Source organism: Gossypium raimondii, chromosome 5 (assembly GCF_025698545.1).
Source record: "Gossypium raimondii isolate GPD5lz chromosome 5, ASM2569854v1, whole genome shotgun sequence".
NCBI classification, from domain to species: domain Eukaryota; kingdom Viridiplantae; phylum Streptophyta; class Magnoliopsida; order Malvales; family Malvaceae; genus Gossypium; species Gossypium raimondii.
The window spans coordinates 39,816,436-39,888,524 of record NC_068569.1 but is presented as its reverse complement, the minus strand read 5'-3'; the positions used below and the strand labels follow the sequence as shown (position 1 = coordinate 39,888,524).

The 72,089-nt window shown below is 33.8% G+C and overlaps 1 protein-coding gene and 1 long non-coding RNA gene across 7 annotated transcripts; both read right to left on the bottom strand.

The window, feature by feature from the left end:
* Window positions 1-16,992: 16,992 nt before the first annotated feature.
* On the bottom strand, window positions 16,993-20,679 carry LOC105785210 (uncharacterized). 4 transcript variants are annotated; one of them, XR_008195835.1, is made up of 7 exons: window positions 20,269-20,676; window positions 19,454-19,575; window positions 19,190-19,309; window positions 18,519-18,604; window positions 18,081-18,417; window positions 17,302-17,407; window positions 16,993-17,212 (listed from the first exon to the last, which is right to left on the bottom strand). It is a non-coding gene; the product is annotated as an uncharacterized LOC105785210 (long non-coding RNA). The 4 variants fall into 4 exon arrangements; XR_008195837.1 differs by having other exon boundaries at window positions 18,307-18,417; window positions 20,269-20,675; XR_008195836.1 differs by having other exon boundaries at window positions 17,302-18,417; window positions 19,401-19,575; window positions 20,269-20,679.
* An 18,283-nt stretch (window positions 20,680-38,962) lies between these two features.
* On the bottom strand, window positions 38,963-43,730 carry LOC105766065 (UPF0613 protein PB24D3.06c). Of its 3 annotated transcripts, none has more exons than XM_052631715.1 (9): window positions 43,408-43,730; window positions 42,283-42,359; window positions 41,641-41,746; window positions 40,784-40,876; window positions 40,602-40,667; window positions 40,203-40,345; window positions 39,785-39,893; window positions 39,572-39,636; window positions 38,963-39,287 (listed from the first exon to the last, which is right to left on the bottom strand). In XM_052631715.1, the coding sequence occupies exons 1-9, from the start codon at window positions 43,627-43,629 to the stop codon at window positions 39,149-39,151; spliced, it is 1,020 nt and encodes a 339-aa protein (XP_052487675.1). In that variant the 5' UTR covers window positions 43,630-43,730; the 3' UTR covers window positions 38,963-39,148. The 3 variants fall into 3 exon arrangements, with proteins under 3 accessions (XP_052487675.1, XP_012440814.1, XP_052487676.1); XM_012585360.2 differs by having other exon boundaries at window positions 38,963-39,296; window positions 43,408-43,728; XM_052631716.1 differs by lacking the exon at window positions 40,602-40,667 and having other exon boundaries at window positions 38,963-39,296; window positions 43,408-43,729.
* Window positions 43,731-72,089: the final 28,359 nt, after the last annotated feature.

Genomic DNA, 72,089 nt, shown 5'->3' with positions numbered 1-72,089 from the left:
GCTTAGTAAGTTGTAAGCAAATAATTTTCAAAGAACACATATAAATTATACAAGTAGACCGAATTCTACTAATCTTGTACACATACATATGTACTCATATTTAAATGATTAATTCATCATTCCATATTATACGTAATACTTACCTTTACCTTCAACTTCGTATAACTCAAACATACCTGAATTGCTTATTTCAGCTCTCATTCAGTTTTACCATAGGATTTCCCATTATATCTTTCGGATTCAAAGAAAAGATACTCGAACGGCTCAAACGCTCATACAATGCCAATGTCCCAAACGTGGTCTCACATGTAATCAATTAACGATGCCACTGTCCCAGATAGGGTCTTACATGTAATCATATACGATGCCAATGTCTCAAACATGGTCTTACACGTAAATCTCAAATTGATTCCAACGTCCCAGACGTGGTCTTACACGATGTCACATTTCAGCATTCTTGCAGTTCACATATCTTTCAAATGTTGTAAATCAACCAATTAAAAACTCATAATTAATCATCATTTTTCAAATACAATTCGGCATACTAGGGTACACATACACACTTATATTCGACTATACATAAAATAAATACATTAAATTTAACTTCAATAATTTACTTACGAACTTACCTCGGACGAAGACAAACAGATGGAATCGACTACTCGACCACTTTCGACTTCCCCCGTTCTAATCCGTTTTCTTTTGTTCTTGATCTAGATAAATTCAAATCTAGCTAATTAATAACACATTTCATTCAATTTAAACCATAAACACATAATTTGGGCAATTTGCACTTTAGCCCCTAAAATTCACATATTTCACAATTTAGTCCCTATTTCATAAAATCACAAAATACACAAAATTCATCAAAACCATGCCTTAGCCGAATCTTCCTAGGGTCCCTACCAGTCCATTTATTTCACATTTAAGCCCCTAAATTTTCTAATTCCACAAATAAATCACTAATTTTGATTTTTATCAAAAATCACTTAATGAAACATGATAATCAAACATCAAAGATTTATTTCCTATCATCAAACAACAAAGACCACAAGCTATCATCCATGGAAAATCTCAAATTCATCATCAATACCAAAAATTAAAGCATGGGCTAGCTCAAACGCGAAGCAACGATCTCAAAAACGTAAAAATTATCAAAAATCGATAAACTAACATACCTTAATCAAAGCTAGCAATGGCCGAACCCTAGCTTGCTTATTTTCTTTTTTTCTTTCTTTCAAGTTTCGGCAAGATGAACACAAAATGGCCACTAATGCATGTTTGTTTTAACTTAATAAACATTAAAACATCAATTACTATTTTATCCTTAATGAATTAACATGAAAACCATTTAATACAAGCCCATTTATGTCCATGCATAATTACAATGGTCAAATATCAACATAAGGACCCCACATTATAAAAGCCATAGCAAAATAGCACTTTAACAAATAGTTAGCCACTTTTGCATTTTACGCGGTTAAGTCCTTTTTATAAAATTAAGCACTTTTCGCACAGAATTTTTACACATATTAATTCACATACTATAAACACAGAAAATAATTTTAAAATATTTTTTGACTCGGATTCGTGGTCTCGAAACTACTGTCCGACTAGGGTCTAAATCAGGCTGTTACAGGTAAAACCCCAATAGTTTAAAAGTTTCACAAATTAGTCCCCGGTCTAGCTAGATGGGACAAAAATCATGACATTACAACGATCCCTGAAACGTAAAAATAATCAAAAATGGGACAAAAATCATACCAATTTAGCAAAGATGAAGATCGCTGAACCTAGCTTCTTTCATGGCTAATCTTCCATTTTAGTTTCGGTTGAAACAAGTAAAAGATGATGAATTTTTCATTCGTTTCATTTATTATTAACTTTATTTGCTAATTACTTATTTAACCTTTAAAAAAATTAATATTTACACAATTGTCAAGCCATGTACATCCACTATCAAGTTAAATGGTATAATTACCATATAAGGACTTCCACTTTAAATTTCTACAGCTATTTAATACCTTTAGCTACTAGAACTCAAATTTTGTACTTTACGCGACTTAGTCCTTTTTATCAAATTAAGCATGTAAACGGTAAAATTTCTTAATGAAATTTTTATACAGTAATACTATCATGCTATAGACAATAAAATAATAATAAAATATTTTTTTAACTTCAGATTTGTGGTCCCGAAACTACTGTTTCGATTTCACTGAAAACGGGCTGTTACAATGCAAGTTTATCCATTAAGGAAGCTTACATCTAGAAGCAAACTTATGAAGAGTCTGTGTATTCTGAAAGGTTTAAATGCATCTTAAAATGAGGATGCCTTGAAGAAGTGGATTCCTAATTGGACACAAATTGTAAAGACTAATGCTAATGGACCCAAGAAAATTTTGGTACCAAATCCAAAGTTTAACTATGTGATTGTAGGAGGAAGAGCATTGTTTCAAGGCAAACAACTCAAAGAAGAATTCATGGTCCCTTGATAGTAGATGCTGAAATGAATAAATCTTATTAAGAATAAAACATTTAAAATAGAATTCTAAATATAAAGTGAACATCTAAAACTATTTTTGTTAGTTCAAAATTTTTTTGAGTTATTTATTTTATTATTAAAAAATTATAACTTATTTTATCCATAATCTATCTATAATATATATAATTACAAGTTCCTAGAAATTTTTGAACTAATGAGAATATCTTTTATTATTCTTTATAGTACTAAATTGAAATTAAAAATAATTTATTAATATATAAATAATTATGAAATGCTAACAAAAGTAATATTAATTAATGTAATAGTATATTAATATGAAATTAATTAATTTGATCATATTTTTAAAAGTTATAGTTAAAAATAACATCATTTAAGCTCATTTAAGCACATCAAATCATCCTTATGAAATTAATAAGTTTCCACACCATTTTCATATCTCATTTAAGCATTTTTGCACGTCTTATGTCAATTTATAAATCAAAGACTAACTTAACCATCCAAATAGTTTCAATGACACTTAATTTTTCAAGTCAAAATACTTACAAATACAAAATTCAAATTGGGTCTTTATGCCAAGACCCTTATACAAATCAAAACCAGTAAAGATACATTACAACCCTAAAACCTAGAATGGTGATATGATGCTCCCAAACACAAGCTTCTTAACAAATCTATAACCTATGCGTTTAAACAACTACCACAAAGCTCAATGAGTTCATTAAGTACACAAGGAAAAAAATACTCATAATATTCCTTATTAGTGTCGAGCCCTTTAGGAGTATTTATTCAGAATTCAGCTATGTCACAATTTAGTATTACTAACAGATTCAACCTTATTATCGAATTGGTTGGGCTTAACTTACATATTGTTGATTTATGTGAACACATTTCTAAATTCAAATGCATAACTATTAATGAGTGTTCACGTAGTGTGTATTCAAATAAATGTCCACCTTTTATTAGATTTCACTTAGCATAATGATAAGTATGTTCATTCCACTTATGGCCACTTGTCATTTGTTCCATAGGTAAGTCACACATATCATTTTCATCTATTTTATTGATAAACACATAATAATTTAACTTAATTTTAAAAATATCATTCATTTACGACATAGAAAAGTAAATCATGGGGTTATGACATATTCTTTATTATCTTACACATTTACTCAATTGCTTATAAACTTATTTAACTTATAGCATTTAGTAAACTCTAGTAACACATGACTCAAATGCTTAAGACTCCCGCCCAGACTCCTCACATATTGCACTATATATGCATCCCACCTTAACACCAAACCTGTACACATACATATACATATACAAGGCCCAAGAGTGAAGCTAAGTTTTATGCCAAAAGGCACCATATCATATCGTCATGTTGGGGTCTAGTGCCCTTAGTGTAGTTATATCATCATAAATTCTTGTAATTTTTTAATAGATTGGCTAGTAAAATTTTATTATTTAAATTATTATCTTTTTTGTTTTTCCTCAATGGTTTTTGTATAAAAAGAAAAATGTATAAGAAAATATTGGCTCATTGATTACCTAATGTTTAACTAATATTAAGTTGCATCATGTGGTCGGATCATGATTCAAGAAAATGATTTATATCAAGATGAGAAAATTGATTCAATGGACTATTATGCTGTCTATCAAATCCAAATGGAGAGATACCTTATCTTGGGTATCGGAGCAAATGATTCTGAAAAACAAAAAGATATAGGTGTGATTTTATAAACTACCAATACATCGGATAGGAGCCAAGTTGAATTTATCCTAGATGCTTTTATGGATTTATTAACTTGTGAAATTCATGGTGTGACTTACCTCAATCCTTAGTAAGAAATTAATTGTGTGTAAGTAACTCGTATACTTCGATATATCAAAAGCCTAAGTGCAATTGATAATAGAGTCGAAAGCTAATATGTTAGGTATATGATTATGTGTGACATTAACTTTATTTAAAACAGTGGAATCATAGTCCAATAATGGGTAAAAGGTATCTTGTCATTAGCATTGCATGGTTGATAAAAAGAAATGTGGTCATGGGTAATTTTTTAAGGAATAATGATTTTATTACTATGTTTTAGTAATAGAATTTTCATGGAGGAAGATGCAATGGTTAACATGAGATAAAATAGAACCATATTGGGCGAACAGATTTAACCAAAAGAGATTAAGGATATCCTATAAGGGTAACAAATTGTAAGTTCCTTTCGTAATGGTATATAATAAGGGAGAGTTTAATCATGCTACTTTTAGTGGATTGATTCCATGAAAAAAATTGTAATTAATAGACAAAGATTAAGAACTTATTACAATTTATTTGAGCCCTAAATGTATATGTCCAATTGGTCCCTTTGCTAGCTCAACATAACCCTTTTACAGACTGATTTGACCGGATACATTCAATGAATGAAAACTTTGAAAAAAGAAATAGATTGCAAGTACCATTAACTACAATGTATTCATTTTCTTAATAAGGACAAGAGATGACTTAGGAATTAATTTAATTTCTTTGAATTACTATTTAATTTATTGTAATTAAATAATTGACGGTCAAAGAGAAAATTAAATTAATTAGTCATCATGGTTTTACAAAATGAGTCAATAAAATTTATTTACTCATAAATTATAGTGTGATAAAGTCGTCATGACTTTAACTATAGCACCCCATTCCCGACCCTTCAGGAGGATCTAGGAATGGTGCATTACAACCTTAAAGCCTTTTCCTTACAGTAAGTAATTGGCGAAACCTTAAGTTTACAAAAAAAGAAAAGAAATGAAAAACAAATAGGTATTTGTTATAGTAGTAGTAAATAAAACATTTAAGCTTAAGAGCCCAAACAGCTTTAAAACACAAAAGTTCATTGTAAATATTTAAGGGAAAGACGTCGTTTGGCGAATACAATTTTTGTTACAAAATAATGTTTTTCAGATTTCAAGCCTTTACGCCACTGTCATTTATCATGCATAATACAAAATCACTATAAGCCTCACACAGAATGTATCCTCTGGTGTAGTCCTTGAATGTTCCTTTATTTCTTCAAGGGTCTTGAGAATGGAAGATAAATGGGGTAAGTTCATAGAACTTAGTGAGTTCAAAAGAAACATCAAAATATCTATACTTCACATTGACAAGGGGCTCTTCCCAACTTAGTGGGACTTACAATTCACCTATTGGCGATGACACCACATAGACAGACTTCAGATAGCTCACCTATTGGAAAATACCGAAATTGCACAGAGTTTAACAGAGTAAAGCTAATAACTCTAAATTATATAGATTTTTAGAGCACATTTTACTTAGAATTTATGCAAATCATAAGTATTTTTGATAATCAATTATGTTTTTTACTACATATTGAGAATGTTGGCACAATTAAAGCAAGATTATAATTTTTGTGTAATTCAGTGCTAAATTCACATAATTCTACTCTATGTTGCTGTATTTTGAAAATTTATAATTTATGTTATAATTGTTGTAGCTTAGTACACTGATTTGTTCGATGTTCGAAGCCAATATGAGTGGCACATGCACATGAGCTGAACACCAATCAGTATAGGACAACAAGCTAACGCATTTGGACTCAACAAAATTACTTTAAATCAACTTGGAAGTGGGTTGTTGAAAAGAACAAGTCTACCTTTTACATTGGAGCCTAAACCGTCCAAACAAGCCCAAATTCGGCAATGACTTGGTAGAGCAGCCCAAACAATTTTGGAATAATTATTCAAGGGTCCTTACACATGTAAAAAAAATCACCAATCAGCCTCATTCAAACCGTATAGTTGTCGTCCAACCCATGCCACAAATCAAGCAAAAATCAAGCTTGAATCATGAAAAAATCAACCCCTCTTTCCATGAAATATGGTCGATCATGCATGGGAGATTTCTAAGGGATGTTAATGTTATTTTTAGCAAACTCCTAAGCCTTCCCTCATGTATAAATACCACCCTCATTCACTTCTCAAATCATCCCTCATCCCACATCCCACAACACATTCACTTCATTCTTCTTTCTTCTCCACGCTTATGCTTTCTAATGCCCCTTCATTTTTCCATCCTCTCTTTGAGAGTTCCCTTAGCAAGCATATCTTGTGAGAAAAGCTATTCCCAAGCTCCCAATTAATACTATGAAGCGATTCCAAACACTCACCATTCGCGCTTTTGCCTAGCTATTGAAAGCCTAAACTAGCTTTTCCTTTCCTTTTGTCTTGTTCGTCGAAGGCTTCAATGGCTCTAAATCTTCACCAAAATTAACCACAAAAAAAACATAATTAATTTACAGCTATAGACACACCCAAACAATCAGAAACACAGGTCCAAGGTTCCGTCCTCTTGAAACTGGAATTTTCAACTTCCAAATTTGAAAATCAAATATCTCAATTCCTACTCGTTCCCAATGCTTAAAACTAATCCCAATCATCTAATTATCCATTTAAGAATAGTTCTCAACCTTCAAACTACACAGATTTATGGTTCCAAAATTTTAACATAAAATTACCATTTTTCATGAAAACTTAACAAAAACTTAAAAACCTTTTAACGAAACTTTAAGGAGAGTTTATAAACCTTCTAATAACATCAAAACAAGTTGGAAAACACTTTGAAACATCTATTTCATTCAAAATTACAAATTTCACCATTAACGCCCCAAATTTTGGCATTTACACAAAACCTTTGATTCAATAGATAAAAACTCAATTTAAACAACTAGATTACATTAAAAACTATTAGGAAAACAAAACATTACCTTGATTGAGAGAAAACAAACGTTTGGTAAGAGATCTGAAAACCCAGAAGTTAATCAATCGCGAAATCAATTATGTTATTGATGCTCTTTTTGTAATTCTAGGGGGGTTCAATGTTTAGAAGATGATAGAAAACAAGAGATTGGAGTAATGAAGACCAAAAATAAATGGTGCGATTTGTAGATGGCTTGAACGTTTTGATAGCCAATGCTCTTGATATTCAAACTTACATTGATCTTAAGGAGGCAGTACACAAGGTAGTTGAGATTGAGCAGCAATTTCAACAACGTCAATCTCATTCAGAATAATAAGGAAGAAAATAAAGAAGATAGATAGAAATATAGAACGTGGTATGTAGAAGTTCTAAGAAACCTTGGAAACACGAAGAATCCACAACCCCTTTAAGCAGCTCTAATTTCCCCTTGATGAAAGAAAACTTGGCAAAAAAAAGTTTGAAGATGATCCCCCACAATCTAAAAAGATTGTTAAAACTGTTCTAAATGAAAATCAAAAGAAATTCTTGAAAAGAAAACTCAAAGAGAATTTATTAACTCAAAAGAGAAGTTGAATAATAATTAATTGTATGCTTTATGTACAATACAAATACCTATATATAGGCTAGCTAAATAAATCTCTTAAAAATACTAGAACTCTAATTAACCTAAACAAGAAGTAGTTTTAAGCTAAACTTTCTTGTTCACTTAAAACTCCTAAATAACTTAAAATACTTACTAATTATAAAAAATTCAGAATAATAAAATAATAAAATAATAAGAGCTGATAAATACAACACTGGGCTCATATATGATAAAAATTAAGCCTAAAACCCAAACACAATATGATTTAAACTCGAATTAAAAGCCCAAAACTCAAAATTCCCGTCATAATCCTATTCAAAAATTTTACTCGCACAGTCTTCACTAAAACGGTCATTACTTGAGCTCTCGAACTTGAAATTAAGTGATTCAAAGTGAGTTTCGAATCTAAGAGATAGATCTTTGAATTCCATACAGACATATCAATCTAGACGTTCCTGGATTCCATCTGAAAAGTCATCACAAGTCTACTGATTTCCCAAACATGAAAATTGGCAGCTTCAGTGAATGGAATTTAATAAATTTCACTCGGTCTGTGCATATATTTTACATTTCAATGATTATGATTTTGTTCTTAGGTTGAAATTCTTTGACACAATTAAGGCACTTTTTTCTTTTGTCGATTGCATTCATATCTTTGATGATCCACAACCACAATGTGTTGTTCTAGTAACTTGAGACATGAGGGTTGGGACCAATGTATTGTCGACAATCCATATAGTAAAGGATATTTCGTATTGCAAGAAGATTGAATTGGTAGAATGGAACACTATGAAGGCCACCATGGAAATGCTAGAGGTGCAGGAAACAAATATGAAACCTGTTGAGTCATCAATGGAGCTACCACCTATGAGAGAGGTGAGTTGTGCATCAGGCTTCAAGGGTAAAGTAGTGATGCAAAATGGGCAATCAAAGCGAGTAAATGCAATAAGTGAGGTACATCTAAAACACTTATCTAGTTTTTTACATATTCACTTAACATTGGCTTTGCAAATAACAGGGGCCCTTTTAGAGTTCTAAAACAGGTAAGCCGAGAGGCTTGACTGCCTCTAGATGTCCCAACTTCCAAAGTAAGAAACCTGCATAGAAGATATGAAATAAGTGGTGTCCACAAGTATACGGGTCATGTTGTAATATAATTACAACAAAGTAAATGAGTACTCCAAGGATCGTACCTAAGGGAGGTGAATACTAAATTAATCCTAATCTAATCACAAATAGATCTAATTAGTACTTTAAATAATTTATACTACGAATAAACATAAAGAGAGATTTTATGAGGTTTTATAACAATAAAGAGACTTTGGGAAACGAATTATGTAAATTGAATCAGATCTAAGCATGGGCGATTAGCTTGCTTTGGTAATCATAACCAACTATCGCTACTGGTTTCTATTCAATCAACTAGTCGTCACCCTAGCAGAATCTCTTGATCTTCCACTAAAATGATGAGTTGGTAAAAACTACTTATCTCTTGACCGCAAAATCTAGACCGGTTCGGGGCTAAGGTATTCACAGATAGGTCATGCCAATTTTGGGTTAATTCCCACCTAAATGGCTATCTAAGGTCGTCAAGCTTAGGGTTTAATTTCTTCCTCTCCCAACAATTAATTAGTATATCTCCATTCGCTAATCCCCCATGAGAGGATTAGTTTCTCATGGATTTCATAAACATAATAAATTTGATACTAAAAATAAACATAAATAATGAATCAAAAGAAAAGGGTTTAAGAGAATCCTGAATTATATTGAATGAAGTGCAAAACCCACAAAGAGGATTAGTTTCTCATGGATTTCATAAACACAATAAATTTGATACTAAAAATAAACATAAATAATGAATCAAGAGGAAAAGGTTTAAGACAATCTTGAATTGTATTGAATGAAGTGCAAAATCCACAAAGAGTTGATCGAGTGTATAAATCAAAACTCCCAACAAACACAAAGATAAAAACTATAAATAACCTAAAACCTATGAAAAGGGAAAAAACTAAAAACTAAAATTACATAGAAAACTCTTAAGTATGAAAAGTTGTCCACAACAAGTGTTCAATTAGCCTATTTATAGATTTAGGGTTGTCGTCATCAACCCTAGGTCAGGTGCCACTCTTGTATTAAACATTTGATTGTGTAGACCAAAACATCCCTGGCTTATAAGTGTTTCTTGTGTAGGATTGATGTTGCAACACCCTAGTGCATGTGTCGTGACATCGAAGGCAATATACTCAGCTTCAGGGTGACTTTAGGGGTGTGTTGCAACATCCCTTGGTTGTGTTGCGACACGAAGGTAGTCTCAAAATTCTTGTACTCTACTCCCTATGTTGCAACATCGCAACCAGTATTGAGTTTGTATGCCCACTAATGGTCTCTTGCACACTCACTAAGCATGTTAGCTCACCCGTAGGCCTCATTCGAAGGTCAATAAAAACTCAAATTACACTTTTTTTTATTTAATGTAAATAAAACTATGAAAACTTAATTAAAAAATAATAACTAAGCTCTTCAACTGCGAAAACTAGTTTAAACTACTACACCGAATTACGACAGATCAAACTCCCCTACACTTAAGTCGTTGTTTGTCTTCAAGTAAGCTAAAGAAAAAAAACAAATTAAAAGATGACTCTAGAGCAAATATAGTACAAATATTGTTTTCGGAGTACATGACTAGGCATTTCACGTTTTTACATAGTTTTAACATGATATATTGTTGACTTACCACTTTCGATATCAAACACCTAAGTTCAGTATATTACGAAACATACAAACAATAAGGTTTTTCAAAAGTATTGATCCATCAATAAGTTATACAGGTAATTGGATTACTCTAGCAGAATAGAAGTAGTCGCAAATCTGATTATTCAATATGATGTCAATTTCTTGAAGAAGTCTACCAAGGTCACATAGGGCTTTTTGGCTTGTAATGTTCTGAGGCTTAGGACAGGTATGGAATTCAAGAAAAATAAGCATAAAAATAGATTGGCACATCGTATTGTTCCCTATTCTCCCCCCTTAGTGACCCTTACCCACTCACCTCTTTATTTCTCATTCTCTCACCTTCCTTACTTCTCTACATAGGAAATCACAACATAATGTTGGAACATCGGTACACCCCATGGTGAGTGGAAAAACATAACTCTGGTGATCACATCCAGGGATCCATGTGCAAGGAATGAATAGGGGTGAGAATGGTATGAACAATTACCTTTAATTGTCTGGAAAGCCAAAGATAATTGTTGTAAAACTGATTACGCAATTGTATGTCAATTCCAAGCCCCTATAAAGAGTTTCGACCTCTACGTAATCCACCCAACGTGACAACGAATGACAAGAAATCTCTTAAACTTTTTTAGAGAGAAAATCTCATTGACGGCTGCTAGACATCATACACTTAGATCTGGTATATAAGGTTTTATTAAAAAACCCTATATTTCCTAATTCAAGAATAGTTGATATCTTAATATGAATCACAATTCATTATAATAATTAATTGAATGTAATAATTATAATTACCATAATTATAATAATGTTTTACTAAAAAATTACAATTACAATAATTATAATGATATTCGATCGTAAATTATAATTACAATAATTATAACAAGGATTTCAATAAATTATGTTTAGTTAAATTTTATACGAATCAAATTCATATATATTAATTTAACCATGTTCTCGTTATGTGTACAACAACTTGTACATATAATTTGTTTGATATTTAACTGCCTAATTAAATTAATTCTATAATCAAATTAATTCATGTGACAGCTAAAAACAATACCAAATATGTTTGGATTCCGTTTGTTTCAACCATAGGGTGTGACCCTGTAGGTTCTGGTAACGTTAGCAATAATACTAGAACGATTCTAATATTACAAATAATGAGTGGCATCTAGCAATGCATCATTGCTACCTAAGTTACAAGAATTCATGATTCGACTAACCTCTCTGTGATTAACCCTTCATGTATTAAATCCTTTTGTCCTTTTGTCCTTCATGATTCGACCCTGTAGGTTCTTGTAACGTTAGCAATAATACTAGAACGATTCTAATATACTCAACTTCTATTGTAGAACCAACTATTGTATCTTGCTTTGAACTCTTCCAGCTCACAACACCACCATTAAGGCAAAACACAAAACCTAATCACAATTGAGAATCATCATTATCGATTTGGAAGCTAACATCAGTGTTACCTTTTACACTTAGCTCTTCCTCACCTCCATATATAAGGAATGTATCCTTAGTCCTTCTTAAGTACTTAAGAATGTTTTTAAATGCCACCCAATGACCTTCACCGAGATCTACTTGGTATCAACTCGTCATGCTTAAAGAATACGACATGTCTGAACGAGTACATAGCATGGCATACATGATAGACCCTATAGCCGAAGTATATGGAAACTTACTCATGTGTTTTCTCTCTTATGGAATTGAAGGACAAATTTCCTTCAAAAGTGAAATACAATGTCTCATAGGTAGGAATCCTCTCTTAGATTCTTCCATACTGAACCTTTTCAATACTTTATCTATGTATGTACTTTGGCTTTGACCTAGGAGTCATCTTGATCTATCTCTATAATTCTTGACTCCTAAGATGTAAGTAGCTTCGCCCAAGTCTTTCATAGAAAAATAACTTCCTAACCAAGTCTTAATAAATTGTAAGGTAGGCGTGTCATTTCCTATGATAAGTATGCCATCCACATACAATACTAAGAATGTGATAATGCTCCCACTAACTTTCTTGTAAACACAAGGCTTATCTTCAGTTTTGATAAAACCAAACTCTTTGATTGCATCATTAAAACGGAGGTTCCAACTTCAAGAAGCTTTCTTTAATCCATAAATGGATCTTTGTCACTTGCATATTTTTTTAACATCTTTTGGATCTACAAAACCTTCAAGTTGTGTCATGTACACATCTTTTTCAAGTTTTCCATTAAGGAAAGCGATTTTGATGTCCGTCTGCCAGATTTCATAATCATGAAATGCAATTATTGCAAGTAAGATCTGAATGGATTTAAACATAGCAACAGGAGAAAAGGTTTCATCATAGCCTATACCATGAACTTGGCGAAAACGTTTAGCGACTAATCGCCCTTTATATGTTTGTACGTTACCATTCATGTCGGTTTTCTTTTTGAAGACCCACTTGCACCATACGAGTTAAACTCTTCAGGTGGTTCAACCAAGGTCCATACTTGGTTTACTGACATGGAATCCATCTCAGACCTCATGACTTCAAGCCATTTCTCAAAGTCTGGGCTCGCCACTGCTTCTTGATAAGTCTTAGGCTTATCTTGATCCATAAGAAGAACATTACCATGTGTTGTAACGAGAAATTCATATCTCTTAGGTGCATCACATTCTCTTAAAGATCTACGTGGTGGTTGTGTTTCTACAGCACTTACTTGTTCCTCAATTTTTTGTGGAATATATTGTTGTTCTATCTCTGGTTCAGTGGTATTTTGTGGTTCTTGAATTTCTTCAAGTTCAATCTTTCTCTCACTTCCTTTTCTAGAGACAAATTCTATTTCTAGGAAGACACCAGTCTGAGCAACAAACATTTTGTTCTTAATGCGATTAAAAAAATAATATCCTTTGGTTTCTTTCAGATATCCCACAAATATACACTTTTCTGATTTAGGTTCAAGCTTAGTAGATATCTGACGTTTAACATAAGCTTCACAACCTCAAATCTTCATAAAAGAAATACTTAGATGCTTCCAAGTCCACATTTCATCTTGCGTATTTTGAACCGATTTAGATGGAACACGATTCAATGTGAAAGTAGTTGTCTCAAGTGCATGTCCCCAAAAGGAAGTCAGTAGGTCAGCATGACTCAACATTGATCGAACCATGTCTAACAAAGTTCAATTTTTTCTCTTAGAAACTCCATTCCATTAAGGAGTACCAGGAGGAGTAAGTTGTGTGACTACCCACATTCCTTCAAAAAGGTCATCAAACTCTAGGCTCAAAAATTCTCCACCTCGATGAGATCGAAGTATCTTGATAGTTTTTCCTAGTTGATTTTGTACTTTATTTTTTAATTTTTTGAACTTTTCAAGGGCTTCAAACTTATGGCGCATGAGATAAACATACCCATGTCTACTAAAATCATCAGTGAAAGTAATGAAGTAGTGAAATCAACCTCTGGCTTGTGTATTCATTGGTCCACATACATCAGTATGTATTAGGCCCAATAAATCACTAGCTCGCTCACTTTTACCAGTAAAAGGAGCTTTAGTCATTTTTCCCAATAAGCAAGATTCACATACTTCAATTTGTTCGAAAATGAATGAATCCAAGAAACCATCTTTATGGGGTTTGGATATGCGTTTCTCACTTATGTAGCCCGAACAACAATGCCAAATATAAGTTTGATTTGAGCCATTTATTTTAAATCTTTTAGTATTTATGTTGTAAATGGGATGAACTTGATCTAAAATATAAAGGTCATTCACCAATTGTGTTGAAGCGTAAAAAACATTATTGAGATAAAAAGAACAACAATTATTCTTAATAATTATCTCAAAACCAATTTTGTCTAAACCAGAAATTGAAATAATGTTCTTAGTCAAACTAGGCATAAAATAACAATTCTCTAAACATAAAACAAGTCCACTAGGAAAAGACAAAGTATGTGTTCCTACAGCTAACGCAGCAACTCTTGCTCCATTTCCAACTCATAGGTCCACATCTCTTCTAGCAATAGTCCTACTTCTTTGCAGTCCCTGTACAGAAGTACAAAAATGAGAACCACAACCAGTATCTAATACGCAAGAAGTAGTAGTTGATAAATTAATATCAATAACATAAATACCTAAAGCAGATGCTTCACTTGCTTTGGCTTTCTTGACTTCCTCAAGATAGATAAGGCAGTTCCCTTTCTAATGTCCAATCACACCACAATGGAAGCAGTTTTCTTCCTTAGCCACCCCCTCATTTGGTCTTCAGTGCAACCTTTCCATTTTCATATTTGGGCCTGCCTTTGCCCTTGGGCTTTGCCTTGGCTTTAGCTTTAGCTTTACCCTTGACCTTGTTATTACGAACCATTAAAATGGGCTTGGGTCCAACCTTTTTCATGTTACCTACAGCAGTTTGCAACATGTTGAGTAACTGTGGTAGAGTCTTGTCAATTTCATTCATATTGAAATTGAGGACAAACTAGCTATAGCTATCAGGCAATGATTGCAGAATAACATCAGTGGCCAACTCTTGGCTCAGTGGAAATCCAATTTTAGACAGGCTTTCTATATAGCCTATCATCTTAAGAACATAAGGTCCTACTGGGCTTCCTTCTACCAGCCTACATTGAAAAATGGCCTCAGAGGTATCGAGCCTCTCTTGTTGTGCTTGCCCCTGAAAAAGTTCTTTCAGGTTTTCAATAATATCATAAGCAACCATTTCCTCGTGTTACTTCTAAAGCTCAGGATTCATAATGCCAAGCATAAGACATCCAACGTCTACCATGTCATCAAAATGCTTCTTGTAAACATCTCTATCAGCCCTTGAGGCATTACTAGATGGTTTATTAGAAAGGGGTTGTTCAATGACATATAATTTTCGTTCTTGTTTGAAGACAATCCTCAAGTTACAGAACCAATCAAGGAAATTCAAACCATTGAATTTGTCCTTCTCAAGGACCTATAGCTATGAAAGTGAATTTGTGTTTGCACCCATAATATATCTACAACAATGAAATATGTGAGTGAGTAAATTTACCAAGTTTATATTAATCATTAAAAGGACTTTACTAAATGATGCTCCCACTATTTTATTCAAAATTAATAATCATCATTTTTTAATTTCAGAAAGACTTTCTCGATAGTTTTTCTAGTGGGCAATGATCTATATTTCACCTCCTCTTAAGTCAGCTTTGGCTTTACTCTCAAGATTATGGTTATTTAGGTAAGCAACAGTCGCTAATTACATCACATGTAACTCCTAAATATATGGTGAACAACTCTTATTCTAATCATCTTATGATTTATCCAAATTACTTACCTTTAGGTTTCTAATCATATTAGAGTAACCTAGTTAAGTCACTAACCAATGTTTTAACCAGCAACTATCACTTGTTTATTCTTCACGTTTAACCAAGATAGATACTAATACTTTGCTTTAGCAAAAACCTACATAGTATCGATCAAGGCCTTAACGAGGGTAATGATTGCAAGACAACATCGACTTAATATTTTGTTGAGGGAACTTTATTAAGGATGCATCTCACAAATTATGGTCTACTTTAGTCCATTTAATCATTTAATTGATCTCATCAATTAAAGTTGTTTTCGTTATCAAATTTTAACATACTTCAAATTTGGCATGTTTTAGACACCCATAGCATCTCATACATGAATAAGTAAAACTTATTTGTTCTATATCAAATTTTAGCATTTGTTTCCATAGCATCTCGTGGGCTAAATATTTCTCATCTAATTTATAGACATCCATGGGACATATCTTGTGTCATGGTCACGGGCTTTGTACTTTGGCATGTAACACTTACACTATCGTCATTACACCAAAACAGACTTTTAGCGGCGCCGCTAAAAGTATTTGCGGTGCCGCTAAAAGTATTTGCGGCACTTCCACAAGCGCCGCAAAAAATGCCACTGTTGACAACGTCGCTAATGTTTGCGACATTTTTAGAAATAAATGCCACTAAAAGTCATGACTTTTAGTGGCGCTTATCCCACAAATGCCACCATAGATCATGATTTTTAGCAGCGGTTTTCCCACAAACGCTACTATAGGTCATGACTTTTAACGGCGCTTTTCCCACAAATGCCGCTATAGATCATCTCTTTTAGCGACACTTTTCCCACCAACGTCGCTATATAACAAATCTTTAGCGACGCTTTTTCGTACAAACGCCACTATAGAACAGACCTTTAAAGGCGCTTTTCACACAAACACCGATAAAAACATATCTTTAAAAAAATTTAAATAATATTTATTTTTATGATAAATATTATATTATGTTTTAAGGATTAATAAAAAATATTATTTAAATTAAAATTTCTACGAAAACTTTAACTTTAAAACTAAATATAAAAATTAATGAATTTAAATTTAGAATTTAAAATAATAAATTAATAACACAATTAAAATTCAAAAGTTAGAAATCTTAAGTAAAAATAAAAATTTAGAATCAAAACTAAAATAAATAATACATATGCAAGGTAATAAAACATACAATGCATTTTCTTAATCAAGTAAATCTTGGTAATAAAAAATATAATACATTTACTAAATCAAGGATATCTTGTAATGAACTCAAAGCAATGAGCCTTAGAGAAAAAATTTTGAGCATGGCTTCGAATTTGAACTGCAGATTTGGTGCCTACATGCTCTGCATGAAAATAAGAGTAACTTAAACTATTCAAACCATAGTGAACATGGCAAAGATAAGTAAATAACTTCAACTCATTGTGCATTTACCTTCTATTTAGCGCCAGCCAGGACCATACAACCTTAAAGCTTCAATCAACCCGACCCACCAAATTGATTATAAAGTCAAGATTCAAGCAAAAAAGCAAATCTGATTCTGAAAAAAAGGAAGAAAATGATTGAGGAACTTTAAAGACCCGAGTCCTGACCAATCAAATGCTGAGCTAAATATTTGATAATTGAATCAAACCAAAGTCCAAAGAAACTCTAGTAAACTAAACATACTACTCATTGTAGCAGCTTAAATACCTTATGATCTACATCTATTTCAATTGATTAACTTTAATTTTATAGTTGGTCAGGGGAAAAACTTTTAAAAAAAGTACAATTATTAATCTCTTTAAATTGCCATACCAAAAATGAGCCAATCAAATAATATTGCTCAAAATCAACTATCTAATTATTTATGTATAATTAATTAGTAAAATAAACAATTCAATGATTATATGCAATAATTTAATATAAATTAATAATTCAATAATTTATCAACATTCAAATTTATGTGTTTATCACTAACAACTGTAAGGGTTAACTTCCATCAATAACAGATCAGTTTTAGAAAATACAACAATAATCCTAGATTTCTCCAAAAACAAACAAAATTGCAAACACTTTAACACAAAAAAAAAACACGAATCAAAGAAGGAAAATTAGAAGATCAAATAGGAAACTAACTTGACTTTAATAGCAAGAGTAAGCAAAGCTCTTTTTCTGAAACCCATACAGTGGATAGAGAAGGAACGGAAAGACAAAAAACCACAAGCTTTTACCTTGATTTTTCTTCTTAATCGTAATTACATGGAGACCATTTAGTCCTCGAGCAAAAATTGTTAAGAAACAAACATAAAGAATGATGCTTCACTACTTGCAAGAACCAAATGTAACATCAGCTTCAAAATAATGTCAAAACTGGGCAATTAACATCTGAGCATATGAATAACTTATTATATTACATCATGAAATTGGAGAATCTCCAAATTCAGTCATATATAATACCTACAACCCATGATGGATGTACATTATTGAAGTCACACCATCAAATCTGTACCCATCAAACTTATACTCCTCCAGCCACCATCTTGCATTTGAAAAAAGATACCTCAGTACCTAAAGCAACAATTAAGAAATAATATTTACAACTGGAAGGGAGGAAGCCAAAATCTTTAAACAAGCTATTCATTAAGAAATGTTTAGGTAGAAGTACAAACTTCTCAGCTTCCATAATTAAAAAGGCGAGAATCCCACACCGAGTGGAAGTAATGACCATCAGTTCCATCAAACATGTTCAGCCCATCTAACACATTATTGGAAGCATGGTTGTAATCATAAAACATCATTCAGATACATAGGTAGATAACAAAATAAAATTAGCAACTTAACTTAACTATAGAATAAAAATGAATGGGGATATAGCAAACAAATGCTTTTACAACAAGCTGGTCATGAACAATCATACTAGAAATTTTATAGTATTCTAGTCATTTATATATTCTCAATCAATTACGACTTTGCTTCTCTCTTTTGTATTTATTTTTTAGCAATCTTTTAGGAAGCAAAAATCAACTAGAGAAACGAAGGAGTAAAAGTGACAACCAATAAGAGCCTAAATTCTCATGGCCATATTTGCATCAAGTCTACTGGAAAAATGAGCATAAAGCCAAAGCAAGAAAAGAATAAGAGTTCAAGTTCTCATTTCCTGTACAAACAATCCAGGACATTTTGTTTGCACAAAAAATCTAACAACAAACACAGAATAGTTTAAGTTTTCATTTTATTTACAAAACAATCAGGGAAAATGTTTGCACAATAAGTATAACATCAAATATAGCTGAAGGGCATGTTTCTAGAAATTAAATTCTCCTACAGACATAACTATTACCTGTGCACAATATCCATAAGAACAAGTATACCCAACTCATGAGCCTTATCTATCAGTGACTTATCGTTATCAGGGGTTCCAAAGCGGCTACTATGTGCAAAGAAGTTTGTCACATAGTACCTGCAAAATATTAAATGCAACTTGTTATAAGTAGAAAATTGTGTCTACTTATATCTGCCACATAGCAGTTAGTACAAGTTTACAAACTTACAAACATACACAGCAACAAATAGATATGAGCCAATATTACGATGGAGGTAATACCCGAAGCTAGCATAATATGAGTGCTCTTGACTAGCCATGATCTGAACAGCATTGTACCCAAGTCTTTTAATACAGGGAAGAACATCATCTCTAAAGTTGGCATATGTGTTAATAATTGGCTCCTACATCAGAGAGTTGATAATACTAAGAGAATTGTAACAAAGAAAATAAAGATCAAAGGTGTTCATGGGACAATTTTTCTTTGAATAACAGAATGCATGATCATTAAGTTTTAGCATGTTAGTCATATTCTATACAAGCATGTTAGTCTTATATTATATGCACATGCCATTATCCACAGTGAGACCGAACATAAGGCATAATGATTCAATTAATTTCTTCTCCAACAGATAGTAAACAAAAATGATTCAATTTCAATGACAAAACCCATTCCCCAAATCACAGCTAAACCTCACCAAACTGTAAATAAATAAAACACAGAATTTATGCTTATCTTTATTAACTATTTACTATGTAAAACACTCCATTAACATTAAAATCACTATTTTTTTCTTTTGAGAAGTAAAATTCAAATACTTAAATTGCTTTTTCTAATCGAATCAGCGAATTAAGTCAATAATTGCAGTTTCCAACACTAAACTTCGACTAAATCTTGCAATATACAACTTGAGCTAATTTTAAATCTATTCTGGAAACCCAGAAATAATCAGCAATTAAAGGAAGAAAAACAAAAACAAAATCCTCATTTCCACAAAGTTGCTAATCGTATGCAGCTAACTTAGATTGTGAGAGAGCAATCTCGAAGTTTCAAGGTCATCATATGATTAATTAAGTCATGGTTAAAGAGAGCTTACCTACGAATCGAAACCACTGACGAGTTGGAGGGTACCACTGACGAAAACCAACATGCCGCCAGCACCGGAGGGTTGACAATCGATGGTGGTGATGCTGTGCTGACACCGCTAGAAAGGAAGGCTGGTGAGTTTAGCAATGATGCTCTGAGAGCCTTGGATCTTTTGACCCTAGAAGGTTAACATTAAACCGCCCTGGTAGAGATTGGCTAGACCGGCCCTGTTCGGAAAGATGAAATTACCAGAGAGGGAGAGAAAAGGAGACGGAAAGAATCGAAGAACTTTGGAGAGAGGGAGAAAGAAGATCCGAGAAAAAGAAAGAAGAGGATAAAGAAATGAGTTTGAAAAAGGTGAAGAAGCGAAATGCTCATAGACTGCGAAGAAGAGGGGGAAAAATTAGGGGTTTCAGCGGAGGAAAATTGGGATAAAAAGGCGCGATTTTTTTAAAATAAAATGATTTTTTGTGGCGTTTTTTATAAAAACGCAGCTATTACTTATCTTTTGCAACATTTTTTATAAAAACGCCACTAAAAATAAAGTTCTAATCAGAAACAGTGTCGTTTTATTAAGCTTTAATGCATAGACGCCACTAAAAATTAATTTACTTAAGCCAAATGGTGACGTTTTAAATAAATAATTCTAAACTTTTTAACTAATATTTATAAGAATTATATAAAATTATAAATTTTAGGTTTTTTTGTCTTTTTTTGTTTGTATTTTTATTTCATATCTTATAATTTGGTCCTATATATTCAAAATAAATAATTATACGTACCTAAATATATATCCATCCATATATATATCAATACTTTTTAAATTTATTTATTAATTCTATTTAAACTAATATTTAATATATCAAATGGTTTAGATTAAATTTTTAAAATATATTTTAAAAAAACTAATTAATCTAAACCCCAAACCTTGATTCAACCCCAAAATCCCTAAACCCTAAATCTCTAACTCTTAACCCCTAACCCCTAACCCCTAACCCCTAAACGTTAAATCCCAACCCCCAAATCCATACCCCTAATCCTTGAAATACCATCCAAAAAATCCCTAAATCATTAATAATCATAAAATAGTTAAAATCGATTAAACAATAATTAATAGTTAAAAATTTGGTATAAAGTAGCAATAAACAAGATTACCTTTATAAAATTTATTTTTTATATAAAGTTTGAAATTTATAATATTTTATTTTATTGATAAATGCATAAATTTCTCTAATTAAATAATTTATTATATTCTTTCTCAAATAGATAAATGAAAACAAGAGGACTAACAAGTATATGGGATGTTTTTTATTGAAGTGATAAAAATAGGAATGATAACGAGTTAGGTATATGCATATTTTTGAATGATTTCAATTCAAATTCACAAATTTATTTAAGTATTGAAATGTTATTCATGAATTATTTGAGTATTACTATTCAAATTCAATTTAAATTAAATAATATTATCCATTGAATATTTGAATCCTAAAAAAACTAATTTTAAAATTTTAATTTTTTGTGGATATTCATATCCACAAAACCCAATTTGAATATGGTAAAATTATTTTAATATATATAATCGTAATTGTAAGAATTTAGTAACTACTAGATTCATATATCCGAAATTACATTTGTTATCCGAATTAGCAATGCAGATTTAAATAATGGATATTCAAGGTATCTACCCACATCCACTTCAATTCATAGCATATAGCAATTTTAAAATCTAAATCTAAGTATTATTGCAACCTAAAAAAATGTCTTAGATCATCCGAATCCGTAATCGATTTTTCATCTTTAACTAAAATATTTTTTTCCATTAACATATGTAAGTGTCCACCAAGCTTTGTTTTTATTCTATTTATTGATTTTTTCTATTTCTTTAAGAATTATTGTTTTATGGTTTTAATGTGGTGTTTTATTAATTTTTCAGATTTTGTTGGTTAATAAATTTTATTTATGTTGAAAAATAGAGGAAAAATAGTTGATATATATTGTTGGGAACCAAGATAACTTGGTTGAAGAAATGAAAGTAGGAGTGAAAGTGCATTATGAAGAAGCTTACCATCTTTTACAAATTTATTATCTCTTTACAATTATATACACAAACCAAATCATATACCCAAACCAAAAACCCTAAACAAATTTATTATTATCTCTTTTACAATTATATAAGAACATATTTAAAATATAAATTAAAGAAACTAATTAATCTAAACCCAATACCGTAACCCGACCCCTAAATCCATAACTCCTAACCCCTAACTTCTAACCCCGGCCCTAACCCATAAACATTAAATCTTAGCCCTTAAACCATAATCCCTAAATCCATATATATATACTCCTGATCAATTATAATAACCTTAAAATAGTAACCCCTAAACCGACCTAAAATCTTAAATTAATAATCATATATATACCCTAAACCTAAAACCCTAAATTAACTATAGTGATAATTAATTAATTCAATATTTTAAATTTAAATTAATACTATCTCTTTTACGATTATATAAGAAATTTTTAATATATAAATTAAAAAACAATCAGTAATCATGTACCCAAAAAACTTTAAAATTATTTTAAATAATAGTATTTTAATTTTTCCATGTGTTTTATTTCGAATTATTTCTACGTGTTATTTTTTTCTAAATATTTTAAATATTCAATTAGAAATAAGTTGAATTTTATTTAATTAATATCAATAATAAACCAATTAAGATAAAATGTTTTTTGTGGTGCTTTCAAAAAAACGCCGCTAAAAACCCGAGCATTAGTGGCGCCTTTTCAAAAACGCCGCTAAAACCTCAAGCATTAGCGGCGCTTAATCATAAACGCCGCTAAAACCCTGAGCATTAGCGGCGCTTAATCATAAACGCCGCTAAAACCCCGAGCATTAGCGGCGCTACTCTAAAAACGCCACTAAAGCCTCCGATAGGTCACCAAACGACGCCGTTGGGTTTGGTTTTTTGCGGCGTTTTCCCAAAAAATGCCACTAATGCTTTTTTTAGCGGCGTTTTAATGCACAATCTTTAGCGGTGATTTCCGTAAAGCGCCGCTAATGCTCAATTTTTACCGGCGTTTTTTGTCCAAACGCCGCTAAAAGTGCCGCTAAAAGCCTGTTTTGATGTAGTGCGTTGATAGATTGCTTATGATAGTTTGATTGTACACTCAGGTGATAAAACATTTTTCTTTCATAAGTTAGTTGGTCAAACTCAAGATCATCAAATCAAAATGCTATCATTAACTATTGATGGTTTAAAAAGGTTTGATTGTAATTGTCAATGTTATTTATATAAATACGCTTGATAATTTATAGAATGTATTGAATAACTACAGAGCAATTTGGGTTTGTCCGTTTCATACGCAGGTTCAAGGTAGCGCAAAGGTTCTTTACCATAATTCTTTTTTCATAAAGACTAGTTTTGAGTTTGAAAAGACATGTACCTAGAACCCCATTATTAGTTTGTTTATGATCTTTATTATGATCGCTATTGCCCTTTCTGTTTAACTAAATCCCTAATGGATTTTTGGTTTAATGCATTAAATAATTTGTTGGGTGGGATGAATATTATGAGTTGTTTACTTAACAAATCAAAATCCTCCATTATTAAAACAACTCAACATTAATTCATAATTACCTTTGGACTAATAATTGTAAAAGAATAAAAAGGTAAGTAAGTATTATTTTATTTGAATTGTTAAAATTAATAACGGAAAGAAAAATAAAATAAAATAAATTGTTTTTGTTTGGTTAGTAGGTGAAAATTAAAAATAATTAATTATTGATTATTTATAAGTATAACTTTTTTATAATATAATTATGTAAAAAGTAAAGAGGGTAAAATGGTATTTTACATATCTAAAATTTGTTTACTTTCCTTTCGATTTGGGGTAATTTAAATATTAACATTTTCAAGGAAAATAAAGGATCCATGGTTTTCCTTTATCTAAAGAACAAAAAGTTAATCACACTAGGGAAAAATTATTTCCTTGTATTACTTCAATACAAGTTAAACTTTAAAGAAATCCTAAAATTTAAATTTGTGATATCATATCAAGTTATTAGATCGAAAACAACAATTTAGAAGTTAAAATTATTAACACCAAACTGATTTTTATATATTTTTTTGCTAGCAATTGATTTTGATTAAGAAATAGAACTTTTTCTTAAGTGTCTCGGACAACATCGGTGTCTATATTTTGTTATTAACTTAACAAAATATCTTACATCCATGAGGTAAAATATTTTATTAACAAACCACTAAATTTGAGTATAACATAATATAATACTGTATGAAGTCAAAAATATTTTAGAAGGCCTAAATTAAATTTTAAATTTTAATAGTTTATATCTTTATAATTTTTAAAGGATTAAATCATTTTTATCATTTTAAGGACAACCAAACTATAGTTTTACTTTTATTAATTTAAAATTTTAAAATTTCTAAATGACCTAAATGGACAATTTTCTATTTTAGGCGAGCCCTGCCAACCCCTAGATATACCATTGTATAATACATTGGTGGTAATAAAATTTATAGTTGAGTAAGATTATAAAATATTTGAAAGAGGAAAGATATTTGGTTTAAAAACCACTAAAATTTGGTATAATATAATATATTAAGTTGGTGGTAAGAAATTTTGTAATTGAGTAAAATATTTTGTAATTAGATTAGCAAAAATCTTACACATTCTTATAAAATATTTGGTAATGAGGAAAGTATTTTGTTATGAAAACAAAATTCGGTTATAACAAAATATCTTATGTTTGTTCTAAGAAATTTTGTTATCTTATAAGGTATTTTATTATTAGTTACAAATATCTCACATAGGTTGTAAAATATTTTGTTAAAAGGTAAGGAATTTTGTTTTTTTAAAACAAAATTTTGATAAATAAAATTGGTATTTACAAAGATATTTTGTTGTTAGCTTTACCAAATGTTTTGTTATTAGGTAAGATATTTTGTAAAGATAATAACAAAATACCTTAGAATTAACAAAAGTTCTTAGAACAAATGTAAGATATTTGTTATAAAAACAGAATTCGGTAACAAAATGCCTTAGGTATGTTCTAAGAATTTTGTAAGTTCATGGTATTTTGTTATTAGCTTTTACCAAATATCTTAGATGAGTTGTAAGATATTTTGTTATTTTGTAAGGTATTTTATTATTAACTTTATAAAATAGGATAAATTACATTTGTAGTCACCTAATTGTTCATAAGTCTTTTTTGTCACCCAATTATGAAAAATAATAAAATAGTTTCTCAACTATTCAATTTCTTTTTTCTTTTTTGGTCACTAGCCGTTAAATGACTAATGGAAATGTGACATGGTAGTTTTAAAATTGACATAATAGTAATTTTAACCCTAACATTTATAAATTATGTAAATTTAGTTTTGATTCTTAAAATTTAATTTTCAACATTTACACATTTTGTAATTTGATCTTTTTTTTCAATTTTGCTTTTCTTTGTGACTATTCCACCAAAAAGTTAAAAAATATATCAACTAAAATTGATCGAAAATATACCAAAATGGAAACACTCAAAGATTCAAGATAATAGTTTTCATCTTTTCTCATTCTTTTACGATTAACCCTCAATGTAAAATGTAAAATAAAATTGCAAAAAAAACACACCAAATTACACGATATGTAAATGTTGAGGTTAATTTTTTGAATCAAGACTAAATTAACACAATGTATAAATATTGATGATTAAAGTTATTATGCAAGTTTTAAAACTACTAAATTATCTTTCCATTAATAATTTAATAGCGGATGACCAAAAAGAAAATTTTGAATAATTTGATGACTAAAAAGAAAAAGTCAAACAATTGATAACAATTTTATGATCATGACGGAATAAAATTTATTAATAATCGAATTACTACCGGTCTAGTTTAAATGTAGCATATGTTGTTATTTCATAAAAATTGTTATTAACTTTACAAAATATCTTACTGTAAGATATTTTGTTAAAAGTTAAGGTATCTTGTTTAAATTTTTTTATTATAATAAAATATATTACGCTTATTTTAAGGAAGTTCGTTATTTCCAAAAATACTTCATTATTAGCTTTAACATATATATATATATATATATATATATATATATATATATATCAAAGCTTTAACAAATATTTTACATGAGTCTTTAGATATATTGTATATTTTGTTAAATGTTAAAAAAATAGGTTTAATACATAATTTAATATTTGATAAAGTACTTAAAAGTAAGGATGTTAATTTTTAGTGCTTAATTCAAATTTTAGAAATGATTTGATGAAAATTTATAATTAATTAATATTATTAACAATTAATTTTCAACAAATCAATTCTAAGACTCAAATTAAATCATATCCATCAAATGACATTTGATAAATTAAACGTAAAATTAAATAAATTCACAACACTAAATTTATTTTATTAGCAAAATGATGAAAAATTCAAACTTGATAATATTAGCAATTATCTTTTATCAAATCGACGATAAAACTTGAATTAAACATACCTTTAAGTACCAAAATATATAAATTGGGCAAACCGTGATAACAAATGATATATATTTTATTATAATCTATTAAATTGATTAAAGCTTACCTAGAGGCTCTCCAATTTGAGGCGAACGTTAGGGTTGAGCTCAAATTTCAAATTGAGAGTTATTGAATATGAAATAGAAGTAAAGAACTCATGGACTAGGACTAACCCTAATAAAGCAGCAGTATTTTTGGAATTCTCTTTGGTCGGTAGCTCAGACTAAAATCTAAATCTTCTGCTCTCTTTAAGTAAGGTTTGTTTTTCCCTCCTCTTCATAAATTATATTATATATGTAAATTCAAAAAGAATGGTGATCTTGAGTAGCGAAATATGAAGGAAAAAGAGGTGATTTGCATCGCTCAAGATCCCAGTAGTCATAAATTTTGTAATTAATATGGATGAATAGGCCAAGGAGTGTAAAAAATTGAGTTACACAGAAATAATTACGACAATCGAAGTCAGAAACCGCCAAAGCAGCAACTACCTCACGGTTCATTTACAGATGCCCCTTAATACTTTCCAATCATCATCTTCAACATTAGACCTATGACAAGGCCAAAAGAGATGGCTCCACATTGCTTGTATCTTTACAAAGGGAAATAAAAATAAGTAAAAACAAAAAGCCAAGAAATAATACTCCATTTCCTCTACAGCATGTCGTAACCCCCTCCAAAAAAAATCCACATAAATCCTCCAAACCCTGGTACATGAGCACACAAGATATTTTGGATAACGGCTCATCAGAAGGCCTCATTTTTCAGAAACTAAGAACTTCCATACGGAACTGAATATATAACTCCTGGTCAAGGGAGAACTGCAGCCATTGCCAAAATTTTGAATAGTCCAATCCCAGAAGATAAATGTCCAAGCATCGCATGAGTTCAACAATAAAATCGTCATACTTAGCAAGCAATAATCAGCAAGATTGCAAGAGTTGGCTAATCCAGGCCAGAATGGCTTTTAAAACATGATTCTAGACAGATGCATCAATTTCCTTTCCGTGATCCTCCTCACTAATACTCCTCTTAAACCTTCTTAACCATATATCATAATCCATAGGATAAGGCGTTCCGCACAAGCTGTCAACATAATCGGTAAATGCTTTCAATACAGTAGAGACATCACCCAATTTCTGCTGAATCAACCTCCTAGACCATGACGTCTCTCTCCACTGTAGTTCCCCTTCAACAGAATCAAGATCAGGGAAAGCACCTCCACATGCAAAATAAAGCATGTAAACCAGGCTCTCAGCATCTGATGCTGAGCACAACTTTCCCTCCTGTAAAGTATAAGTAGATGAAAAATGAAGGCTCATTGCATGGCGGTGCCTATCTTCTAAAATAGCATGCCCCCAACCAATAAGGACAAAATAGGGACGACTTTCACCAGATCTTACACAGATCACATTTTCTGGTCGAATGTCTCTATGTCTAATGCCTTCTGATGAGTGGAACGATGAAAATGTGCAAGTGTACACAATCACAACAAATAATAGAGTGACAAGTAAATGTCGAGTTATTGTACCCATAGGGATTGTAAAAGAATTATTTATAAAAGTAAGTTTAAACGCTTTGGTGAAAGAAAAATATTTGGATTTGGGAAATGATTAAAAACTAGAAAACAAAATAAAATAAAATAAAGTTCTAATGCACGATTTCAAAAGCTGATTTTAATCAAGATGATATAATAGTGTTGGATTAATTATATTTCCTTACCTTAGAATCATTAAACTTAAGCTTATACTTGTTACTAGTAAATCACGGCAACTCGGTAATTTGCTAACTTATGAACATATTTACAAATCAAAATTCATTCATCTCTTTTACATATTCCTATGTCAATTCGACCAATAAAACAGATTTATAAAGATAAACATGTTATTGCACATACATACTTATTAGATTAAACAATCTCTCACATATTACTATGTCGATTCAAACGATTAATTCAACCTAATAAGCATATAAAATACTCGTGAGGTAACAAAGTATCCTTACCTTGAAACAGTTTAATCACAATAATCTTGCAAGTTATGCAAGGCATATGTATCACCAAATACAATGTTAATCTAATCTTCATCTACCTTAGAAGAATTAGACATGCACTGATTAAGTACTGTATCCATTAATTACAATTTCAATGCGTTTAAATAATTAATTCTTTAGTTATCTTACAATTGTAATGCAAGAATAACTTAATCATGTTTTACTTAATCAAACATTTTACCGAGGCTTATAAGAGCATAAACATAAATTTAACAAATCAAGAGGACGGAATGCAATCAACCCAACTCAAGCTAAGCTGATTAAATTAACCATTCCAACAACATAAATATTCATAAATTAACCATTGAGCCCACATAGCCGATTTCAGCCTAACGTGGCCCATTACGGCCTAAGCCTGTGAAAATGCTCATAGAGGCCTCTGCAGTCTATCGTCCATGTTTCGCAGGTTGGGCTTACCACACAAGCGATCGCTCACCTGTGTGGTCTCAAACGTCGTATTTTCGGCTTTTCGACTTTTTTTGTCGTTCCACGATTGCAATGGGGTGTTTACACACCTGGTTGTGAAAACGCACCAAGATCCATGAGCACCAAAACCTACATTCATACAAGGCTTTCCATTAGTAGCTAAACAATACGGTTAATCTCCCTCTTTTACACCCTTAACCAAAACTAAATTAATATCTGCCTCGACTGTCAAAAGTGGCTGAGCCCACTTATACCACTAACGGAGGTTGACTACAATCTCTTTGACGGAGATCTGCATTGCAAACAAATTATTTAAACAAGATTGTTTATACATGTGGTTTAAATCCACTCATAAAAACTTACAGAAACACAGAATGCACTCGGCCTACACTTAGAATGCTAGCCTACATACCTCCCTTTGAACGAGAGATGAGAGAAAGGTTTTGATGACTTGATATTACTTGATACTCCTTCACTCCTCGAGAAGTTTGAACCGTCAGAGAAGAGTTGTTAAGCCGAAAACAAAATTGAAGAGATGAAAAGGGAGAAAAGGCAATAATCGACAAACAGTTGATTAAAAGGGGTAGAGGAAGTAGAGCAATTCGGACAAAAGATGTAACACGAACTACTTCAACACTATTCGGTCAAGGTGTGAAAAAGTAGATAAGCAAAAAAAAGTAGCAAAGAGAAGAGGGGAAGAAAAATAAAAAGAGAATTTGGCAGAGGGAAACCAAAAAGCTATTTGGCCAACACAAAAAGGAATAAAAGGGATTAGCAGAAAAAGATATCAAACAAACCCGAGAGGTACACCAAGTCTTAGCAAAATTCGACACCAAAAGAAAAAAATGAAAAGATTACTGACCGAAACCGAAGCAAACAGAGAGAAAATAACCCCCAAAAACCTCAAAATCGATTATCCTAGTGCCTAATAACCAAATTCGGCATACACACCCCTTAACACCCCACTTCCATTTTTTCTCCTAAAATCTCTCCCCTTATCGCTCCTTGAATCACTCCACTGATTTCTCTTCAACTCCCCCAACAACTCTATTCAAATTCCATTCAAACTCCCCTTAGCTGTGTTTCAGTCCAACTCCACTACCTACACAGTTCAAGCAGCAAAATAAATACTCCCTTACACAACCCAAGACTTGAACCTCAGACCTCACAGTTACACAACACGCCACCTTGCCTAGAGCACAAGCTATTTTTGTGTCATAAAACAAGCACTATAATTTATAAGGCCTACATGCCAGTGTCCAGATTTATTTAAAAGCAAAACCAAAATATCTGCAGAAGCTAAGACTTGAACCCAGGCTTCTCAAACACTATCATACACACCCAAATCACTTAGCCATTAAAGCAAACAAGCAATTTATGTCATATCAAACAAAAAAATTAAAGACTCAAAATTTTAGGGCGTTATAGTAGTGCCACCATTCTCAACCTGACGAAAATACAACCTGAGAGACTTATCCCCCAACTGTTTACCTCGAATCTATTAAATCCATGTCAGTTTGACCAGAAGTTCTGCCAATAGACTTCCATCATCGAATAGGCTAAGTCGAGCGAACATCGCTCTCAGATCGGTCATAACCCTACGGCTCAATGCATTGACCACCACATTGGCCTTGCTAGGATAGTACTCAATGGTACAATCATAATCCTTAAGCAGCTCAACCTATCTACGCTGCCTAACATTTAACTCCTTCTGAGTGAGGAGATACTTGAGGCTCTTATTATCAGTGTAGATAATACACTTCTCACCATACAGATAATGTCTTTAGATTTTCAATACAAAGACTACGGCGACCAACTCCAAATCATGTGTCAGATAGTTTGCCTCGTGTGTCTTAAGCTGACAAGACGTATATGCAACCACCTTACCATCCTGCATCAACACACATCCCAAACCGACATGTGATGCATCACTATAAACCGTGAACTCCTTTCCAGGTTCAGGCTGTACCAAAATAGAAGCCTCAGTCAGTATAGTCTTAAGCTTCTCAAAGCTCTCTTGCTATGCATTAGTCCAGTCAAATGGTACACCTTTACGTAGCAGCTTAGTCAAAGGTGCTGCGATCAGTGAAAATCCTTCCACAAATCGTCAGTAATAACCTACCAGCCCCAAAAAGCTACGAATCTCAGATACATTCTTAGGCTACTTCCAATCCAATATAGCCTCAATTTTTTAAGGATCGACTCGAATCCCCTCAGCAGAGACCACATGACCCAGAAATGTTACTTCACATAACCAGAACTCGCACTTGCTGAACTTAGCATAGAGCTGCTTTTCCCTCAAAATTTGAAGAACAATCCTAAGGTGCTCATCATGATCATCCCCAGTCCTTGAATAAACCAATATGTCATCAATGAACACCACTACAAACCAATCCAAGTAGGGCTGAAACACTCAGTTCATCAGATCCATGAAAGCTATCGGTGCATTAGTTAGTCCAAATGGCATCACTAGGAACTCGTAGTGACCATAACGAGTCCTAAATGTTGTCTTATGCACATCAGCCTCCTTAACCCTCAACTGATGATACCCAGAATGCAGGTCAATTTTGGAGAACATAGATGCCCCTCAGAACTGGTCAAACAAATCATCAATCCACGGAAGTGGATACTTGTTCTTAATAGTCAACTTATTTAGTTGTCGGTAGTCGATACACATCCTCATGGATCCATCCTTTTTCTTAACAAACAGTACCGATGTTCCCCACAGGGACACACTAGGGCAGATGAACTCACGATCCAATAACTCCTGAATTTGAGCCTTGAGCTCCGTAAGCTCCTTCGGTTTCATTCGACAGGGAGCAATTAGACACCTGAGCTGTACTAGAGAGAAGCTCAATTCCAAACTCCACTTCCCGATTCGAAGGTAAACCCGGTAGCTCCTTAGGAAAGACGTTCGAAAAATCCTTTACCGTTCTGATATCCTTAACTGTAGAGTCTCTAGAATTCGAAACACTTATATAGGCCAAGAATGCCTTACATCCCTTATGAACCAACTTCTCTGCCACCAGTGCAGAGATCTCACTCCCTCTGCGGGCCTATCAAAACTCTCAAATTATCTCTAAGGCCATCCTCAAAGCGGACACATCGCTCATACTCAGATGCCACCATACCTCGTGCATAGCGGCTTAGTATTAGAAACTCGGCATCATACTCAGCCACTGATCGATCCCCCTGTGTAAGATTCAGAAACTCCCTCGTACGTGCATCCACATAACTAGCTCCGACATATTTCCCCTGGAAAGCGGTGTTAAAGAACTCTCAGGTCAGACACTCGGGCTGAGTGTCCTCCTTAACGGTCAGCTACTACTGATAAGCCTCATCTCGCAGCAGCGAGACTGCACCCTTTAATCCAGTACTTGGCCACATTAGGGGTGACCCTAGTGACACCACTGAAGAGCCCAGCTCCATTGGATCAGATCGTTCTATAACTGACCCTCAGACCCCAAATCCAGTATTGGGCCCAGCGACCCTCTCCAAAATCCTTAGCATAGCCTGGGACAATGCACCGTCCCTAGCCATGCGATATTGAGACACAGTCTCAGTAGCGGGCGACACTAGCGTCTCACTCATATCCAAATTTGGCAAGCTGGCCGATGACAAGGACTCAGCTCGAGCCCCTCTACGGCCTTTACCTTGGCCTCTAGTACCCCATCCGTAGATACCTCGTGTGCTCATATCTAATCGGATTTATCTGGTATTATAAGTTTTATGAATCAGTTACAGTTTCAGTGTTTATTAACAAATGTTTTATGTAAAACAGTATCGATTATTCAGAGTTCATGTTTGTAAATCGCAGTCTCACTACAGTTTCCAATTTCTCTACAATTTTCAATATATACTAACTAGAGTGTTTTCAGTACAGTTTACTACCTATAGTAGTTTCAGGATATACTATCCATAACAGTTTCAGTTTAAAATAAGTCACAGTTCAGAATAGTTACAGGATCAGCGCTGGAGACTCAGTGTACCACTTACTCAGTAAAAACATTTCAAATTATTTGGAAATCAATCAATTTTTCGAAAGCCTAATTTTTATAAAACCCATAATCCACAGTCGAGTTTTTCAACCTGGCTCTGATACCAGTTTCATATTTTTATAACCCTATTAACCAGACACAAACTTAGAACGGATACATGAATCTATTACTCTGTCATCACGGGTTGGCCCACAATAATGACTATTAAAACATGTACATACTACCACCCCAGGTTGCCCGACAACGATGGTTTACAATCTGATTATTCTGTCATCCCGAGTTGCACGACAACGATGACTATTAACATTTGTACATTTTACCACCCCCGATTGTCGGGAAACAATGGCTTCAAATCATTATACTTGACCCTATGGCATGCCAATACCACAACTAATAGGGTAACCAATGTTCTGATTACATTATATAACCAATTCACATATCATCATTACCAATTCACATATATATAACCAATACAACATAGCATAGTTCAATCCATTTTCCTATCACTTGTCATGTATCAATTAAATCATGCTATTTTTTATTTTGTTCAATTTCTCGATATCCAGTATCAATTGCAATGAATCAATTCATACAATAATTATATGCTCAATCATGAAAATTAACATGAATATGCATATAATTATATTTATTGATCTTGAATAATAAAAGTACAAATCAAATCCTCGCATCTATCGTTGATGACTCTCACTTTTCCTTTCAATCTTTACGACCCGACGTCATCTTTAGCTACGTGCGATAATTCAACAAATACACGATATCAAATTACATTCGATTGACATTCAAATACAAAGTCACGCATATTTTTCAATTTATTCAATTTAGTTCTTGTACTCGAGATATGCATCTTTCGACATTTAACATCGATCAAAATTTGATTTAACATTATTTCATTAATGACTTTATACTTTCTATTCATTGCATAATTTTATGAAAGGTTTTCAATTTATTCCTTAATGTTACAAAGTTAACTATCAAGTTTATTTAGCTTTACAATTTAGTCCTTATCATGATCGAAGCTTAATTTCTATCAATTTCAAGCCTAATTCATCAATTTCTCAACAATGAAAGCTTACTAAAAATTCAAAAATTGAACAAATTAATACATGGGCTAGCTAAATCAAGCTCCTATGATCATAAGTCTATTAAAATTACAAGAAAAAGGGCTAAGTTACCTTAAACAATTGATGGTCGAATGTTCAATGGAATTTGAAGGTTTCTTTGCTTCTAAACAATGGTCGACGGTGAAAAAGATGATGAATTATCATCTTTCTCCACTCACTTTGGTACTTATACCATGTCTAGCCATTAATTAATCTCAATTAACTTAAGTAAGGTTTATTATACCTTAATCATCTATTAATCAAACTTAGTGGTTTCTAAGATCATCATCCACTATCTATTACTTATTATTAGTTATTTATTATTTTAATCCATTGAATAATTGTTATCTAGGTCCCCAAGCCTTTTCCTAATTAAAACTCAATAGCATTTGGACTTTTACAGTTTAGTCTCTAAGTTTTAATTAACTACTTTTTTGGCTAAATTACTTAATTGAACTTCAATATATTTTTATATTAACTCCGTAAATATTCTTATTTTATATTTACTGATTTAGTTTCTGAAATGAAGTTCCAAAATTGTATTTTTGACACAATTGGAAATCGTGTCCTTACAAAATAATATCTTCTTACTAACATTATAGGGATTATGAAAATGGAACATGGTCATGGGTCATTTCCTTAAGATGAATAAATAATAATTATTATTTAAAATTAATAATAATTTTCATCACAAAGATACAATGGTCACCATGAGATAAAATAGATCAAATTAGGTGAATAGATTTAACCTAAAGGGATGGTATCTTATGAGGGTAACACACATATGGCAAGGTCATTGGATAAAAGTTTAATATAAGTAGCTTTCATAATTGTATATAATGGGAGATAAATCATGATATTTTTTTGTGGATTGACTTGTGACTAAATAACTTTGTAATTAATAGACAAAGAGTCAAAACTTAATTACAAATTATTTAAGCCCCAATTATATATATCTCGATCGGTCTATATGGTAGCTCATCAAATGTTGAATGAATTGCATAATAAGAACTGATTGAACATATGAATGAAAAGACGTGTGAGAACTAGATTACGTGAAATACTATTCGTAGTAAATGCATTTTCTCAAGAAGAAAAAATGACTTAGAATTAATTTAATTTCTTTGGACTATTATTTAATTGGATAAATAAATTAAATAATTGAGTATAAGGTAAAAAAAATACATAATTTCTTTGGAAGAGTTTATTTGAGCTTTATCTATGATGCCTAGAATCTAAGGAGGTGAAACATGTTCCCCAAGAAATAAATGAAGGTATTTGTGGACTTATATGGGCTGAAAAGTGCTATCTCAAAAAATTGTAATACAAGGATACTACTAGCCAACTCATCTTGGAGAGAAGTGAGTTAGTAAGAAAATGTGACTCTTTCCAAAGGTTCACACGGGTCTCTAAAATGCAAGAAGAATTTCTTCATGTGACCTCCAGCTCGTTTCTTCTTGAAACTTGTGGAGTCGACATCACATGGCAATTCCCATTCCCACAACTACAAAGAAGTTTACTAACTATAGAGTATTTCACTTAATTGGTCAAAGCTGAAGCCATCACCATCATCTTCGAAAAGGAATGAGAGGGTTTCTCAGGGAAATAAATAGTTTATAGGTTTGGGATCCCAAAGCTCATTATCACTAACAACGAGGTCTAGTTCCAAAATAAGTTCGAGTCCTTTTGTTCCAAACTTCATATTACCTTTGCCTGCAAATCTGTTAAGAAGCATTAGACCAATGGACAGGCAGAGGCAATCATTATAGGTTTGAAGAAGAAAGTGAAGAATACAAAAGGATCCTTGTTGGAAAATCTCCTAGGATTTTTCTAAACCCTTAGAACAATATAACATGCAGGGACAAGGGAAACACCATTTAAATGTTGTGTGGCTTTGAGGCAGTTATACCTACTAAAATTGGCATCAATAAGTTTAGATCCACAATTTTCCAAGAACAACCAAACGAGGAAGCTTTTTCCACTAATTTGGATGTCTTGGAAAAGGTTAGAGAAGTAGTCACTACCAAGCTAGTTATGTGATACCTGCAAATAGCTAGGTACTGCGATGTCAAGGTACATAATCGACAATTTCAGGTTGGTGAAATGGAGCAAAAAAAATGACATGTCTCAATGGCTTATCTATCCCCAAGACATGGAACCCAATACACTTAAAGAAGTATTGTTTTAAAGCTTCCTTTCCCCCACGTATGTAGGCCCATGTATGTTCTTAAATAGGAACGAAGTTATTATGAAAGTGTGTTGAATGGTATGGTAAGTATGGTCATCTAGCAATGAAGAAATTGATTTTTCATCAACCATTTCCTTTTGAAGGACCTAATGCCAGATTTTGTGTATCCTCTTATGGCTCCAATTCCCTCTCAGGTGTGGCATGCTAAAGGCCCCAATGTCATTTTTTGTCATAGTCTCCTAAGGCTCTAGTGCCCTATTAGGCGTGGTCTCCTGAAGCCACAGTGTTGTTTTTTGCGTGGCCTACTAAAGGTCCCAATACTTCTCCTGGCATAGCATCCTAGTGTAATGCCCCAAAAAAATTCCAATATGACATCTAGCACTATTTTAGCATCGATGTTATGCCATGTCAACAAAAAAGTTGACTATTAGTTGACTAATGGTTTCAGTCTAAATCAGATTGATTCGACAAAAATTGAAACAATAAGGTTGACATTGTAAAACAAAATTATAAGGAGAACATTGTAAAGGTAGTAAACGTTAAGGGCAAATTTTGTTTAATAAAGATTTAGTTAATACATTATGAACGTCACAATTGAATTAATTCATAAATGAATATAAGACTAATTCAAATTGGGTCTTATTCGATATTGTATTATCTATTTATACAATCATACCTATGTCTCTAATTTTGGGAGTTAATTTGGCTTTGATAGATAAGACAAACTATCTCCCCAATTAGACTTATGGATGCACAATAGTCTTAACATGAGTCATTTGTTTAATTTAACCCGTGAACTACAAACCATTTAGATTACCTATTAATACAAGTTATTTTCTCTCATTCTAATCCAACCATGTATTGGAACTTAATATTAGTTAAACATTATGTAATAGTGAGTCAATATTTACTTATTCATTTTGTTTTATGTGCAAAAATTATTGAGGACGTCCACACATAAAATAGTAAATTAATCATGTAGGAATCTTTATTTATTCAACCAATTCAAACATTACAAGTAACTAATGATAAAATCAATACACTAAAAGCACAAAACCTGTTGCATGATTCCTTGCTCGGGGAGAATATGGAAAGTCTTTCGTTTGAAGAAATCCTTGTATGGCTTAAAACATAGTCCTCGGGCAAAGTTTAGAAAGTTCAGTCAGCTAGTTCTGCAGTTTGGGTTGAAGAAAAGGAGTAGTGATCATTCAATGTTTCTACAGACATAACAAGGTTGGCATCATTCTTTTCATCGTATTTTTTGTTGATATCATTATTACAAGAAACGACAGTGCGTGAATTTTTGTCTTTAAGTTCTTCCTTCATAGTAAGTTTCACACGAAAAACTTGAGGCTATTGAAATATTTCATAGGAGTTGAGATAACAAGGAGTAAGAAAGGGATATTCTTATCTGAAAAAATGTGTGCTTGACTTGTTAATAGAAACAAGTAAAATAGGAGCCAAACCATGCAGCACTCTTATGATTCCTAATTTGCATATGGCAAAGGATAATGGTAGACTATTTAAGACCCTAAGAAGTATAAGAGATTGGTTAGAAAGTTGAACTATCTCATAATGACTCGTCCTAATATTGCATATGCAGTTGGTGTTGGTAGTCAATTTATGCCATCTCCAACCATTCATCATTGCATAGCTTTGGAGAAGATTTTGCACTGCATAAAAGGAGCTCCTAGACAAGGTATACTATACAATAATTATGGACACACTAGTATCGAGTATTTTAGAGATGCAAACTGGTCTAAACCTGACAAAATATTCACTACAGGATATTGTATATTTGTTGGAGGAAACTAATTGTCGTGGAAGATTAAGCAGCAAAATGTCGCATCCAAATCTAGTGTAGAATTAGAATATAGAGTTAATGGCTTTGTTTGTTTATGAAATTATGTTGATACATCATCTCATGATTGAAATAGGCTTGAAGCCTTCATTTTCGATAAATCATGATCTCATAAATTAGTTGCCCTTCATATTGCCTTAAATCTAGTATTTCATAAACAAAGAAATGGCATCAAGGTTTGTCATTTTTTCCGTCAAAAAAGTCAACAAATATCTATTGGTTACCTAAAAGTTGAAAACAAGCTTTTATCGAGACTCGAGTTCAATATTTATGTAACAAATTGAGCATGATTAATATCTATGCTCCAACTTTAAGGGTAAAGTTAACAGTCTGTAAATATATTGATAGATTCATACGTGTTTAAATATTATACTCATTCCTCGGTAAACGTTGTAGTACTTTATATAAATACCCACCTCAAAGAGAATAGCAATCACAACTTTCCATTCTTACAGTTCTAACAATCAGCAAATTTGTAGTTTTTCTTGGGTATGTTCAGTTAACCAGCCTCAAAATATTACAACAATGAAATAAAAGCCAGCCTCTAAACAATATAACGTTATCCATACAAATATAAAACTTCTTTCAGATGAAATTCACCCAACACTTTTGTTAAATATATTATGAATAATCAAAATCACTGAGCATGATACAGGAAGGAGAGAATAAGAGGGAAAAAATAAAAACAAAGGGCTAAGAGAATATCAGAGCATTAGCTCCATGGGTCATCCCAGCCTTTGGGTCCTTCTCTTTTAACAAAATCAATAATGGCCTGCACAGCTTCTTGGACTCGGTTAGAGAGGGAGTGATTCCCGTACTCTATTTCAACTTTTTCTGCACCGCCCATAGCTCTGCAAAATCTGTAGGAGTTAACCAATCAGCACAATGGGGATAAGGAAACACATGTACTCTCTTAGGACCACATAGCATAGACATGAAAGCCATAAGGACATTATGGGTACGAACAAGATATGCTGAATTGAATGTGCAATTGTTTCCCGGAGAAACCAACTAGACCATATGATCAGGTAATGCACACTGTTGGATGCAATAAAGAGCTGATCTAATACAATGCTTAAGGAAATGCACAATGTTGCCTGGAAAACTTCAATGGGAAGAGAGTTTCTGGTCTCACCTTTCAACCAAGGCTTTCTTATCAACATACTCTGGCACATATTCATCATCCATGGAAAAGATAACCTAGAAGAAAACAACCACATGCAAGTTTTTTTATGAAATTATACCAGTGAGAATCATACTCATTAAGCAAAACACTAAGATATATACTACAAACTGACATAAAAAGTTGTCGGCTCCCAAGGCTGCGAATATGAAAGGTGTATGGTACCTGGCAAGGAGTGCTAGACATGTGTCCAAGTCTCATTCTAAGCTGGTGCTCATTAAGGTCTGAACTGAACATGTCATCATCCCCCATGTAGGCACAAAGGGAGTTATATCTGCAAGACATTGGAATTCTCAATAAAGAAGAAAAGAAAAAGCAGTAGCATAAGAGCACTAAAAAGGAGGATCATAGAGTGACATCAATCACAAGAAGACTAATGTGACCTCAAGTTTCCTGTAAAAATATCCAAAAGTTTCTTGATATCATTGGATATATTATTATGGCACTACTGTTATATTTGCACATAGAATAAACATCTAGACAGGTATTAACTTCATTGGACAAAGGATGACGCTTTTAAAAAATGAGGAATGATAAAGGCATACGGTCATTTCAAGATGAAAGACAATGATAGTGTACCTACCTATAGGCAGTTATAGGGGATGGATCTGCTTCCTTAGGCATTAAGTCTGAACCCAGACCTTCCTTTATCATGCTTGTAGCCAAGTCAATCATAGCAGCTGTTTCAGGAAGAGTTGCCCTGTATTCTCGATCACTAACTGGAGCCTAAACATTCAAATTAGGCAATATGACTAAAGCAGCAAGTGGAACCAATGCATACGCAATTGCAACAACAAAAAAAAAAAAAAAAAAAAAAATCCTAACAGTAATAAGATGTTCCTCCACCAAGTAGAGCAGGATTTCTGCTTAAATGATCATGGTAACAGACTAGCAAAACTCCCTTTCTCACTCCTGTATAGTCAAGTACATGAAAAGTGGATAGAGCATACATAAAGAAAACAAGTTGATCCAAGTAATAGACCTGCAAAATGGCAGCACGGACTGCTCGGGAACAAGCTGCATTTGTGCGCATGTAATGCACAATATCCTAGTTTCATGCACAAACAAGTAAACAATCACCCTTATTACCTCAGAAAAATGCATAGATGAGCAGCCATACAAACTTTGGATACAGAACAAATTTAACACAAAATCAGCAACTACCTGACAGCCAGTGCTATGACCAAGAAGGACCACACCCTCAGAATTTTCTTTGTTGATTAAGTAACTAATAAGCTGATCGATCTCCATGGCATCCTTCAAGAAAAATGGTGAAAGAACATCTTAAAAAAAGGAGCAGAATAACATGAAGTTTGAGAAACATAGAAGGACACTCAAGGGTACATACACTTGTTTCAAGTTCAATGGCTAAAAAGATGTAAAATCAAGAAAATATTAATAGCTTAAAAACCATAAAATATTTGGACAGAAGGTTAAGTTACTGAAAATATTCGCAGGTAGCAAATAGGCAACTTCTGAAACACAAAAAAATATTTATCTCCAACACCAACCAAAAGGAAGGGTAGAAGCAAGAGAGTAAGCAGCAAACTTAGTTAGCTCACTATTCTTCCCACATTTTTTAAAGTAATTCTTAGATGGTCCAATCAAATAGGTGAAATAGCTTGATAAATTCTGTATTTTAGATAACTTCAATAAGAAGGCATGATGTTCAAATCTGAAAATCAAAATTTCCTCAAAACAGGATATTTTTCTGCACTGACCTTGTGAAATTTACTAAGAAATACTACGGAAGCTTGAATGAACAAAGCTAAGCACTTCACTGATTTGAAGGGAAAAGCATTCTAAGCTAAGCCCTTATCTCCATGGAAGACAAGAAGTTTACCAGAAGTTAGATCCCACACTCTCTTTTCAGAGTGGCATCATTGCAAATTACATATTTAACATGGCAAGATCAGGAATTTACCCAACTCATGTTATGATGAATGCAACAAAAATGAAAATGAGGAAAAAACCTAGATTCATGCAGAATCATCAATGTCTACGTGGAAAATACATCTTACTTGTTCCAAGCTGGAGGTTCCATATCCAGAGTATGAGGATGACATAAGTAGTTGAACAAGTGACCATTTTTCATTATCCAAAGCAACTGCAAGAGGTTCCAAGTAACTGAAAACCAAAACGAAGGGTTACATTTATGAATCAAAAGATTGAAATACTCACTGGATATTCAACCATGCAATAGAAAAACATTTTTCTTACATGCTCAATCTCTCTTATATACTTTAGACAAGCAAGAAAGGTTTGTGCCTTCTCAAAAGTCATTCTTCGGATATCTCACATCTCAAATTGCCAAGATAAAATATTTAGTTACGACTTTGTTTTAAGGATTTTAACATTTATAGAGATTATGGACAAAAGAACTTTACGAAAAGAAAAATGTCATTCCTTGGATATCTCACTTCTCAAATTGCCAAGACAAAATATTTAGTTACAATTTTAAGGCTATTAACATTATGGAGATTAGTCTACAGTGGCACCGAAACCTTAAAAATGTTCATCTTTAAAGAAATATAAACCCTTGATAACATGGACTGTGTAAATAAAGAAAGTGCATAGCAGTGATCTCCACCATTATGGTTGATTTCATTCCTATAAACAGATAAGTCATTTCTTTCATGAAGGTAATGGGACAGAAAACATACTCAGTTGCTAGAAATCCATCAGTCAGTCCACCAATGAAAATAACTTGTTGCTTATAGTCACCAGTTTTGAATGCAACCTAAAAAGGTAAAAGATGATATAAGAAATATCTAATTTCAAAATATAATTAGGCCACCAGAAGTATCAGTTCCAAAAAGAGGGCATCATCTTGGCATCTGAGCCATAGACAACAATATTAACCAACAGCGTACAATTTCATCTTACAATCTGAAAACCAAACCACGCATGCAAAACATACCTGCTTGTCAGTACTGTTCCAACATTATCACATTACCAAGAAGCCAAACAAATAAGATGCTTTCAATTCAGCTGCTAAATACAGCTAAATAGTATCATCATCTAGACAATTTGACATTTTACTAAAATCTAATTCTTAAAAAACCATGTTGTATGTACAGTTCCAATAAGTGATAAGTAAAACTATCAAAGGAATGACAACTGTTCTCAGAAGGCATAAAACTAATTCCCCATTATAGACTGCAACTGCTCAATAGTCGATTTAACCATTAAAAGATGAATGGAACAAATTGCAGCCACTTTAAGTACCACCAACGTGCTGAAGTGTAGTCCAGGACAGCCAAATTGTCCCTGTATACACAGGATAAAAATGCCAGACCAAAAGATTTATCTTCAATGTCTTCAATAGTAGTTCATTGAGATTGGCAACATGGTATGCTTCAATAAACGGCCAACTAGTAACCAGAATTGATAAGAATATGCTTTCTCAAAATGAATATAGGGAAATCAAACCTCTAAATCTTTATGAATCTTCTCAATGTTAAGAAACAAGTAGCTCTATCACTAGAGCTAAAATTATCATTTAAAACAACAAAATTATCCTCAAACTTAGGATTGACCATCAGCATATAATAAAAAAGATAGTAATATAATCCTACAAATCAACATCCAAAATCACTTACTAATCCAATTAAACAATAAAAAGCATCTTCAAGCTCACCCTAGACACGAATGAATCAACTGAAAGCTACCCAGCACCAAGATCCCACCAATTTCAATAGAAAACCTGACCTTTAAATCAAATTCAAGCCATGCCAAATTTTTTAAAAGAACCAGAAAAAGGAATTAAAATGTTGAATTGGACGAACCTGGATGGACTTAGGCCCATACTTGAAGAGCACACCACGGAACTGGTTCTTACCCTTGATGGGTCCTTCGTTATTGGAGGCAAGGCCGCCACCTGAGGAGGAGCTGCCAGCCATCTTTAGGGAAGAGGACTTGTCTAGGCGGCCCCTAACAATGCCGGAAAACCAAGAAGTGGAAGAAGATACGGAAGAGTTAGACGAAGCAGATGTAGAGAGAGAATTCATTTCTTTTCAGAAAACAATCAAATTAAAATTGCACAACATCAAGATTTTCGTTATAGACGAGAAAAAGGAAGATCTCTGTTTTCTGTTTTTCCTTCAGGTAAAATACGGGCAATTTAAAAAAAAAAAAAAAAGTCTATTTTTTTTAAATTTATCGAAATGGTTCCAATATTTTATTATTTATCGGAATGTGCCCTTTTCCCCAAAATCACGTCCACGTTAGCGTGATGTCAGGGGACGTTATAGGAAATCGCGGCCACGTCAGTGCGCTTTGCTGACATGGCAACAAATCACGTCCTTTAGAGCGTGATTTGTGTCCACGTCAGCGCGTGGCCGCGATCTGACCCGCGAGTGAACAATGCAACGGTCAAATTTTTGACCGTTGCCCCCCTCCCAACGGTAAAAAAAAAATTATAAATACCTCACCCCTTTATTTTTTTCAAAAACTAATCCTCTCTCAAATTTCCTCTCAATTTGCTGTCAAATTCATTCAAATTTTCTCTTAAATCCTTATTTAATTTCAATTTGCTCTCAAGTTCTTCTTAAATTTCTCTTAAATCCCTATTTTTAAATAATTTTAAAAAAATTTATTTTTTAAATTTTTTATACCGTAAAATTTTGTACGATTTCAAAGAATGGTAGGAGAATTGACTCGTCTTGATAATCATCACATATCGGTGGAACAAATGAAAATGGTAGCGTTAAATATAATTTTAAATATTATTTAAGAATTTTTATTTATGCATTTTAGATAATTATGAATTTATTATTTGTTATAAAGTCTATAGATCGGGTATTGGAATGCAATATCCGAATATGCATGCTCCTCCATCACTGTTGGTAGAGAACTACTGCATGGAAGCGTGTTTTTGCACGTGGCAACCAGTAGGCGGGGATGCAAGGTGGACCGAAACTAATCGGTCGTTGATCGAGAGGTGGAGACCCGAGAGGCACACATTCCATCTTCCATGTGGAGAGTGCACTGTCACTTTGGAAGACGTCAGCCTGCAATTGGGATTACCGGTGGACGGGTACCCAATCACGGGGTCTGCCCAATCTAGCGATTGGCCAGCGGTGTGCTACGAGCTTCTAGGTGCTATTCCAGAGAAAATGGACAGAGGTAAGATCAAGATGGGCTTGTTGCGAGACACATTCCCGGATCCGAATGAAGATTCAACCGAAATAGAAAGAATCCGGTATGCTCGGGCATACATTCTTCAGTTAATTGGAATGCCGGACTTGTCACAGAGCCGCGTACATCTAAGATGGCTGCTGAAACTCGTTGATTTTAGAGCAGTTGGTGAATTGAGTTGGGGGTCTGCCGTCTTGGCCACATTATATCGGGAAATGTGAGGGGAGACGCGACCGAGGAGAGCAAAAATCAGAGGTTGCCTGTCACTACTGCAGTCATGGACACGGTTTCGCTTTCCATTTCTACGTCCTCGAGTGGACCACCCATATACATTCCCACTCATAACGAGGTAAATTTTATATTAGAGTTTACAATTATTATGTAGATATTTAAAAATAAAAGTATGCTAAAAGTTTATTTAATTAGGTGGAACCATCCGGCAAGTCATGCTCAATTACCTACGGAACTTGAAGATATACGGCTTCTATTAGACCAACAGTCGGAAGCACATGTAAGTATTAAAAAAATTGATATTTCCATCATTTGCTAGTCGATTGATATTTAGTAATTAGTAATTAGTATTATGTATATAACTAATATTTCTATAATGTTCATATAGTTTCAATGGACACCATACGAGGATCCGACAATTCGGGCAGTAATTCCGGATGAGTTCTTACAAAATCCACTAGCTTGGCATGTGAAAGTCGTGTTGATCAACTACGCAACCGTGGGGCTGCACCAGTCAGGCAGAGTGCTACGACAGTTTGGATGTAGACAACTGATTGTCGTGGATCCTGAGGTGTTTGACGATCAACACAAAGTTGACATTCGGCAATTGAATACGGATTAGCCGAGATACTGGTCCGAGTACATGGAAATGTGGGAAGATCGGTATGAATATATACCTACTCGGGAACCAATCATCGTTCCGGAGTTAGCGTGCGTTCCGGAATACATGCCATGGTTTAGGATCCATGGTAAGCCGTATTTACTGACGCCAGAGGAGAGGCAGCGGCAAATACGTTTGAAAGGCGCGGGCCTCTAAATCCAAGACGACAAGACGACGAAGGTAGCCCCTCAACGAGGCCCAGACATTCACCCAGCTCATCATCAGCGGCCATGCAATCACTAGGCCCAAAGATAGCACCGACACAGTCACCCGACGCAGCAGTTCAACTGATGATACCCACGCAACCGCCTTTTCAGATGATGTCAGGTGCATTTCCTAACCCTTATATGTATCCTAACCCTTATATGTATCCTTTTCTGGGTCCTGTGGCAGGTTGGACCCAAATGCCCGGTTCAGCTCCATTTCCTGTTATGCCGAGTGGACCGGCAATGTATAGGCCAGCGGCGCACGAGGGATCGCAAGAGGGGCTGTTGGGGAGCTCTCATTTTTACCAATCCCCACCAACGTATGGGTTTCAAACACCGTCGCCGTTCGTGATGCAAACACCTCCACATACACTATTTTTTGAAGGTGGATCATCATCCCAAGTCCGACAACCAGATGTCGTACCGGAAGAACCAGAATCTCCCCCGGAGGAACAACAACCGCCGCCTGAAGCTAGACAAAGGAGGAATCCGGTACAGAATCACGTCGATGACCGCCATGTGGCACTGAATCCCCCGGGCATAGACATTGATTGCCGTATTTAAATTTATTTGTACAAATATTTTAAATATTTTGATATTATTTTATGTAATAAAATAGAAATTTTTTTGAGTTATTTTGATATTATTTGATGTAATAACATGAGCTTAATTAATTTGTACAAATATTTTGAATATTTTGATATTATTTGATAATTCTACTAACCATTAATACAATTATCAGTTAATATTTTTACATTCACATAATGTTAGATCTGAAAAAATGTTTTGATATTACTAACAATTAATACAATTATCAATAAATAATTGAAAAAATATAATTTATTTACAATTACATTCAACTATTCCGATTAGGGCATGATCGGCTTGTATGGCCCAAATTCCTACACCATCAAGACAACTTCATTGATCGGTCATTTCTCGAGATATCCATATTGTTACGTATTCTAGTCGAGCAAGGTCGACCCTTTGGTTTACGACGCAATTCTCTATCCGGTAACAACTTAAAAGGAGCAAGAGATACGGGCGGCCACTTACGTTCATCTGGGACCGGTGGGAAAACGTGTCTCCAGACTCTATACATGTTTTCTAATTTGTACACTTCGTCCACATAGCTCATCGGATCCAGACGGAGATTCTGACAAGCTGCAATAACATGAGTGCATGGATAACGAAGTGCATCAAACATCCCACAGTCACAAGTCTTATTTCGCAAGTGTACACGATATTGCCCGCCAACAACACCTTGGTGCGGTCTGTCAAACTCTGTCACGCGAAATCATAAACTGTCTCGATCATGACCCACTGTGTGCATGGTGTTTGCCCTCGCCTTGGCCTTGTTAATTTCTTGAACTACCTTACTGCACCATACATGGCCTCCCTGCATCTGGCCTGCATAACTTGCTGCTCGCTTTGGAAATAGTGCCGCCAAACGAAAATATGTCTCTCGTACAACCGATCTTATCGGTAGATGGCGCGTTCCTTTAAGAATAGAATTTATGCATTCAGCCAGGTTTGACGTCATATGGCCATATCGTAGGCCACCGTCGTATGCTTGTGCCCACTGTTCAAAACGTATGTTACAAAGGTAGTCCACCCCTTCTCCGTTAATTGAACGTAAAATTGCCAACATCTCGTGAAAACGGACTTTATTTATTCCATACCCTGCCAATATAAGATCATAGCGAATAATTTATACCACTTCTACCAATAAAACTAATTCAAATTGACAAACGAAATAACACAGATATAGACTAAATACCCATGTTGGTCACTTGTCGTCGTTCGCTCTTAGATGGATATTGCCTGTAATAGTTCGACGCAACGTGTCTTAGGCAATGTCTATGGTGTGTGCCCTGCCATAAGCTTACCTGTCGATCAAATGCAACCAGTATACCGGCGCCCCGATCTGAAATAACACAGATATCAGGTTGAGGGCACACATGCCTCCTTAACCTAGAGAGAAAGAAATCCCAGTCATCAGACGACTCCCCCGGTGTTATTGCAAATGCAATTGGAAGAATTCTCCCACCGCCATCCTGTGCCACTGCAAGCAATAGCTAATGAGTATACCTACTGAACATAAAGGTACCGTCAATTTGTACCAACGGCTTGCAGTATGGAAATGAGTCTCGGCATTGCTTAAAGGTCCAAAACAGTCATTTGAACACTTGGCATCCACGTAGCAATCGGCCGTTGTAGTACGCATGTTCCGTTTCAAGGTCTGTGATGGCACCTGGGACGTATCTCTCTAGCGCCTGACATCACTGCCATATTTCATTATATGAGGCGTCCCACCCACTATGCATATTCTCCAACGCCTTTTGCTTAGCTATCCAAGCCTTGCGGTAAGAGGGCATGTACCCCATTTGGCTACGAATATTGGCAATTAACACCGGTACTGAAGTCCTAGGATCTGCTTTAACCGTGGGCAGTATCAAGCTAGCTAACATAGCTGAATCCATCTTAGGATGATATTATGAAACACTTATAAACCGAGTACATTAAATAATGCAACATTGCATAATAAAAGTATTATTCAAAAACCGTCAATACTGTACCTGCAGCACATGTATGTGTACCTTTGTACTTTTAATCTCCCATAACTCTGTCCTTTTCCTTAACGAGGCGTAGATTTTCCATGAACATGTGCCGTCTTGGACCGCACACTTCGCCTCAAACTTATCAGATTTGGATTTAACGACGTGGTAGTTAACGCTGTTTCTGATGCTATGTTGTTTCAAAGCACCAATAAAACTATCCTTATTGGTAAACTGATTACCAACTTCAAATTCACCGGAATCTACCTCCGAACTTGTACGATCACGCAACCGGTGTGGTAGATCTGGAAACTCTAACGCATCATCTGCAGACAGATCGACATTATGCATGTGGGCTGGAGGTGAGTATGCTTTGAATCATGGATTTTCTTCTTCATCTGAACTCCTTTTAGCATCTTTAGATTCTGCTGGAATGGGCTCTTGTTCAGAAAATAAGTCAACTTCTGCACCATCCGGCCCGGGCTCTCGAGGTGGATCCACATCGGAGCCATTTCCTAACCTACAATTATCTGCAGCGTACGAGGTCCCCTCACCGGTTGACGTCGTAGGGAGTACATCATCCCTTCTTCTAGGCATTTGATAACGTCCCCAATTGGATGTAGATTGCCACCCACTAGAACTTGATGCTGTTCCCTAATACGTATTTCTAGCATCAAACATCGAGCCACCGACGTACATGTCCCATCCATCGACAAAGTGTCGTGTAGGGGATATGCATTCGACACCGCTACCAAACATGGGTTATTCCGTATTTTGTAACCCTCTAACCGAGTGTCGGCCAGGGGTCGTGTATACATCTCGAACACCGGTCACAAGTACATCATTTGGCAATGTAAATTGTACATATAACTCAATATAAGGTGCTCCACTAGCAAGATGAGTCCGCACCATTGCCTCTAAGCTACGGGCACATTTTATTCGAACGAGTCATATGTCACCGGATCAATAGAAGAACAAAATCCATACGTGATAAACAGAACTTTCATTGGCGTCGTTTCGAAAATTTTACGCCTAATTCTTTTACGAAGTTCTATCAAATCTATGTTCTGGTTAAAAACCAGTCGCACCGTATTCTCCGACAAAAAACAACACCATTCTCGGTGTGGCAAACCTCACCATCGTAGTAAATAACAGCACTAATATGTTCACTCATATTTGAAACTCTAACCTTCTTAGCCTCTCTAAATTGTTTCTGCTGTGACTTATGCATTCTGAGAACATTTTTCGCCTCATTTATAGCCTCAGCCCAAACATGCTACTGTAGCAAAAGCGCGTCCAAGTGGGCGCGATTTAACAAATTCTTCTCATAAAGCATCATGGTAGAAGCGATTTTATACTATTTGCTCAGAAACGTCAACTCGAAATTATTTCTTCCAAGACCAACTGTAGCAAAAGCGCGTCCAGGAGGGCGCGATTTTACAAATTCTTCGCGTCCACGTAATTTAATTTTAATTAATTAATTAATTTCTCTCCAAAGCCCTAAAAATTCAAAAAAACCCTAAAAAACCTAACGTGAGAAACACCGCGAAATCGCGTCCACGTCAACGCGCTTTGCTGATTTGGACACAAATTGCGCTTTCAAGGCCGCGCTTTGTTCCCATGTCAGCAAATGTCGCTGACGTGGACGCGAGTTGCTGACATATCCCCTGACATCGCGCTGATGTGGACGCGATTTAGGGGAAAAGGGCCCATTCCAGTAAATAATAAAATACTGGGTTCGGTAAATTTTAAAAAAAATTGGCTTTTTTGGTATTTTGGCCGTAAAATACATGGGATCTGTTTACAACATCAACTACAGCAAATTAGTCTTAAACTCGACAATTTAATCCTTATAAATTAAAGTTAAAAATTTTAATCGTACGTCACTCTCTAATCAGTAAGTAATTAGACACGTAAGTTTTTATACTTTATAAAAAAAATTAAATGTAATTTAACTTTGCTAACATAATATTTATGTGAATTTCTACGTAGATGCCATGTTAATAATTAATTAATTTTAGAATTTTAAAATTAAAAAATGTTAAAATTAAAATTATGAAATTTATTTTTAAATATTTTAATTTTAAAATTAATTAATTGTTTACATGATATGCACATGACAATCCATGTGCCTATTAAGTTAGTAAAGTTAACAAACATTAACTTTTTTATCTATTTTAAGTGATTTAATAAAAATACGAGTTCAAAAGTTAAAGAGATGAAAATTAAATTTAAGACTAAAATATTTTTTTATAAAGTTGAAGGGTAAAAAAACAAATTAAAATAGTTTTTTATCAAGTTCAAAATCATACAAACACACGTACTATTTCACCACATAAGTTAATATGTGAATCAAATTTTGATTTCGAAAATGAATGAACTCACTTTAGTTGATGGGTATTGCTCGGGTTCTAAATAAAAATAGTAATTCTATTCCAATAATCTTATAATATTTTTTAATAGTAGAATGATAAAATTGATTTATTTAATAGTATAAAATTTAATTTAATTTAATTTAATTTTTATAATAGAACTTCGCAGCGCTTTCACCCAAATTAAATGATACTTTGTGGAATTAAATATATTTTAATTGAATTATAAATAAAGTCATTTTGAAGAAAATAATAATTAAAGTGATAAAAAATTTGTATTAAGGTATTCAATTAACATCTTTTTATCTCATTCCCACAACTTTTATCCTTGCCTATTATAAATATATATATATATATATAAAATTGATTTTATCAAATTAAAAAAAAGAGATAAATATCAAAATTATACATGAACTTTAATGCAATGTGGAATGTCATACATGAATTTTGGTTTTGTATGTGAAACTACAAGAAACTAAGATAATGAAGAAATCAAGAAGAGAACTTTTTCATTAAATTGCTGAAAACATGCAGACCTCTCATGTATTTATACAAGCACGTAAGCTAAAGCTAACTGACTTTGAAGCTAACTTTCTAACTGCTAACTGACTTAGTAACAGCTTTAACCTCTTTATTAATTACTCTAACATTCCCTTAGCATGTTTGATTTTTGACCACTAAGTTCACTGAACGTCAAGACTCGAAGAGCAAGTCGAAATGATGAAAACAGCTTAGGAGTAACTGGTTTTATGAGGACATCTGCAATCTGTTGATTAGAGGGAACAAAATTGACCTGTAGGAGTCCAGCAAGAATTTTCTCACGAACAAAATGGTGATCTATTTCCACATGCTTCATCCTAGCATGATGCGTGGGATTTTCAGCTACTGAAACTGCAGAAGAATTGCCACACCAAATGATTGGTAACTTAGACAGAGGTACTCCCACTTCATTCAGCAGTTGTTGAATCCATAGCAGTTCAGACACACAGTTGGCTAGGCTGCGATACTCTGCTTCAGCAGACGACTTGGATACCACTAACTATTTCTTTGAGCACCAGGTAACAAGATTTGATCCTAAGTATACCACATATCCCAATGTAGACCGTCGATCTTCAACGGATGAGGCCCAGTCAGCATCAGAGTAACACACCAGCTCTAATGGACCTGCTGCAAAATACATACCATGATCCGTGGTGCTAGCCAGGTACCTTAAAACACGTTTGACAGCTTTCCAATGAGTGACACAGGGGGAACTCATGTACTAGCTAAGCTTGTTTACACAGAACGACAAATCGGGTCGTGTAATACATACATATTGAAGCATACCCACTGTACTTCAGTAGAAATAAACATCAGGAAAAGGAGGGCTGCCATCTGAAGCAACTAACTTGGGAGTGCTCACCATGGGTGTCGGTGTAGAGGCTGCCCCGATCATGCCAGTTTTGTGAAGAAGCTCACTGACATACTTCTTCTGACTGAGCAATATACCTTGGGACTTACACTGGACATCAATTCCCAAAAAGAAACTGAGAGTTCCCATGTCCTTAAGAGAAAATTTGTTATGAAGATGATGTACCACAACATCTAGACCTTGAACACTACTACCAGTGAGCACAATTTCATCGACATAAACCATGAGAAGAAGGTAATTCCCTGCAGACACTTGAATGAACAAGGAGGAATCAGCTTTGGATGTGTGAAAACCAAGCTGAGTAACAAGGTACTACTTGAGAGCTTGAAACCATGCACGAGGGGCTTGTCGTAAGCCATAGAGTGATTTATTCAATTTGCACATAAGTGACTGTCCAGAGGCATCCGAGACTTCAAAACCAAGGGGTTGCTCTATGTATAGTTCTTCAGTGAGCTCACCATTAAGAAAGGCGTTATTGATGTCAACTTGATGCAGTGCCCACCCTGCATAACAGCTAGCATAAAAATAGTGCGAATGGTGGAAGCTCAAACTACTGGACTAAAGGTGTCATGAAAGTCAAGCCCTGCATGTTGAGAGAACCCTTTTGTAACTAATCTTACTTTGTAACTGTCGATAGACCCATCAGCCTTCCTTTTAATATTAAAGAGCCACTTACACCCGATTGCTCGTCGATTCTTCGGGAGAGAACAAAGAGTCCACGTATTATTGCAAACCAAAGCTTGCAATTCACTGTGAACCGCCGTCCGCCACCATTCAAATGCCATCGCTACATGTATGTCAGAGGGAACATCACTAGGAGAAGAAGATGTCGTGCTCAGATAAGCCTTTGGCTTGAAAATTCCAATCTTACTCCTGGTGACCATGGAATGAGTGTTGATCGGGGCAGATTGAGAGGTTTGCAACTGCGGAGGTGGAGAGGACCTAGGTAACGTAGGTGAAGTAGGTGATGTTTGAGCTATAATAGGATAGGTGGACTGTGAGGTAGGCGTTGGGGGTGAGGAAACAGGTGTTGGAGAGGAATGAGTAGAAATAGCGTTAGGTGGGGTGCTATTACAAGGTACAGGGCTAGGATGTAGGACAAGGAGTTTTGTATTGACCTGTGGAACAAAAGTAGATGGGATAACTGTTGAACAATATGTTTTGTAGGGAAAAATGGTCTCATTAAAGGTGACATGACGGGTAATATAGATTCTACCAGTAGGGTCTCTACATTTGTAACCTTTGTGTAATGGTGAATAGCAGAGAAAGACACAAGGAATGGACCTAAACTGTAGCTTTGTTTTGGTAAAAGGTCTAAGGTTAGGAAAGCATAAGCAGCCAAAAGTTCAAAGGAAAGAGTAATTTGGTTTTTTCTTAAACAATTTTTCATATGGTGTTATATCTCCCAAGGGATGGAAGGGTAACCTATTGATCAGAAACACGGCACTGCAAAAGGCTTCATTCCAGAACATTAAAGGCATGGTTGCATGAGCTAACATGGACTGGCTGGTTTCAACTACCTGTCGGTGTTTTCATTCAACAAGTCTATTTTGGGCTGACGTGTATGGACAGGTGAGACCCTGTAGAATCCCTTGTTAAGTCAAATAGCTCTTCAAAGCTTGAAACTCCCCTCCCCCATCTGTTTGTAGAACTTTGAGTGTACCAAGCATTCTTTCAGCTTGGAGATGGAACTGTGGAAACACAATAACAATATCAGACTTATTATTCAAAAAATAGAGCCATGTATAGCGTGAATAAGCATCAGTGAAGGTGACATAATAATGAAAGCCGTTAGATACAACTGGAGCTGGTCCCCAAACATCAACAACAACCAATTGGAGAGGTGAGGTATACTCAGTGCTCAACTTAGAGAACGAGAGCTTATGTTCTTTACCCAGATGACAAGCAACACAATCAATAAATTTATTACTGTCAGTAAACTGTATATTACATCGTAGAAGTGCCTTTGTAAGTGTAGCTCGACATGGATGCCCTAATCTAGAGTGCCAAACACTAAGAGGAAGCATGGAGCTAGCTGTAAAACATTGAGCATTCTTAGAAAAGACACTAGTTGCAAGAGACTTGTTGAGATGAAGTCTATATAAACCATGATGCACCGAGCCGCGAAGAAAAACCTCTCTTGTCCTCAGATCACGCACCTGGCACTGAGTAGGGAAAAACTCTAACATCACCTGATTGTCTTTAGCAAACTTGGACACAGATAAAAGGTTTTTAGTAATGCCAGGAACAAGCAATAAGGATCGCATATACAACGGTCGAGATCAAGTAAGTAAAGAGGACTGCCCGGTGGACAAAACAGGTAGTGCTGAACCATTGCGTACAAACACCTTACCTGGTCCTTTATATGATCCACTGTCACCAAGCGAGGTAGCCAAATTTGTGAGGTGATGTGTGGCACCAGAATCCGGGTACCAGGAGTTGTCGGCTACTGTTTCAAGAGTTGCCACATATACTTGAGACTGTGCTGTGCCAGGGGAGGGCATACTGACCTGTTGTGGCATACTGACCTATTGTGGAGGACTACCAACAAATGGGTTAGACCAGATAGATGAGGGATGGGTGGGAAAACACCAACTTGGTGAACACCACTGAGCAGTTTGCTGAGAAGAAGGGAACCAAGGTGCAGTAGGAGGACTGGGACCAACCATGCACATATTTGCTTGTGGGGGGGCCTGTATTTGTTACTTTTGTAGGAAGAGTCAAACCTATAGTAACAATGGTCAACAAGATGACCAGCTTTCCCACATAGTTGACATTGAATCCTCGAGCTAGACGAATGCCCTCGCCCACGTCCCCGAGCTGTAGATGACGGTCGATAAGCAGGTATTGAACCAGAAGTATCAGAAGACTCAGAAGACTGATGAGACACCAGGTTTGCAGAACTGGAGACTTCACAGCTCACCACCTACTATCGAGCTTCAGCATCAAGAAGCATGGAAGTTACTCCTTGTACTGTGTAGGGCACCTGACTTGCTGTAACAATGGTGATGACAGATTCATATTCTGGAGGAAGACCATTGAGTATCGCAGTAACATGCTCATGCTCACTGATGACTTCACCGCAACTAGCGAGATTATCACAGCAACTTTTAACCTTCATCAAGAACTCCTTCATGCTCAATTCGCCCTTGCGTTGAGAATGCAGGGCTCTTCGATAGAACATCAATTTAGAGGTGGTTTTACTACCAAACAAGGTAACAACCGCATTCCAAATCTTGGCATTGGTATCCATACCAATAAGATGAGGAAGCACTGTTTGACTAATAGAGGATAACATCCACGATGCAAGTGCACTGTCCTGTTGCTCGAAGCGTGCAAACTCTGGATTCTCATGAAGACCCCACTACCATCGGAAAGAAACTGAGTGGGAGGATCCTGTTGGGAGTCCAAGAAGCTTTGAAGTTTATGCGCTTTTATAGCCAAGAGAACCTGCTGGCGCCATAGCAAATAGGTATTATCGTCAAGAAGAACACTAATCTTCTTTGTAGAAAAGAACCGACTGTCAATAACTCCGTCAGAAGAATTGAAGGGCATATTGATTATGCAGACTGCACAGCGGCTTAACAAAAGAAAACAAAATGCCAGGAAAAACTTACATCTGATACCATGTGAAACTACAAGAAACTAAGATAATGAATAAATCAAGAAGAGAACTTTTTTATTAGATTGTTGAAAACATGCAGACCTCTCATGTATTTATACAAGCACGTAAGCTAAAGCTAACTGACTTTGAAGCTAACTTTCTAACTGCTAACTGATTTAGTAACAGCTTTAACCTCTTTATTAATTACTCTAACATTGTACGATTTTATACATGAAATCTTAATTTGATTAAAATTTCATAGATCACTAAAAACATTACAGAATTAGCACCATTTTACGTTGATATATTGCATACATAAACAATTATATTAATCCAATATGAAAATAAATATACGTATTAGTTTATTTAAATGTGTAAAACTAAATCAAAATAAAAGTTTCATGTATACATATGAACCACAATTCAAGTTTCATGTGTATAATTATACCAAATCAAATTCCATGTATCAAATTACACATTACACCAAAGTTCATGTATAAATTCAATATTTATCCCAATTAAAAATTATTATACTTACTTTAATTGATAAACACTTAATCATTTTGAAAATTAATTCAACTAGTCAAATTGTTAGCTTTGCATGTGTTAATTTTCAATAGGCTAACAAGTAACAAAATGCAGGCTAAATAAGTCTTGGAACCCCAAAAATAAAAAAATCTCAAAAGGAAATGGTTATACCTTAACCTCTAAGATCGAGCAATGAGCTTAGTTAACTTCTCAGATCCACCTCTTGACTTAGCACTCATGAGGATCCCACTTACTAGTTGCTACCTTGATGTAACACCCAAAATATTTTGGTATAACATATGGCAATGTTTCAGGATCGAATACAGAAAAATTTCAAGAAAATTTTGAAAAACGAAATAGATAGAGAATTTTAATGGAAGTAAAAGTTATATTGGGGATTGAAATCAATGAAAAGAATTTTAGATGTGAGAAAAGTGGCAAAATGACTAAATCGTAAATACTAAAAAGTTGGAGGACGAAAGTGAAAATTTTCCCAAATTGAGAAATGTAATTTTTAGTTTATCTTTTGGCATGTGAATAAATTGAAAAATGTATTGGTTCAATGGAAATCACTTTGCACCAAATTGGAAAGATTCGAAAAGTACATGGCTAAATGGTAAAATTCCCATTTGTATCGAGAAAAGGGTAAGAATGTAATTTTACCACTCATGTATTCAAACTAAAGGTTTAATCTAAATTAAGTAATTTGAGTTGGAAAATAACTACTTGTGAAGAAATTGAGCTAAAAGTCACAAAAAGGCATTTCAATCTTTTCTCAACAGTTTTATGATAGGAATGTTGTTAATATGAGATATTTGGTATATAGAAAAAATTGAGACATTTGGATCTTGGATCATGATAGTGGAAAACAATCATTTAAACTATGGCCATGGAATTGTTGGATTTGGGCCTTTGGCCAACTTGGATAATTTAGAAAGGGAAGAAAAGAGAAGGAATCAACCCCCAACTTCCTCTTTTAGCAACAACTTGACTACAAACGGTGTAATGTAAGTATACGGGTCAAATTGTAATATAGTAATTTTTTTTACAATGAAATACATGAGTATTTCAAGGATCAAACCCAAATGAGATATGATGATTTTAAACACAAAATAAATATGCAATAAAAAGGCTATTGTCTAATCGAGCGATGACTTATTACAACAAAAATAAAATGGTGAATTTGTGTTTAAACTAATTACAGTAGAAGTATTTAAGCTAATGATTTCAAAAGGGTAAAATTACTAAAGGCCACAATTGTGATTGGTTATCTCTATTGTATGTGATGGACAATGAATTCAAATGTGCAATCACCTTATTTAATCAAATTTACCTCTCTATCTCAACTAACTCAATAAAGAACCTAATGAAACTTCCTCTTCATCCCATCCAATTAGACCAAACTAAATTGAAACCTACATGATAGAATATCCTCTCAGCCTATCTTATATCGATATTCACTCGAATTTGTCAATTTCAAGTTATGAAAGTATTCAATTTAGTCTAAATCAAACAATTAAATTAGCAAAAGGCAAATAACCGCATCACATACAATTGAAATAACCAATCACCTAAGGATATTAGTGCATTCCCATGGGAAACATCACCAAACAAAATTCCATTCAATTTATTGTAATCAAATTAAATAAAAAATAAAAACAGTTGAGAAATGCTCATAAAAATGAAGAAAGCATTTTTTCCAATAATTGAACTATTGGAAAACTCGAATTAAGAAAACGATTTTATGTTACAACAAAGGTTCCTTTTCCATTAATTATAGTTATTTCCATTGAGTTTGTTTTCAGTAAGTATGTTCAATCAATGAGTAGATTTCATTTTCGAATTGAAAATAAAACATCCATTTATTAATATCATATTAAGCAAATATTTTGAAAAACTTTTTGCAACATACAATATGCATTAAATGATGCATGGTCTTACATTAAACATTGAAAAATGTTTGTAAGCCATAATTCTACACACATTGAATTAAGTCACCTTGGGGCAATCTTAATCAACTAGTAAGAAAATGGATTTTCATTCAATCAATATGTGAACCTAATTCCTTAGGTATTCACACCTACTAATAATCGCTTCACGTTTGACCACCATTCTAACATAAGTAGAGATTTGTAGGAAGTTGCTTAACTAGAATAATCTTTAGTGTATAACCATCACTCAACATCTATCATAACATGTACCACAAATGAGTCATCTTGAGACAATCTCACCGAATAATATGTATTGACTAGTTTTCCTCTTTAAAAAGAAAACTTTTTTCAGTGAAATCTACATTATAATACCTACCTTAAGGCCAACAAACTATCATAAGCTATCACAAGATAGTAATCTCTTTTTAGGAAATCTCCTTAGTGAAATCCACATAAAAATACCTACCTTAGGGTCGGCAAATTGTCACGCCATCATAAGAGATCATTGATGGAGGTCATAGGTCTTGTTAGGGACCTTCTCCCACTCAATATTTCAGAAAACATGAAAGATTTTTAATGCCTGCCTTCAATCGTGAATGATTAAAATGTCATTACAAGTACATGTGACATTATTTTTTCCTAAAGTATACGACATGCTTATCATACATATCTAAAAACATAATTTTTAGTCAATTTAAATATCATCATTCTATAACATAAAACAAAAAAAGTTAAATTGACTATGACCAACCAAAGTTTCCATGATTTCATTCTAGAAAAATAAATAATAATAAAAATTACGTTTATTATCCAAAAGCATGCTTTGGGTCTTCTAGGTGAAAGCCAAATATCATGGTTTTGGGTTTCTCAAAACCCAAAAGACATGAAAAATCACTAAAGGGATCCATTTTTGAATCAGTGTCACCACCACGGGTCACTACTACCATCACCGTTGATGCCATAGGCATCATCGCAGTCGCTATCGGCTACCACCCCTTACTGTTCGACCACCGTCGGTTGACTCACTATTGGCCACCGCCGTCTTTTTCCAGTTGACTCACTACTAGTCTTTTGTCGATTGGTCAGGCCGAGTTTTCAATCAATTTTGGATGAATCTCAGATCTCTGGGATTCATCAAAAAATAAAGTTACAAAAATCTTAAAAAGTTCATTTTTGACTCACATAAATTATTAGTTCATGATCTAATTACATATTCCAAAATTACTTTATCATATATAATAAAATAATTAAAAATGTATTCATTCACATACATAACTCAAACATGCATATAATTAAAAGAATGCCATATCATGTCAAAATTAACCAAACATGAAGAAGAGAGAAATTTCAGTATTAATTTATACTATAGACATAGCAAAAACTAGATTTGATACCAATTGTTGGAAAAAAGCCGCTTAAGAAAATGAATTTCAGTTACAATAGAAGTTTAAAAAATTTGAAAACCAAGTCGATTTGTGATATTTATAGCAATAATCTTTTTCTAAAATGTACTTGTTCTTTGTGGAAGACAAATTTGAATTGTTTTTGACTTTCAACTAAATGACCTTATTTGATCTTCTCATACCTCGAGTTGTTCCGAGTGTGGGCTCGAGCAACACGAACCAAACACTGAACAATAAATGATTTAATTACTTTCAGTAGGAAAATAATTCTCTTAATAGAAACTTGTAGAAATTGTAATTCCCAGAAAAAAGAATTTATTCTAAGAAAATAAATTCTCACTACTTTTGATAGAATAAAAATATATGAAACTTGTGTGTTAAAACCTAAGTTAATCGCTCTATCAGTGTCATCTAATTATAGGGAAAGATAGGAGAATCATGGTTGGAAAAGCATAACACAAATAATATTTATTTAACTAGGAGAGGGGATTTGGGCCTTTGGTGTATTGAGTCCAATTATATCTGTTTCCTAGACTTTTGACTTAACACTTTATAATTTAATCTAAACCAACATTTTCTTTCTATTTTCTGAAATTAAATATTAACTAATTAATTAGTTGACATTGAAATTGAAATAACTAAATTAATTTTCTAACTAAATAATTTTCTTAATCCCATTCTAATTCTATTAAAGTCATGTCAACTTTATTGTAAAAGAAACTATGAGGAAATATATTTAATTTTCATATTCAATTAATTTATAATGACTAATTAAGTTAATTTCATTTTCAAACTTCAATTATTTAATTATAATGAAATAATAATTCGAAAATGTTAAATTGATTCTGAAGTCATTTCTATACTTAGTGAGAAAACATATTCATTTGTGAACGCGACCCATTTTTCTAACTTCATCATTTCTATTCATTTGGTTCTACATGCAATTCATTTTTGGTTTCAACGAGCTAGTGGATGGACTGATTGGACATATGCAATTAAGTCTCAAATAATTTATAATTAAGTTCCAAGTTTTCGCCTATTAATTATAAACTTATTTAGTCACGAAGTCATTCCACTATAGTATAGTGACTGAGCTCTCCCCAATTACATATGATTACAAAAGTTAATTAATTCGTGCTCGTCCAATGACCTTGTCATCAGTGTGTTACCCTTATAGGATATCATTAATCTTTGAGATATATTTGTTCTCCACATATGAACCTATTTTATCTAATAGTAACCATTACATATTCGTTCATGAAAAGTCAATTACTATCAAATAGTAATCAAGTCATTCTACGACCAATTTTACTTTTCCATCTATCATTTAATACTGATGAGAGGATATCATTTACCCATTAGTTGGCTATGAATTCCATTATTTTGAATGATGTTACATATTGTGAAAGTCGTATACCCAACATGCTAGTTTTTGGTTCCTTTTTTATGTAACTGTGATAACCCGTTTTTCAATGGTGTTAGAAATAGTGGTTCCGGGGCCACAAATTTGACAAGTAAGTTCGTAAATATTATTATTTAATATTAAAGATTCAAATATGGTATTAGAATAAATTTTGAATTAACAATTTATGCTATTTGAATGAATAATTAAGCTCAAGTGGTATGACCCTAAAATCAAGTGGTTTTAGAAAATGAGGTATCAGGACCTCGTTTCTATAAACCAAGCCATTAATATTTAATAAAATATTTACAGAGTGTTATTAAGGTCGTATTAAGATTTGGTCAAAAATTTTTAATGTTTAGATAGTTAATTAATTAAAAGGACTAAATCGTAAAGGACGTAAACCTTAATAACTATTGAATTTTATTGACTAAATGACTTAATTAATAAATATGGGAGGACTTATATTGTATTTAGACCCTTTTTATATGTATGGATGGTTGGTGGAGTGTTTAACTTGGAAGTTTTATTTGTTAAAAAATATTAAATTAATAAAATAAGGTAAGTTAAAATAAAACAAATAGCCATTATCTTCCATTTTTGCTTCCACCACCAAAAATTAGAAAACATAGCTTGGGAAGCCATTGTTAAAAACTTCCAAGGTTTGGCCAACACCAAAGTCTAGCATGTAAGTGCATTTTTACTTTGATTTTCATGATTTTTATATTTTTGAGATCATTACGGTTTGATCTAGTTAACCCAGAGGTCAGTTTGATCTAGTTAACCCGGGGTCAATTTGTTAAATTTTTAAATGTTTAGAATTTTACCATGGAGGAAATTGAAGTGTTATTGAAATTCTATAATAGATTATTAAGCTTAGTTGTTAAATATAAGTATTTTGTTAAGTAATTTTGATGATTTTCAAGTTTAGGGACTTATTTATGAAAATGGTAAAATTAAAGGAAAATATTGCAAATGGATGATAAATATGAGTTGTTATAAAATAGGAAAAATCTATTTGCATGAATTTTATTTAGAAATGATAAAATTGCAAGTTTCGGGTTTAAAGAGTAAATTGCAAAAGGGTAAACTTTGATGTTAATTCAGAATTTTCATTATTATGGATTATAAGATAAATTAATTATTTTAAATTTGGGGATGAGATTAAGTGAATAAAAATGGTTAATTTGCATGTTTTACTTTGGGACTAAATTGTATAAAAGTAAAATATTGGGGCAATTTTGTAAAAATGTAAAAAGACTTAATTGCATAAAATGAATTGACTTTTCTGTTAGAATTAGTGAATTGAATTGAATTATTATTTTAGATCAAGAACGAAAAGAAAATTGAGGAGAATATAAAATTACCAAATAGCCCCTATACTCAGTAATTGCTACAATTTAGTTTGGTAAGTTCGTATGAACTGTAATCATTAAAATGTTATTTAAATTAAATGTTTACTATGTTGTTTCTAATGTAAATGAATCAATATATATGTGAATGTAACTACATTATGACGAATTGACGGATATGGAGTCTCGGTTGAACCTTAGGAATTCTTAGGATACAAATGACATGTCATCAGGGATTTCATGTGTAACACCCCGAATTTTGGGTATAGAAGAAATAGGTTTTGAACAAGGGAACAGTTAGAAGACTGCAGATAAATATTTAGTTGTGCAAGAAAGTGACATAAATGAATGTCTGCTTCAGTGGTTAAGTGATTTAGGAGTGTTTGGAAGTGTTTGAGAAGTCAAGGGTTCAAGTCTTGGCTTCTGTAGAATTTTTGGTTTTGCTCTTAATTGAATCTGGACAGTGACTTTTAGGCCTTATAAATATTAGTGTCTGTTTTATGACAAAAAGAGCTTGTGGTCTAGTGGCAAGGTGGCGTGTTGTGTAACTATGAGGTTTGAAGTTCAAGTCCTGGGTTGCACAATGGAGTATTTATTTTGTTGCTTGATCCGTGTATGTGGTAGAGTTGGAGTGAAATACTGTCGAAGGAATTTTGAATCGGTGGCGTAATAAGGGGAGAGATTTGTGGAGAAAATCGAGGAGTTGTTGAGAGGAAGAGTTGTACCGAAATTGGGCTTTGGCACTCTAGGAATTTCGGCTAAGGGGATTGCTAGTGCCGAATTTGGCTTTTGACATTTTGTGCAATTGGAGTCTTGTGTTGCTTTCTCTGCTTGTTTGGTTCTTGTCAATTCCGTATAACAGCTATTGTTTTTGGCAAGATTCTTCTCGGGTTTGTACATTTTTCTATTCCGTTTTCTCCTTTCCTCTTCTCTCTATTGGCCGAATAACCTTCCCTTCTCCCCTCTCCTTTTTGCTTCCAAACCTTCTTTTCTATTTTCCCTTTCCATCTCCGTCTTGGCCGAATTCTGTTCCCCCTCCTCTTTTTCTTTGACTGAATGTTCTCCTCTCTCTCTCTATTTTGATTCTTACCTGGTATTATTTTATTTTTCCTTTTGAACTGAGAACTATCTCATTTCTTTCTGTGGGGTTTAGCCGATTGTACTCCTCTGTTCGATCACTTCCTATGCTGATTTCTTTTCGTCGCTGTTGCTATTCAAGTGCTTCAAGTATTGTAGATTATCGGTAAGTTGCGATGCACCTCACTTTTCGTTTTAATCGGTTCCTTTCCAATCTTTATCTTTATGCCGAATACCCCTCCTGGCCACTATTATGGCCTAGTTTAGTCTATGAAAGTCATTGTTGTGGTGCAGATTATCGTTGCAGTGTGTGATCACTTTTGGGTTAGCGGTTTGGAACAGTAGGGTTGCCCTCATACAAGCAAGGTAAAGATAGTGATTTTTGGGTTGTGTCTTGTAAAAGAGGGTGTCTCACCCTAATGGTTAAAGGGCTGATGTTGGATTATGTTGAATCTAGGTTGGGTGCGTGGAGGTTGCACTCTTCTCGTAATCAGGTGTGTAATAACACTCTCTTTCAACTGCAAATCGACAAAAGCCGAAAAGCCGAAAGGACGGCACTGAGACCGTAAAGGCGTGCGAACGCTCGAGTGGTAAACCGACGCCACGAAACCCGGTGTGGGACTATAGAGTCCCCCATGAGCGTTATCGTGGCCTTAGGCCGAAATGGGCCACTAAAGTTACCGAAATACCCTCGATGGGTAAAATTACCGAAATACCCCAATGGGTAAAATTATCAAAATACCCTCGATGGGTAAAATTATCGAAATACCCTCGATGGGTAATATGACTAAAATACCCTCGATGGGTAAAATTATCGATATACCCTTGATGGGTAAAATGACCTAAATACCCTTGATGGTTAAAATTACCAAAATACCCTCGATGGGTAAAATTATTAAAATACCCTTGATGGGTAAAATTACTGAAATACCCCTATAGGGTAAAATAATCGTTATACCCCTAAAGGGTAAAATGACCGAAATACCCTCGATGGGTAAAATTATCGAAATACCCCTATAGGGTAAAATGACCGTTATACCCTTAGGAGATGAAATGACTATTATGGCCTTATGCTATGTTTGACTATTTTACTTTATGATATTTATATGTTTGTTACTGAGTATGACATATTGCATACACGTATGATCTATTACATGACATACTGTATTGATGGCTTTGCCACAAATCATCGTTATTGGCGACTTTCTTTGCGTTCATCGATCTTCGCGATTCTGTTGCATTATTATTCTTGGCGCCTTTCTTTGCATTACTATCTTGGTAGCTTTGCTGCGATATTGGTGTGTTGGCTGGGTGGGTCAATTTTATCCCCACATGGTGTGTTGGTGGTACGGAGTGGTGTGTTGGTTGGATTGGGATGAGTTACATTACTGCATTTACACTGTTACTGTATTGGGCTAAGGCCCACACTCTGTTACTGTATTAGGCTATGGCCCACACACTACTACTGTATAGGGCGCAGGCTCAGACTAATTCTGCATGTTGCATGCTGATTGTTTGGTAGAGGATTACACACTGAGTTTTCGTAAACTCACCCTCTCTTCTAACTGTGCAGGTAATCCTCAGCCATAGGCGGTTCGGTGCTGCGAGGGACTCAGAGGTGGCCACACAATCATTGTTGTTTACTTTAGCTTTTATTTTTATTCTAATTAATAAGTTGAGTTTTGCTTTTGGAATAAGGCCTTTTATGATTTTTTTTAAATTTTAATTGGGTTTTTACTTTCATATTTTTATACTGCTAGTTATTTGAAAACGAATTTTCAAAATAATTACTGTTTTCAAAGACACGAGCTTTAAACGTTAGAATTTTCAAAAGCTTCCGCGATTTTAGATCAACCTATAATAACAATAGTAGTTAACAAGGTAAACGTTTTGACTTGATGATTTATTAAATAATAATAAAGAGGTTTTTAAACTTAGGAACAAATTCAATGTGACACACCAGATTTGGCCATAACTCCTAGGCCGGGTTTGGGGTGTTACATCATGTTTCGGGTACTGGTCTTGAATGTCTTACCGATGGCTGAGGTCCTACATTTGTTATGGATTCTCCACAGCTGGTTGAGCAGCATCGTGTAGCTTATAATCTAACCCACAGCTCGTGTGAGCAGACCTATTTGACAGCTCGTGTGAGCATTGATGTAAGGAAAGGTTACAATTATATGTTAAGGCACACTTTGTGTGAGCTTTCTTGAGTATCTGATGTAATTCTAGATGGTTAACGAGTGAGAATGGAACAGTAAGTGACTTAATGGAAAGGTTTATGACTTTATGAAATGTTTGACGCATATGTAATGTACCTTATAAAATCTATTTATGTTATAAATGAGTTTATATGATTTGTCAATGAATCTACTAACATGTGAGCTTGATGATGCTTGAATAGGCTTATATTAAACTCATGGTATTAGAAATGGTAAGTAAGCAAATGGAATGAATCACGATCATATAGTGTTGATGATGAATTAAATGTTATGTTTATACATGGTTGATTTCATATGCATCATAAACAAGTATACTAATTTGTGAGTTGATGGTGTTATATAGGCTTTTATTAAGCTTATAGAAATGGTAAAGGTTTATACTTATTATATAAATTTTATTATTGAAATCGTAAGTTATGTTTCAAGTTTATACGAGCTTACTAAGCATTCATTGCTTATGTAGTTTTTTTTCCTTATTTTATAGATCATCGGAAGCTCGATTTGGTTGGAAGCTCGTCGGAGACCTATCACACTATCCAGTAGACAAAACGGTAGTTTTTGAGTAATTTGGCTAAGTTTTATAATGGCATGTATAGGATGATATGAAATGGTATTATGGTGTATGTGTTAATGGTGTTTTTTTCATGTATAAGCTTTGGAAAGCTATGTTGATTTGGTACACTTTGATGCTTTACCAAGATATGTGATTTTGGTTATTTTAAAGTGCTTGTTTATAAGGTTATCTTAGCATGTTGATGATGATTTGAAAATGATTGCTTGTGACATGTTTTAATTCATATTTGAGGTAGGTTATCATGTATGGAAATGGTAATATTATCATGTAGGGTCTTTTGTATTGATAGCTCATGGATGTATTAAATGGTTAATTTAGTAAGTTTATGTCTTTGAAGTTTATGTTTAATTGAAGAAATTATATGCTTGTTAAGTAAGGTCTTTTAACTACTTTAGGGTAATTGAAAGATATGGTATTTTGTTATAATAGTGATGGCTTGAAAATGGTAAATGTGATGTGTTTTGGTAGGTGTTTGAATTAGGTTGTTACGTTTGAACAAAATGTCATGTTTTGATAGTTGATGTATTGGTATGTTTGTGGTGCCCATGAATGTTCTATTGATTAGCTAAGTTAAGATGTTTTGAATGGTATGTTTAAGTGTAATTGGATGATGTTTAAGTCTGTTAAAAGTGTGCACAATTGGATTGGATGTTTCTACATGATTTGCTTATGAAATGGTTTGATATTAGGTGAATTTTGGGTTCACGCGGGCTGTCACACGGCCGTGTGTCACTTGTGGTTTGTTAGGGTTCAAGTAAGTGAGTTACATGGCCTAACACATGACCTAACACATGGCCATGTAAGGCATCTCAGAGAGTTACACGGGTGAGGACACGGGCTGGGACATGGCCATGTGTCCTTTGTTCGAAAGTTACATGGCCTGGGGTGATTCCGCACAGCCTAGCCACACGGCTGTGTGTCCCCTATTTTTCAAATTTTGCATCTTTTTTCTGAACTTTCTATTTTGTTACAAATTGGTCTCGAATTGCTTCTAAGTTATTTTAGGGCCTCGAGGACTCGATTTAGGGATAGTATGCATGTGTATGAATGATTTCTGATGTGATTTAAATTATTGAATGATATTATGTTTAAATGTTTCTGATTGTACGATAATGCCCCATAACCCAATCTGGCGAGGGAGGAGGGTTAGAGGTGTTACAGTAACACCCTCTACCCGACTCGAATAATCGAGTCTAGATATCGGATGTTACGACTGTCACACCTCAAGTATGGTGTATCCAAGAATAAGGTGTGTAGTAGTGAAGTTATCTGTTTGGCATAGTGTAATCTGCCATGTTGAGTCTTTTGGCGAATTGAAACGTGGTGTAGAGTACCCGTCACTGAGTAAATAAAGGTTTTAGGTTATTCTGTTATATAAGAGAATGATATATCAAGCGAAGTATAATCTAGGTGAAAGTTACCAACAAATGTACAGTACAACTAATTTGTCTGAATATTGTGCTAATATGGTTGTAAAGTGACCTAGTTAGGAACCAACTGGATTGACTGGTCTATGTAGGATTTTCATTTATGTTTTCTCAGAATTTGTAGTCCATTAAGTGTTTGAGTATGCCCAAAGACCAATCATGAGATGATTGTAATTACATACCCGTTTTGCCTTGTTGCTAATATTAGACATTGCTATTATTATTTAAGTTTCTTTTTCTATATTTATGAATAAACTGATTAATAATAAAGTCCTACAAATAAAATGATTATTCTTAAAAAGTCCTTAGTCAGGTATTATTATGGGTTTGGACAACAATAATGCATTGAGACTAATGTGTAGTTGATTAATGACAAAGAGTTGTTGTTGACATAGGGATGTCAAAATCAATACATGAGTATGTGTTAAAGAACAACATATTAGACTGACCCATTATGAGTATGTTTCTTGGATTATTATGTAATACTCACAACATTACTCATAGTGATATTTATGTATATGATCCTTAGACTTGAGATCATCATTGTCCTAACATCATGATTTGTATATTTTGATGCAGTCAAATGTCTACCGTAACAGGTTGTAGTATAAAGATTGATGTTGGATATAACACAATCCTTGTAGTGGGATATGATTGATCAAGATAGGATTTTTCCCTTCTACATAATGGGAGTAATATCTTGGGCCACTTGATGGAGTGAGATTAGAAATGCATGACCACGCTCAAATAAGTTGATATGATATATCACACTTATTTGTTTATTGTAGTCTACTCAGAATATCAAGAAATATGATATTGGACTCTACAAGTGTGACTATTCCATGACTTGTGTCCAATCTAGATATAAATTATAAAATGATATAATACATGAAAAATTTATCACAAAAGATTATGTCGAATCACAAAAAAGTTATGTTCAATCTAGATGCCACTCATTGCTTGTAACATTAGAAATGTTATAGTATTACTACTAATGTTACAAGAGCCTACAGGGTCACACCCTATGGTTAAGGCCAACTGACTTCACGAAAAATACGATGGGCGCATACCATCCTACATACATCAATGGCAGATAGTATCACCTAGTGGCCATGATTTGCAACTACTTTCCCAGAGTTAATATTTATGGAAGTTAATATTCCTTTCAAAAGAATATAAAATTTTAATACCTTCCATAATTTTCTCTATAAGTGAAAGGGAATTATTCCATTTTTATTATAAGTGATTAATAAAAGGTATAAGATCTTTGATGATGTATGGAATAAAGTAAGAAAAATTCAAAAAGGTCTAGCAGCCAATTTTTGAATTCTCTCTAAAAAGGTTCATAGAGTAATTTGTTCATGCTTGGCTAAGTGGACTATGTAGAGGCCGAAAAAATTCTGTTGCGGCTTGGAATCGACATTGTGAAGGAAACCAAATCTTAAAGGTATATTTTTGACCATCTTTTCAACTCGGTTCGTTCTTCATACATGGATCTTTAGTTGATGATTACCGAATTATTTTTTTCTATTGCGCCATGAGGAGTACCGGTGATCCAACAATGGTATCAGAGCCACTTGTATGATATGGATTTAGGATTAAATTTATTGGTTGATGTGATTGTATGAGGTACATGTTGTTTCATCCGATTTACTCAATATGTTTTATGTATATATGATACATGTAATCCTTTTTATGAACTATGTATGTAATATGTTTAAACATATGTGATAACCTATTCCTCTCAGTCATTGACTAATTGTTAATCATTGAGTTTGATGCCTATTGGATTTAATAAATTATTTTTTAAGTGTTAACATATCTATCTTAGGGCAATGGGGTTTTCGTTATTCGAAGTTAATAGTTAACTTTCTGGTAACATTCGAAAATTAAGAACAAAAGTTGTTCCAGTAATAAAACTCATAGATCAAAAGTTTGAAAATATTCTGATTTTGATAAAAATTTACAATCAGTGATGTTTTTTTTCATAGAGATCTAAGTGTAGTTTCTTACATTCTGCCCCTTACCCTAGCAAGGGGCTCTGCCCCTTGACCCCTTTGCGTTGGCTACATTAATTGTAGGGATAATTTTGTAATTCACTTAACAATCGGCTAGATAAATAGATATCATATATTGTTTGCTATGGTTGATATGCATGGTGTTTGAAATGCATGGTTATAGCCCGATAGCCCATTTAATTTATAATTTACAGAGGTTGTAATTTTATAAATACGATCCGCATATTGTGCATTTCTATATTTCTCTTGTATTTTCTTTTCTTATCCTACTCCCTTGTGTATAAAACTAGCTTTTATAATTGTAAATTTTACAAGATACTACGGACTAGAAGAGATGAAGGTTGGGCTAGTTATAGTGAGAAAGAAGCTTGTGAAGTGACTTACACCCTTTGGATTCATTTTGGTTCTCCCATTGGCTTGGGAGGGACCACCTTAGTTTTTTGGGCTATAACTATTGTATTTATTTACTACTTTATATTATTCATGTTTGTGATATAATGGATGATATGTTAGCATGTATGTTATAGTATATTGATATAATCAACTTTAATAAATAAATTAAATGGATTAAAGTTGAACATTAATGGTGAGATGAATTTTATTTAAAATCTTTAATAAAATATTAAGTTAAGATTGCCTTCCAATATTTACCCTGTTAAATCCTCGATCGATACAACATGGGGTTTGTAAAGCGAAGTACTTGTATTTATCTCTTCGTGTAATAACCCATTTTCAGTGAAATAAAAATAGTGGTTTTGGGACCACAAATCTAATGTGAAAATATTTATTTTATTATTATTTTAATGTCTAAAGCATGTTAGTATTATCGTATAAAAATTTCGTTAAGAAATTTTATCGTTTGCATGCTTAATTTGGTAAAAAGGACTAAATTGCAAAAGGTACAAAATCTGAGTTCTATAAGCTAAAGGGATCTAATAGCCATGATATTAAATGATTAGAGGGTTTATGTTGTAATTAAACCATTGGTATATTGAGTGGACTTTTATGGACATTATATAAGTGATTTTAAAGGTTATTAATAAGGTTAAATAAGTAAAAATTAAATAAAGGTTAATAAAATTAAAGAAAACAAAGATATCATCTTTGTTATTGTCTTCGTCCACCAAAATTAAGCTAAGGAAAAGCCATTAAATGAAGCTTCAAGGTTCGGCCATAGTTCATCCCTGCATGTGAGTGATACTTTGTCCCGTTTTTAATGATTTCAATGTTTTTGGAGTTGTTGTAGCTTAATCTAGCTAGCCCAGAGACTAATTTGCAAAACTATTAAAATATTAGGGTTTTTCCATGAATGTATTCATGTTGTTTGTGAACTCTGATGGAAGAAAATGAATCCTTGTTAATTTATAAACAACTTTTGTAAAGTGAATTTTGTTGAAATTGTCAAATAAGGATTTATTTGTAAAATGTGTAAAATGTGTGGTGGAAATTGTGAAATAATGAAATGTATGAGTTGCTATGGCTGTTTATGAAATTCGGCTAGCTTGGGTAGGGATGAAATTGCATGAATTTTAATTTACGAGCTTATGGACTAAATTGTAAAGGAATCAAAACATTAGGGGGAATAATGTAATTATGCAAAATATTATTTTTGGATTAAATTGAATAGAATGATTATTGAATGAATTTAATTTTATTATTTAGATCAAGTTAAGCATCGTACGGATTTAGATCAAGGGAAAGAAAAAGTGTCAGACTAGTTGATCATATTTCTTCGTTTGTGATCGAGGTAAGTTCGTACGTTTAAATAGCATTTTTAATGTGTTTGATTTAAATGCTATTATATTATATTATCATATCATGTCTTGATGGAAAATCCAATGATGTTTCAACGACTATCGAACCCCGTTTGAACCTTAGGAATATATAGGATACAAATGACATGTCATTAGGGTTGTCATGTTTCGGGTGTTGGTCCTGAATTTCCTATCGGTGGTTGAGTTTCAGAATATGTTGTAGATACTTGACAACTTGTGTGAGTAGCATCGTGTAGCTACGTTCCACCCGATAGCTTGTGTGAGAAAACCCACTTATGGCTCGAGAGAGAGCATCTATGTAAAGGAAAATGAAAGAAATGGTTTCGCCCATATGTTAGCACACGTTGTGTGAGATTCCCATGTATCTGATATTATTCTAAGTGGTTCAATGAGCATATAAAGAGAAGGAACGGTACGTGTTCCATGTCATGAAGGTATGGAAATGTATGAAATGTTGGTGATCAAAGTGTGTATAGCTATGCTCATGAAAAGTATGAATGCTTATATGTTATATTCTTGAAAGCTATTTTACCATGTGGTGATTTTTGCTAAGTTATGTGTTTAATCACAAACTTGTGT

Coding starts and splice junctions, on each gene's coding strand:
- LOC105766065 (XM_012585360.2), bottom strand. CDS start 43,629: ATGAATTCTCTCTCTACATCTGCTTCGTCTAACTCTTCCGTATCTTCT. Junction 39,894..40,202: donor TCCCCTATAACTGCCTATAG/GTAGGTACACTA, acceptor AATGTCTTGCAG/ATATAACTCCCTTTGTGCCT. Junction 39,637..39,784: donor TGTCTAGCACTCCTTGCCAG/GTACCATACACC, acceptor GTTTTCTTCTAG/GTTATCTTTTCCATGGATGA.